Source organism: Haemaphysalis longicornis, unplaced genomic scaffold (genome assembly GCF_048455015.1).
Source record: "Haemaphysalis longicornis isolate Haplotype H1 unplaced genomic scaffold, Haemaphysalis longicornis Haplotype H1 scaffold_15, whole genome shotgun sequence".
Lineage (NCBI taxonomy): Eukaryota > Metazoa > Arthropoda > Arachnida > Ixodida > Ixodidae > Haemaphysalis > Haemaphysalis longicornis.
The window spans coordinates 2,060,753-2,132,841 of record NW_027526257.1 but is presented as its reverse complement, the minus strand read 5'-3'; the positions used below and the strand labels follow the sequence as shown (position 1 = coordinate 2,132,841).

Here is a 72,089-nt window from a genome sequence, read left to right as displayed (position 1 = left end):
CTTTACCGTTCTGTCCAACGTTATGTGGCCGCGTGTGACCTATGCCAACGCCGCAAGAAGCCCACCGCGTCACCGCCCGGTCTCCTACAACCGTTAGACATCCCCACTGAGCCCTTTTATCGTGTTGGTGTTGGTCTTCTCGGCCCGTTTCCGGTGTCTACCTCGGGCAACAAGTGGGTAGCAGTCGCCACCGATTACGCGACACGCTATGCCATTACCCGTGCTCTCCCCACCAGCTGCGCATCCGACGTGGCCGACTTCCTTCTACGCGATGTAATTCTTCATCATGGAGCACCTCGCCAGCTTCTTACTGATCGAGGCCGCTATTTCTTGTCCCGAGTTGTTGAGGACCTTCTTCGTGCGTGCGCAACACAACACAAGGTCACCACTGCTTACCATCCGCAAACCAACGGCCTCACGGAGAGGCTCAACAGGACGCTTACAGACATGTTGTCGATGTACGTCTCCACCGACCATCACGACTGGGACGTGACGTTGCCTTACGTCACGTTCGCTTACAATTCGTCGCGTCACGACACTGCAGGCTCGTCCCCATTCTACTTGCTCTACGGCCGCGAACCATCTTTGCCGCTCGACACCCTTTTACCGCCTTCTCAGCCCACAACTGAGTATGCCGAAGCCGCCATCGCCCGTGCCGACCACGCTCGCCAAGTTGCCCGCTTTAACCTTCTCTCATCACAAGTCTCCCAAAAGGCCCGCTACGACTCGCGACACCGAAACCTTCACTTCCCGCCGGGATCACTTGTTCTGCTGTGGTCGCCGTCGCGCCGCGTGGGACTTTCTGAAAAACTCCTCTTTCCCTATTCTGGTCCTTACCGTGTCATCCGACAAGTCACCGATGTCACGTACGAAATAACACCGGCCATGCCATCGCCAACTTCCCACCGTTCAACAACGGACGTTGTTCACGTAGCCCACCTCAAACCGTACCACGGTCCGCGACCCGCGTCGCTATAATTAGCACCGAGACGGCGCTTTCCGCCGCGGGGGTTATGCTACGGTACGTGCATAGCCTATGCACCACATTGGGACATGTGCCAGATACTAGCCGAAAGAAGATGACGGTAGCGCACGCGGACTCGAAAAACGAGCTAGATGTCGAAGTAGAAGAGGATCTTGCGCCTGGCCTGCGGGGTGCTCTCGCGTTTGCAAATACACTGTGCGGAAACCTCTTGTACCGCTTGGCTACACGTCTTCCTTCACGTCACCGTAACAATATATACTAGCGGTAGTACCCGGCGATGCCCGGGAGTGCCCAGACAGTCAGTCAGTCGGGCCCATGTCTTTATAGCCATAGATTGCGACAGTATGCCGCGATGCCCGGATAGGGCAATATACTAACGGGCTTATTTCATGTTGAATTAATTTTTATTTGCTTATTGTTAGTTGTTAAAATAACCTGTTACATCTATTTACACTAGTATGATAATGAAATCTGTCATTTTCGCCAATATGGCCTATTGTGCCTATTCCATGGTTGGGGCCGTGAGATACTGGGGAATAAACGCTCACACCATGAAAAAGAGAATTTATTGCAATTTAATATCAACAAGAAATATCAAAATCATAGGATTCTATGAAAATTGTTGAACAAATACGGAAGAGCACAGAACTGAATTGCACGAGACCATTTCCGTGACATCGCCACAGGTGTTCCAAAAAACGAAAGAAAGCAAACAGCGGCACGCACACATCACGAATCTGTGTGCTGATTACGCATAGTGAAATGGTTTGCCAGAAAGAGAGCAACACCTTTGTGCTGAAACAGTAGGTGCAGTCACTAGAACGCCAAAACACTTCTAAAGGAATTTTTAACACCACCGCATAAAAGACAACACCCAAGATAACGTATGGAAGGCTTGTCCAACTGCATAACAACATCGGTAAAACGGGTATTCCCCAACGTTGGTAACTCTAGGCAGTGTAAGAAAATTATACTGTGGAGTAATCAGTCGAAACCACATTTCTCAGGACATGCGTAAACTTGTACAAAGAACGAAAATTGACACAAAAACGAACAGAATGAAAACCCGTTTTGTGGGCGGCTCCGGGAGCAAAAACATGTTTCACAAACTATGAGTCAAGAATACATATACACAAAAAGGGAAATTGTACAGGAAACGTAATTTTTCGATCTTAGTTACTACAGAGGATGCAGAATAATCATGTAGCGTCTCTTTTAGTCCCCATGGTCACTTCAGCACTTCTTTGTACACCACGTTTGCAGTTTTCCCTTCGGGTGCGAGTATCACAAGGCTGCTCGGTGAGCTCACTCGGGAGCAAGCCACATAGAACTGCCCATGAGAGAAGCAGTCGTCTGTTAAGTCAATACCTGCTACCTTGAGAGACTGCCCCTGGGATTTGTGGGTGGTCATAGCAAAGCAGAGCTTTACTGGAAACTGCAACCTCTTAAACTGGAAGGGGTACTCCGATGGTATCAGCGGTATGCGTGGTATGAAGACGGACTCCCCTCGAGCACAGCCGGTTAACACTGTGGCCTCGATTACGTTCCTGTAGAGGGCCGTCACTTTCAGCCTCGTACCATTGCACAGTTTAGGAGGGTTAAGGTTTCGTAGAAGCATGACTGGAGCTCCAACTTTGAGAATGATCCTGTGGTCAGGGATCCCAGCAAAAGTAAGCGTGTTCAGGAACTCTACGGGGTAGTGAACCACATCTTCTATTTGGATCACAGAATCCACAGATCTGAACTCCATTTGTGTGCTGCGAATGACTTTAGCAAGGTATCATTAATGAGGGCAGCCCTGTTGTTCTTGGGGGTGAGAATTGCGCGCTCGCACAGCCAGTCCATAGATTTCATAGTTATATGTGCGATATCCGGGTATATCTTGGCCGTGAGCTGTGCTACGGTCGTCACCACTGAGGCGAGACCTACAGGAATTTGAACCTTACCACCGGATTCGGGGTACTCGCCGTCCCCTATACTGAGTAACAGCTTGGAAAATGCATCAGCGGAGGCACCCCCGTTCAAGTGGACCCGCATATTTTTCTTGAGAGACAGTTTGCAGATGAGGGGCGATAGATAGGATGTCCTTATACATGCCTTCACCTGGTCCGCTCGAGTACCTCTTGGCACTACAGGAAGGGTCTGGCGAAAGTCTCCAGCCAGCAGCATAGTCTCTCCGCCCATCAATCCATCATTCTTCCTGATGTCTTTGAGGGTTCTGCTTAGAGCTTCAAAACCCCCCTTATGCGCCATTGTGCTCTCATCCCAGACAATCTTGTAGCACTTGGCTCATGCTGCTCTGTTTCGATATGTAGCATAGAGGGGTTTCTACTTTGGTGAGGTTGAATGGGAGTTTGAATGCCGAAGTGGCCGTCTTGTCGCCTTCCAGCAGTGTAGAAGCTATGCCGGACGATGCAACAGACAACGCAATTCCACCACCACTCCGCACCTTCGCCAGGAGCAAGTTGATGAGGAAGGTCTTCCCAGTGCCACCAGGAGCATCCAAGCAAAACACCTTCCCAGCAGCTGACTGCATGCTGGAGCGAATCTGTTGGTAGACAGAGAGCTGCTCGTTCGTCAGTAAACGTTCGTTGCCTGACACTACCAGAGCCAAAGCATTTGTGTCGTAGCTTGTCTCCCTGAGGTACTCCTTGTTTTTTAGGAAGTCTTCACGCCTTGTTGGATTAGGCAAGCCGTATAGTGGCAGGCCCTGTCCTCCAAATTCCAGCACTGCGTCCTCAATGAGCCCAAGGCACCGGTTGCACACCTCGTCCATCACCTGCCTTGACCTGCACAGCACGCCCCTCTGCACCTGCCGCGCAATGTCCTCCGAGAGATTGTCTTTGTACTTTTGCCAAAGACTGAGAGGATCAGAGAGCTGGCAGAAAATCAACATCACAGTGAACAGCTCTCTCAACTTGAAAGGTGAGTCACACAGGGCAGCTTCCTGTAAAGTCAAGTCCCAATTTCCGTCCTCTTCAAGCAAGCCTCGTGCCTTGCATGCAGACTGGAATGTGGGGTGGAGCACACCATCTACAGTCTTCAGATCTGCGAAAGACGTGGGACCCCGAACCTCATGTAGCAGCAGGCGGAGATGATAACACTCGCTGGTGTATGGATGGACGGTGTACACTCTTCCCAGCGTATTTTCTTTCTTCACTCCTTCCCAACCGGCAACGTTCTTTCCCTGCTTCCTTCTCGTGAACTTGGAGTTGCTCCACACAAAGTAAGAAGGGACCTCCCAGTACAGTTAAGTTTTTCAAACGCATCAGTTTTGCACAACTCAAAGAAAGACAACAGCGTTGTCTTCGGAGGGTTACTAATTTTCTGCGCCAGATTATGCGAGTTGAAATACACACGCTGACCATTCTCGAGGTGAACAGCGAGATCGAAGACAGAAGGAAACCTCTCATGTATAGGGAATGCGAAGATTCTCCAAACCGCCTCCGAGGATCTGATATACCGGCCACTCTCATACAATGTAACCTCATCCCGGTCATTTCCTAATGCAAAGGATGCTTGATCACTGCCTTTATTCACATACTTACAAACGTACTTGATAGACTTGACAGTTACAGTACTCCACATTGATGTGGGCTTTGAAAGTACGTGATAGGGCGGGGTTATAGGGCACCACCCACCGGTTGGCGAGTTCCATTCCTTTTATTTCGACGGTGAATGCACCGTCAGACGGAGTCCTTCTTCTGTACTGCGGGTACCCAACTTCTCCTGTCTGGGTGTGGTTAATAAATGGTCGGGGGTGCCTCTTGCTGCAGCTTCCTCGCTTCATGCATGGAGATTCTTTGTTGATGGTGCCGCAGGGGCCATGGATCCTATTGGCTTTGACGATGTCGCAGAGAAGGGGTCTTGGTCAGGGTCAGGTATTTCTGCAGAAATTACCTGGTCAATTATTTCAGGAGAGATCCGGTGCTCCAGCCAGAGCAAAATGTGCACATGAGGAAGACCCCACTTTTGCCACTCAAAAACTCAAAAGAACATATATGAAAACATAACTAACCTCTCCGGGGTACAGCTTACTATTCATGAGCGGTCGTTAATCTCGCGCGGGTTGACATTTTGCCCAAGTACCGGCCGATACAATGAGTTTAGCTTGCTGAAAGATCTAAACAATTTTTTACAAAATTTACGCGTAGAAGAATATTTTTTCGATAAGCCGGACAAGGAGCGCACTGCCCCAACCTCCGTCAATGTAGGGCGGCAGTGGACACCGAAATCAGAGCGGGAAAAACACTTGGACTCGTACATTGAGGCCGTTCAAAGAGACCTCCTGCGGGCTTATAACGCTCGCAAACCAGGGTCCCAGAACCTTTCTCAAGAGAAGCGCGAGGCACTTAAGGCACTGGGTGATCGAACAGACATTGTCATAAAACCGGCCGATAAAGGTGGAGGTATTGTAATACTTAGTAAACCAGACTACATTCAAGAAGGCCACCGTCAGTTAAATAACGAATTTTTCTACCAAAAACTTGACGCGGATCCAACTGTTGAACATCAGGAAATAATAACAACACTAAATAATCTTGTCAAAATTGGGGAAATAGAGCCACGCCTCTGTAAAGCACTTACAGCAGCACACGCAACGCCAGGAAGGTTTTACAGGAAGGTTTTACAAAGAAGGGAACCCTGGTAGGCCAATTATTTCGGGAAGAGGCACTCTCACCGAATCAAAATCAAGCTACATAGACTCCCTGATTAAGCAAATACCGCCTACCCATTCGTCGTATCTTCGTGATACTAACCACTTCCTACGGGAAATCGACAACATAAAAATTCCTGATGGCGCCTTTCTGGTAACTGTAGATGTAACTTCTCTGTACACAAATATACTTCACCGAGATGGGATTGAAGCCCTGGTTGAATCCTATAGCATTAATCGGGACCATGAGTCGCCAAGCCCACAAGTCATTGAAACTTTGACCAAGCTAGTGCTGGAATTAAATAGTTTTGAATTCCACAATCAGTATTAGGTACAAATAAACGGCACTGCGATGGGTACTCGAATGACACCCAACTAGGCTAATATATTCATGAACGATCTCGAAACAAAATTTCTATCAACCCGTGAAATTAAGCCATTCTTTTACAAACGCTTTCCGGACGATGTATTCCTTATTTGGACAGATACGGAGGATGACTTAATCGACTTCATCGAGTGTTTCAACAAGGCCCATCTTAGCATTGCATTCACTTTTACCTATTCAACCACGGAAATCAATGTCCTTGACGTGCATATAAATACAGACAAAGGAGAACTGATCACTACCGTGTACAAAAAACCTACCGATAGGCAGCAGTATCTGCACTTCGACAGTTGCCATCCGCACCACTGCAAAACGAGTATCCCATACTCGCAGGCCAACCGATTAAAGAGAATTTGTTCCCGCACCGAGGACTTCGAGGCAAATGCAGAAAACTTGCGCAATGTACTCACGAAGCAACAATACCCACCACCCATAGTCAACGACGCTATTTGCAAAGCGGTCAACCTTGATCGCCAAGAGTTGCTGCACCATGAAAAGGAACTAAACCAGAAGGGGAGAGGCAACCTAGTTTTGACGTTCGGGGGCAACTCCCCAAACATAAGCAAAATCTTGAAAAAGCACTTCAACATGCTAAACAGAGTGGGCGGCTTTCGAAAATCTTCCCCACCCCTCCTCGGGTCGTATACAGGCGCCCCAAAAATATTAAAGATTACCTTGTACACGCCAAAACTGAGAGGGCACCCAAGGGTGGGTGTCGACCATGCGGAAAGGCACGGTGCCGCGTATGTAAACACATGCAGACAACCACGGTGGCAGAAAGCACCAATTCAAATTTCAAGCATCTAATTCACGCGACACTCGACTGCGACTCTTCTAATGTGGTGTACTTTCTGGAGTGCGGTGTTTGTGGCATCCAATACATTCGCCAGACGGACACGGCATTCCGCATGCGCTTCAACAACCATCGCGCACATGTTCGTTCACTTCCGGATCTACCCTTATCACGACATATTAACTCCGAAAACCACCCGTTCGACTCCATCAGGGTCACACTTTTACAGAGTGGATTTTCTACTACAAGAGAACGCGAACAACGTGAATCTTACATTATTTACAAATTCAACACCGTAAAGGCAGGAATGAATGTTAGCCCGGGCATTATGTCGTCTATACATGCTGTTGATATTCTGGCTGCAGAATAATCCCCTATGTAAATTGTAAGTCTCTGTGTTGTTTAAAGAAGTAATCAAGCTATTCTTCTGTTATTTATTTCCTTCCTGGGGTGTCCTCACACGCGGCATATGCCACAAACAACATCGAGGCGCCCGCCGCCGTTTACTCCAACAAAGGACCCGCGCGACTCCCGCGTGCGGTTAGAGGATTAGTTAAGCTCCTTCTCCCTGGTTCATGGTCAGGGACGACCCTGTCGGCTGCCCGGGCAGGGCAGAAGAATAGAGCTAAGAATGATGAATGGCGCTCGCCAGTCCTGCCGGTAGGCAGAATCATGCATGCTTTGAGCCACAGTGCGGAGATCGTACCTACACTCTTAACGAGCCTGCCTGTTTGTTTTGTAGGGTTGGCGTCACTGAGATATGTGTGCGGCTGCGACCGCTTCCTGTAAACTCTTCCCGTAAGGTCAGTGACCATTAGAATTCTGTGCCTCCCAGTGATGGTTGGAGAGCGTCCCTGTTACTGCTTTGCGCTTTCGTTGCTTAAGCAGAGCGGCCCCCCTCTGAAGCGGGCGCTACCTGTCACTCGTTCTACAAGCTGACGAACGATGGAGGATTTTGAAACAGTTGTGTACTCCTCTCTCTTTTCTGCATGTTTAGGTTTGTTTTTGTTTTGCGTTTTCTTTCTTTTCTTTTTTTTCTCTCTCTCTTTTTTGCAAATCTTGACCTCACCTCGCCGAGAGCTTGTATGTTGCTACCTCTCTCCCCAAATCCCCCTCTCTCTTTTTTCGGCGTCGTTTGACGACGAGCTTATAAATACGTGCACAGAAACACGAACTGTTGTCTTGAGAAAGATCGGCACCCGATCGAAACGTCGACCAATAAACAGTTTTGTTAGAAGCTATATATATATATATATATATATATATATATATATATACATTTACTATACTACTCATATATATATATATATATATATATATATATATATATGTGTGTGTATATATATAATTTTTTTTTCACCACTTTTTTTTCGATAAAAAAAATCATCTCCTTCTATGACCCACCAAAACCTCCCCTTTGCTTTCCGAGGTTTTCTTGACTGCCAACCCTTATTTTCTGTCTTATATATATATATATATATATATATATATATATATATATATATATATATATATATATATATATATATACTTGAGAAAATGGTAGACGCAGGATTAAAAACAAAAACAGTGGTTTACTGACGTATTGACTCTGGGACCAGTCTGTGGTTACTCAAGATGAAGACTGGTCACGCAGTCGAAACGTCCGTAAACCACTGTTTTTGTTTTTAATGTTGCGTCTACCATTTTCTCAAGTATTTTTTCTGGCTCCTCGAGAAGTTTTCTTTTACTGCTTACCTATATATATATATATATAAGGTTAGTAGAGACAGAGACACACGAGAAGGACATTGAAAATAAAAATAAAAGTTTACTGACGTTTCAGGGAGAGGACTCCCTTTCTTCAGAGTCCTCTCCCTGAAACGTCAGTAAACTTTTATTTTTATTTTCAATGTCCTTCTCGTGTGTCTCTGTCTCTACTAACCTTATATATATATATATATAGGTAAGCAGTAAAAGAAAACTTCTCGAGGAGCCAGAAAAAATACTTGAGAAAATGGTAGACGCAACATTAAAAACAAAAACAGTGGTTTACGGACGTTTCGACTGCGTGACCAGTCTTCATCTTGAGTAACCACAGACTGGTCCCACAGTCAATACGTCAGTAAACCACTGTTTTTGTTTTTAATCCTGCGTCTACCATTTTCTCAAGTATATATATATATATATATATATATATATATATATATATAAGACAGAAAATAAGGGTTGGCAGTCAAGAAAACCTCGGAAAGCAAAGGGGAGGTTTTGGTGGGTCATAGAAGGAGATGATTTTTTTTATCGAAAAAAAAGTGGTGAAAAAAAAATTATATATATACACACACATATACAGAGTCCTCTCCCTGAAACGTCAGTAAACTTTTATTTTTATTTTCAATGTCCTTCTCGTGTGTCTCTGTCTCTACTAACCTTATTTTTTCGCGCTCTGTGTGTGAGTTTTTAATTTTATATATATATATATATATACATATATATATATATACATGTATATATATATATATAGATATATATATATATATATATATATATATATATATATATATATATATATATATATATAAACACACACAGCGTGAAAAAATAAGGTTAGTAGAGACAGAGACAAACGAAAAAGATGTAGAAACTAGAAATAAGTTTACTGACAGTTACTGAGTTTACTGAGTCCTCTCCCTGAAACGTCAGTAACGCCATTAAAGTTATGTCTATTATCTACATGTTTTTCATTTGACTCTGTCTCTACTAACCTTATACATTTATATATATATATATATATATATATATTTTTTTTTTCTCTACTTTCTTTGTTTCTTTCCAAATTCTTTATCTGTTTCAATTACCTACCACATCCTCCCCTTTGTTTCCGAGGTTTTCTTGACTTATTTCTGTCTTATTTCAACGAGCCCCTCATTTCCTATTCTGATTCGCTATATGCATAGCGAGGGCCGCTGTTCTGGCAGTCTTGGTGCCATAGGGAGCTTAAGAGGGTTCAACGCTGGTTGACCACTCTCGACATGTCGTATACACTCGAGTCACGGCCCGGGGGTTAAAAAGAAGGTCCTCTTCACCCCGAGAAGTCGGAGTGGCGCTGGCTACCACCCCCAAGCGCAGGAAAAAATTACATTGACATAAATACCCCAGAAAGTAGAGGGGGAAAATAGCCCCGCTGGTAGCGTAGTGGTTATCGCACCAGACCGGTATTCTCGAGGTCGTGGGTTCGGATCCCACCCGGCGGGCATTTTTTTCTCTACTTTCTTTGTTTCTTTCCAAATTCTTTATCTGTTTCAATTACCTACCACATCCTCCCCTTTGTTTCCGAGGTTTTCTTGACTGCCAACCCTTATTTCTGTCTTATTTCAACGAGCCCCTCATTTCCTATTCTGATTCGCTATATATATATATATATATATATATATATATAACATACTTCCAAAAAATCCGATTTCTCTATAAAAGCGTGCCAGCCAGGCGAGAGATTGCCCTAACGAAAGCAAGTCTTTTTGCTGAAACGTTGGCAACAATCATGCTTTTAGCTTGTTCAAAGTGTTCTTTTCTTGTATATATATATATATATATATACATATATATATATATATATATATATATATATATATATATATATATATATATATATATATATATATATATAGTAAGGAAATGAGGGGCTCGTTGACGAAATACAGAAAGATAGGTCAGCAGTCTACGACGCCAAAGGAGGCATAGGGGTGTGGTTAGGCTCTTTTTAGCCTAAGCACAAGACTGCTGACCTATCTTTCTGTGTGTATATATATATATATATATATATATATATATATATATATATATATATATATATATATATATATATATATATATATATATATATATATATATATATATATATATATATATATACATGTGTGTTTGCATATAGTATGTCGAGATTTCGGCACATTTAACCGATCTTCCCGTGGTCAACATTAATAGGGAGCCCTCCATTACGGCGTACCTGAGGACTGGGTGTAATATTAGGCGCGTTAAGCACCATAATCTGATTCGGACTTTGAGTGAATGCGTAATAGCCTCATTTTTTAGCAATGATGAAATTATGTGTATTTAGGAACTCTGCGTGCCAGTTACGGTGTCCTCATCCCTAAGAAATGTTAATGATTAGAACACCTTTTTTCCCCATGTTTCGCCAGAATTGCCTACTATAAAGGGTAGCAATGCTGAAACACAGAGCGGTCATGGATTTGAGAGCTGTTGATAAAAAAATACTTCCGAAGGGGTCACTGAACATTGCAGCTTTTTTCCTTCCAGGCTCAAAAAAAGCACAGAAAGCAATTTAAAGCGAGCTGAAGATAGAGCAACGTATTCATTCCCTGACTGTAGGCTACCCTATCATTAGTCAATGATGGTTCCCCGCACTTGGCACCTTGAGTATTCTTGGTGACGGCATTGGCTACACCGCAGACCCCGAGCCCCCAAACATAAGCTGTAGTCAACCGTGGCGAAGTATTAATAGGTGGAGGGTGAGAAACCACTTACGGTGGCCGTCGGAGTTCTGGTCAACCTCCGGCAGGTGGCCTCTCTGTCTTTTTACAAGGCATTGAACTCCGGGACCTCTCAAGCTCTCAGGGTAAGGTTTGAGAAAGACGTACCGCGTCCCCTGCTTTTATACTATGCATATGGTATTTTAAACACCCCCCTCCAAAACCTGATCGGTCCCTGAAAAGGGGGAGCACTGAAGTGCCATTCCCTGCTCTTCCTAGCATCTCTTTTCCTCAACGTGACTAGTCGCGTTTCCTCGTCATTGAGTCCCTTAAAAAAAGGAAAGCCTACTACCTCACAGTCGCTGTTCCTTAAGCTAATAAACAACGAACTGGTAAAATTCTTGTGGAAGTATCCACCCAGCTTCAGGCCACGAAACTCTTGAATGAAAACCGAATTGCTGATCTCGACATCAAAGTCACGCCCCATCGTAGCATTAACAGGTCGCAGGGCGTGATCTCGGAGCCAGATCTGGCAAACGAGACAGAGGCCAATCACCTTGAAGGCCGGCGAAACCGAGGTTTTCTTTGAAACCTTCACAAACAGCAACACTGAAAAAAAAACACGAGACAAAAAAATAGAACACGAGAGGAAGAAAGGGAACACAGGTCAAGCACTCGTCCTGTTTTCCCTTTCTTCCTTTCGTGTTTTTTAGTGTTGCGCTTTGTGAAGGTTTCAAAATGCAATTTCACCGACTAGCCCAACTCGCCATTTTTCTGAAACGAACGTGTGACGGTAGTTCGCCGCATTACCATCAGGAGAGATGACAAAAATACCCACTAGGCACAGCATCCTCACCCTTGACCTGCCCCCTCTTCCAGATAACATCAATGCAAGGTTCATACGGTGCTCCGTCCGCGAGTAAATCCCGAATCCGCGGCGTTGTTACAAGTACCAGCGGTTCGGACTCGTTTCGCGGCCAAATAACCTGTGCCAAGTGCGCCAAACATTACAACCCCACTGATAATTGTAGTTCGCAACAATTCACCTGAAATAACTGTTAAGGCCTACAGGCGACCTACTTCAGGAAATGTGAAAAGTTTCAGGGAGAGAAGAAAATAGTAAACGTAAAGGAAACCGAATACATCACCTTCCCAACGGCGCGAACGAAGTTCGCTTCTTTCCCCCTGGGGACGTACCAGCGCCGGCGCAGCTCACCGAGAGGCAGTGTTGCGTGTGCTTTTGGCGGGGACCCAGCACCGCAAGTGGGACCTGGTCTTTCCCCAGCCCCCCTCAGGCTCCCTCTGGTGGCCCGTGCCACCCCTACGCCGCTGGTTAAGCGAGCTGCGCCTTTGTTGGCAACCACGTCCGTTGGGGATACCACTGCTTCCACCACCAGTTCTGCTCCACCGTCTAAATGAACACGTGAGGGCACGGAGAAGATGGAGACGGAGGCACCCGCCGCACCGCCTGTGCCATGGGAGGCGTTCCTGAAGCTCTCGCTGGTTGTGGGCCAGGCAAAGCGCGCCAAAGAGGCTGCCTGGTCCAAGGAGCCTGATCGCTCAGGCTCCCCGAGGATATCCGACGACGAAATAGATGTCGGACCGTACCTCCTTGCGACGCAGCGCAAAGAACGCGTCCCGAAGCCAAACCTCCCGACAAAAATAAAAAGGACGAGAGTCACAGCCCCGAAAGAAAACACATAAACATAGACAATCCTGTATCTCTTACACAGAATAATGGGAGAAAAAACATAACTCAATGGAACTGTAGCGGCCCTCTTAAAGGGGTCCTGAGATACCTTCCGCCGATGCATAATTTTACAAGTAACCAAATACAGCAATGTATTAGCAATCTCCTCCCGCGAGAATTTTGTTAAAACGATGAGTAATAAATGAGAAATTGTTAATCAAAAACCGCGCATTATCGTCGCGCCGCATTTCCTCCTCCTTTCAACTTTTTCTTCGTGTTGATGGCGCGAAAGCCTTCCCTCCCATGATGCTGCCCTCCTCAGCGGTGACGTACTTCCGCTATTGCGCTCCTCAGACTGCCGTCTGCTACAGGGACACTCTTTTGGCTTTTTCAAATTTGTTCAAACCATGGATACCGCACTCCGCTCAAGGCTGAAAAAGCGAATGAAAACCCTGGCGGCATGTGTGCGGCCTGGCCTTGCCCTTTCGCGGTGTACGTTGCGGTAGGTTCTATAGGCGGCACGTGACTTTTTATTGGCGGCGAACTCGCAGCCGCACAGGGAGGCTTGTGCGGTCGTTCCCTTTGATGCACCGCGCGCTGTTTATCCAAAAAGCACATCTCAGACGGGGACCCGCTGGTGCCGGGTCTTATTTTGCGGCGGTGGTAATTCCTACCGTCGGCATGTGAAAAAGACATTTTAAACTGATAAAGAATCCGTGCACAAAACGAGCCGGCTCGGATCGCTTATCAGTGGCGATGAACGGGAGGCGCAGAGCAAACCAGCGCCGCACTCGAGCAGCGTGCACCGTGTTCTGACAAGCTGCACCCATATCTTTTGAACGGTAGTATTAGAGAGTTGTAGAATAACGTACGCAGCCGTAGGCGAACAGTCAACGAGCGCTATTTTTTGCATCGTTCGCACTCCGCGTGCGCCGTACGTTAAGACGCTTCTCGTTTAGCGGACGGAAGAATAGCGGACGCTATTTCAGCAAAATAGCATGCGTACGTGAGGCCGCTTGCGTTTCTAACATGTCGGCGAGTAGCGCGACAACCAACCACGGTTCCGCTCTTCTGTGGACAGTAATTTGCTTCAAATGAACCAAGTTCTTTGCCCCTGTGTTTTTAAATACCTCGTGTAGTTAGCACGTCACCCTCACGCAGATATGTATCGTCGTAACATCGCTGAATGTCCTAAGGAAGCTTGCATTAGGCCAAGCCAGCGACCGATGCTGTGTGTGTGTGCATAGCCTTCTGTATGCACATCAGCCCGGGCCGCCCAACAAAGCCATCTCCTTCTACTCTGGCCACTCTCCCCCAATCGGTAGCCCTCCCAGCGCTTCATTCATGTGACCAGTTCAGCTTGGGGCGACGCGTGGTGGAGAGCGGCAACGTTGGCAAAACATGCTCTGCCGCGGCTTTGATATTTCTAACGCTGGCGCGAGCGCCATTTCTTTGGCAACCTCAAACATCGGTTGCCTTCGCAACAAGGCAAAAACCGCTCTCGAAGACAGTTACGTTTGCGTGATCCCGCTTCAGCTCGAGGCCCCACCTCGCGACATGTGGGCACTGCAGGCGTACCACTCACTCCCATTTGGAAGTGCGCGATGTGTTTGGCATTGTAAAACTACAGGAGGCGATGGTGTGTGTGTGTGTTGTGGACGCGTTTGTTTCGCGATGAAATGCGACGTTGTGCTTCCGCTGGTCGATAGTGCTTCCCACTGGCGCACCCAGCTTTATTTAACAAGATGTTCCCGGCAGAACACGACCCCATCTACCCGTTCTGCAAAAAGACGGAAGGCACCCTGCCGCACATACTGGCGGAGTGTACTGAGCTCAAGAATCCCCTACCTTTCCTCCCCCTTCCGCTTCCCCCCCTACCCGAGCGATGGGAGATCTTGATGTCCAGCCCCGACCTGTCGACGCAGCAAGAGCTCGCGTCCAGGGGCCAGGAGCTATTGGACTCATATAGGACTCGTGACTAGGGTTCCACCCCGTCTGACGCCTGCGAGCGTCACCTGAAATGGGCTCAGCGAAAGTTGTTTCTCTCTCTCTCTCTCCCATGATCTGGATTATCTTTCTCGAGCGACGTACGACTCAACCTAGCGTAGGGTATGTGCAGTGTGCGTGGCTAAAATCCTTTTCGGCTTGCGCGCCAGTGTGACTTGAAGTTCGTCTCCGCAAACCGCACGCGAGGTGAGTGCCGAATTTACGACGGGCAGGAGAAGGCAACCGACCATCTGTCAATCCCGGTTCAGACTTGCAACGCATGTTGTAACGTTGTGTTCGCCCGAAACGCACCTGTGGTACATTTTGAAGTTGCAATAAATGTAAGCGTCAAACGCGAGCATTCGCCCCAGGGCGTTTTCTGCGATTGCACGGAAGTGCCACGGGGCTTCAACGCTTTCTTTATAGATCGTACTCAGGTAAGAGAATGACCATGTTTTATTATGGCCGTGTTGCATTCAATACAAACGATTAAGCGTTTGTTTACACTTGTTAACTTTTAATAGTCGTAACATATCCAAGCACTTCGCCACTCCGCTGGCAGATCGGCCGGTGAGCCGACGCTGTGCGGACGACACATCTCTTTTCGGGAAATGCGTGAAACATCAGCCCAATAGCAGGATGTCTACCTCATGACGTAGACCTGGGAGGTGATGACGTAGACATGTGAAAATGGCGGCGTCCAAAAACGCGCAGGGGAGGGGTATAAAAGAAGGAGAAACTTTGCAACAAAAGTGTTAGCTTGCCGCTTCGCGTAAAAGAGTAATACTGTGCACAGAGCATGTTGACCCCAATCTAATGATTGCGCTAGTTCATTTAGTGTGCTGAAAACAACGCCTTTCAAGGCCCCTTTAAAACCCTTGACGATGAGTACGAGATACGGCAGTCCAATCAGCCAAGTCTCATGTGTGTACAACAAACCAATTTAAATTACATACAAATTTCTTCAATAGATACATGACATTTAGGACAGACACTGATGGTGGTGGTACATCTTCCGGGGTGTGGCCATAATTACCCGAAAGTCCTTGGCGTGTCGCACAATTCAACTACAGACCGTCCTTGAGGCTGTTCGCATTCGCACCATAATTTTCAATAGGCTAATAAAACTATGCTCCGTTTCCATCTCTCCTGACTTCCAGCTCTCGAGCTCGGATTTCGAGGGCCTTGTAGATCAGCTACCCGTACCATTTATCTTTTTAGGCAATCTCGATGCACATAATGCAATGTGGGGCTATTCTCACAAGAAATATTGTGTTCGCCTTATAGAAACAGTTCTAACATCTCCGGGAGCGTGCATACGCAATAAAAACAAGCCTACATACCATAATATAGGATATTCACACATCGATCTAGTTGACTATTGGTTCCGCACTTCTCTTTCCATCTCTTGAGTGGGATGTTGGCGCTCACCCGTATGGTAGTGACCAATTTCCAATTACATTAACACACCTAGATAAAAGCCCAAACAGGTCACCTTCCCGTAAAAGGTTCAATGAAGCTAGAGATAACTGGAGTACATGTACAGAAACTTCTCAACAAACCACACATCTATAAAGAACCTACACGTAGATGAAGCCGCCCAACACCTCACGGCTCATATCTTTGACATCGCCGAAAAGTCCATTCCCCACGCCTCTGGTGCCCCGCGCAACCAATGGTGGCCGTGGTGGAATGAGGAGTGTAGGCGGGCCCGACAGGCCACAACAAGGCGTGGGGTGTCCTCCATCGGCACCCCACGTCTTAGGCCCTCGTCTCCTTTAACGGGCAAAATCACCTGGGAAGTACCTGGTTAGTACAAAAAACCTGGTTATTACAACAGAGGACACACTGGAAGACCAGGCGAACACACTCGCACAACACTTTTAACACGTCTCCAGTTCAGTACACTACACAGGCACTTTCATGCCACACAAAACATCTACAGAGAAAAAGCCCTTTCATGACATATGCCCTTACAAGCCCTTACGCATAATCCCAACCTGGCCCTCTACACCAGCCATCCTCAGTGTCTTTGGGCGATTTTAATTTGCGTTTTCGCTAACTGTTTTTAGTGTTTAAATCTCCATCTCTCATATGTAACAACTGTTTTGGTGCTTTTTGCCCAGTTAGCCTTGCACCAGCTACACGTAACCCTAATCATCATGAGTCAATGATGGTTAGTAGGCTCCTTGCTTGTATTTCTGTGTACATTTAAATGCATTTTGTGTGTACATGGTCTTCACAGTCAAAACAAAAAATTAAACAAGAAATGAATGACGCAACCGCTGCTTATGTTTATACGGCACTTATCCTCCTATGGTAAGGATTTGAAGGGAAAAAAATGGAAAGTAGGAAAGTAAACCGTGCACGCCTGTCCCAACAATAATGCAGCAAGCTTTTAGCCACAACAGAAACTTGAGTGTAAAGGTAGAGGCAACTGAAAAAAACCTAAACTGGTAATGGCACTGGCCACTTTGGGGAGTAGGGGAGCGGGGTGCGCACCACTCCCTCCACCCCCCTCCCCCGAGAAATGTCGGAGGAGACCCGGGCTCCCACCGAGACTTGAAAAAACCAGCTTTTAATTTATCTCCACTTCCGCTATTCTAAAAAATAAAAAAGTCAGTTTTCCAATTTTACACTGACTGCAATTGAAGGGCGTTAGAACGTTCGTACACATTCGCGATATTTCTTATTTCTGTTTCTGTCGCTCTTTTTCCTGGGCTGTTTTTTTTTGTTTTTGTGTGTGCTGAACAATTTTATATATATTTCATTTCTTTAATCATGTTTTATAATGACAATGTTTTTCGTGCTTTCTTTGTTTTTCTGATATTCTGTTTGATGCATCACCTAAACCACAAGGATTAAGGGAGTACATTCGCTGATTCTTCATTTTTTGGGAAATTGGTCGTTCTTCTTTCGAGAGTTTTATGCGTGTTTTCGTCGCAATTGTCCGTGTTTCTTCCTGTCTTGTTTTATGGTAAGTGGTGTACTGAAGCAAAGCACGCTAGCTCTACCAGCCAATGGTTTTGTCCCCCGCACGGGGCACCTTGAGTATTCATGGTGACGGTGAGCAGCCAAACCGCGGACCCCGAGCTCCCATACAAAAGCCGTGTCCAACAGTGGCGAGGTGTTGTAAGGTGAAGGGTAGAAGCCGTAAACGGTGGCCGTAGGAGCCTTGGTCAAGCTCCTGCCGACGGGCTCCCTGCCTGTCTACCAGGCAAGGAGCTCCGGGACATCTCTGGCTACCAGGGTAAGGTCAGAAAAGAAAGTACCCCAGTCTCCCTGCTTTTATACTATGCCCTATGGTATTTACAACCCCCCCCCCCAAACGTGATCGGTCCCTGAAAAGGGGCCGCACCGAAGTATCTTTTCCCCCATTGCCATCTTTAACATTTCCTGAACCGGATAACTCGATTTCTTGTCATGGAATCCCTCAATCCAACCCACCCTCTAGCATGTCAGTCAGTCTTCTTGATCGCCAATTATCTTGAATCCATAATAGGAAAATCGTATAAGTGCAAAAAACAAAGGTCTGGTGAACTACTAATCGAGGTAAATGACAAGCAGCAGTCCACGAAGCTTCTAGCTCAGACTAGACTGGCTGATCTAGACATCAGGGTCACACCCCATCGGAGCCTAAACAGCTCGCAGGGTGTGATATCCGAAACAGATCTCTTGAACGAAACGGATGCGGATCTCCTTGCCAGCTTGAAGGATCAGGGCGTCACTGCCGTGAGACGCATCACTATCCGCAGAGACGACAAGGACATTCCCACCAAGCACATTTTCTTGACTTTTGACCGCGCAGTCCTTCCACAACACATACATGCAGGTTTTATCCGTTGCTCCATCCGTCCGTACATCCCGAATCAGCGGCGCTGTTTTAAGTGCCAGCGGTTCGGGCATGGTACAAACTCTTGCCGTGGCCGTACGACGTGTGCAAAATGCGCGGCGCATGATCATCCGAGCGAGAACTGCCCACCCGAAACCCTCACTTGTGTAAACTGCGGGGGGCCGCATGCGGCATACTCCCGCAAGTGCGAAAAATTCCAACTAGAAAAGCAGATCATAAACATTAAGGTCACTGAGAACATCACCTTTTCAGAGGCGAGAAGGAGGTTCGCCTCGTTCCCTCTGGGGAGGTACGAGTACGCAGCTCGCCGGGGGGCGGAGCGGCTTCTGGTGTCCACAGGGACCCAGTTCAGCGAGTCTGACCTGGTCCCGCCCCCGCCCCCCGCTGGGTTGCCTCACGCAGCCCAACCCGGCACCACGCCGCTTGGTGAGGCAGCAGCGGTTGTGGTGCAAACCACTTCTTTCGGGACCGGTGCCGCTCCCGCCCCTGTCTCCCCGTCCTCCAGTGCGTTGGAGGGTACCGAGGTGATGGACACCACGGGCCCCGCACCGGCTCCCACTGCCACCGCACCTCCCGTGCCACCTCTGGCGCCCCCGACGGTGGCGGCTCAAACGAAGGGCTCCCGAAGGGGGGCCAAGTCGGGTGGGCCCGGTCCGTCGGGCATGCCTCGGACATCCGACGACGAGATGGATGTCGGGCGGTTCCTGCATGCAACGCAGCGCAAGGAGCGGCCACCGAATCCCAAGCCTACAGAAAGGCCCAAAAAGCCCAATCAAAGAGTAACAGCCCCGAAAGACGACACATGAACACACACACTCCAGTCATTCTTAAATTTCAATAATGGGAACAGAAAACACTATCCAATGGAACTGCAGAAGCCTCCTTAAAGGGGCACTGACACAAAAATTTTGCATCTTGTTTTTTTTGTTGCGATAAGTAGCTAGTGACCTACTTATAACCTGTAGAAACCTCATCTGCTTCAGCGTGCGACGGTTGTTTAATTAGAGCATTTTCAATGAGGCCAGTCGCAGTTTCGGTTTCAGCGAGAGCCGCAAAACGGTGGATTTTGTGGATTTTGTGTGAACAAAGCTGACCACGTGACCGTCGGAGGGATATCACAGAGCAGAGCCGCCGTAGCAGTGTCGAATCCGCATCGACGGCACTTTCTGCGAATGCCCCCACGTACTGATCTCTTGAGGCACTTAATTAAAAAGCGACCGTGGATGTGACGCAGGCGCTGTGAGTGCAAATGCTACCGCGGCTAAAGAAGGACGCACGACGCTCGAGACGGTGGGTGGCAAGACGCGCGCTGGGAGCAGCCGGCCGGTCTGCCTACAGGTCCGTCTGCAGATGTGTTCGGCTTAGCACTGCGGCGAATATTCGAGTGCCGCTCTCGTAATCGGTGCAAATGACAATTTTTAATGCAACCCGCCATCGCATCATTAACTCCTTTCTCATGTAAGCCATCATGGTCGGGACTTTGGGACAATTTCGTGCAGCGGTAGCAAGCTATCACTCGAGCTACCTGCGCCGGCCTGGGCCACTGCGCGGCCGTGGCCGCCGCCAGCACAGCGACCGTGCGGCTAGCTCAGTGGGCTTTTCGTGCTTCCGGCACGTTTTCGCATCCAATGGTAATAAACAGTAATAGAAACAGAGTGCCTGGAATCGCTGTAGAACTTTGGTCGCGGCCAGCTGCCCGATGAGCTGACGAAATCACGGCGCCTCCGCCGCCAACGATCGGGTCGTTCGTTCGCGAGAGCAGAAGCTCCGCCCTCCGGCCCTCCGATTGGAGCGGCGAGCCGGGCGAGCCGGCGAAAAACGCCGGCAGTGTGGAAGCGGCAAACAGAAACTTGTGACGTGTTGGATGTTGTTTATTTACACAATAACATCGGGATGTCCATTGCGCGTAGGCCTGACAGGGCTGGCCGCACCCACTCTTCAGAAGGTGTGGCCATTGTCACCCAGAAATCATTGCATGACACACTCTCTCTTTAAACACTGTCCTCGAGGCTGTAGCGATCTGTACAATAATATTTAACAGGTTGATAACGGTATGCTCCGTTTACATCTCTACTGATTTGGCACTTCTGAGCTCTGATTTCGAGGCACTAGTTGACCAGCTGCCCGAACCATACATACTAACAGGCGACCTTAATGCGCACAACTCTCTTTGGGGCTCCTCCAGAACGGATGCCCGAGGTCGCCTGATAGAGAAGTTTCTTACATCCTACGGAGCATGCCTTTTCAACAAAAAACAGCCTACATACCATAAATTAGGACACAATACATACTCGCATCTTGACTTGGCTATTGGTTCCGCAGTTCTCTTTCCATATCTTGAGTGGGGTGTGGGCACAGACCTATATGGTAGTGACCATTTCCACACTTCATTAACCTATCTGAGCAGTCCGTCTTCCTATAAAAGGTTGAATGAATCAAAAGCAAACTGGAGCACATTCAAAAGCAAACTGGAGCACATTCACACAAACATCTTAACTACACCACACATCCATAAAACACCTACACGTGGAGGAAGCCGCCCAACTCGTCACGGCGCACATCCTCGACGCCGCCGAAAAGTCCATTCCCCAGTGGGTCCCGCACCCCAAGGAGACCCTAGTGGAACGAGGACTGCAGGCGGGCGCGAGAGGCCCAGAACAAGGCGTGGGGTGTTTTTCGCCGGTCATCATCATCAACAGCCTATCTACGACCACTGCAGGGCAAAGGCCTCTCCCGTTATTCTCCAATTACCTCGGTCCTGTGCCAACTGTGACCAATTTATCCCCGCAAACTTCTTGATCTCATCTGCCCATCTAACTTTCTGCCACCCCCTGCAGCGCTTGCCTTCTCTAGGGATCCACTCTGTTACCCTTAATGACCAGCGGTTATCTTGCCTTCGCATTACATGCCCTGCCCGCGTCCATTTCTTCTTCTTAATTTCTACTAATATGTCTTTAACACCAGTTTGCTCCCTGACCCACTCCGCTCTCTTCTTGTCCCTTAATGTTACACCTATCATTTTCCGCTCCATTCCCCGCTGAGTCGTTCTCAATTTAAGTTGAACCCTCTTAGTGAGCCTCCAAGTTTCTGCCCCGTAGGTGAGCACCGGTAAGATGCAGCTGTCATACACTTTCTTCTTCATGAACAATGGAAGGCTGCCATTCAGTATCTGAGAATGCCTGCCGTATGCACTCCACCCCATTCTGGTCCTTCTAATTATCTCTGCCTCATGGTTGGGATCTGGGGTCACAACTTGGCCTAAGTAGATATATTCGCTTACCACTTCCACTGCCTCGCCACCTATCTCAAACTGCTGTGCTGTCCCGAGGTTGTTGATCATTACTTTAGTTTTCTGCATATTAATTTTCAGGCCAATGGTTCTACTCTGTTCGCCTAATGCGGAAAGCATGTTTTTCAATTCGTCCCCTGAGTTACTTAGCAAGACAACGTCATCAGCAAATCTGAGGTTACTGAGGTATTCTTCATTAACGCTTACTCCCACCTGTTCCCAATCCAACGTTCTGAATACTTCTTGTAAGCATGCTGTGAATAACATTGGAGAGATTGTGTCTCCTTGTGTTACACCCTTCCTTATAGGTATTTTACTGCTCTCCCAATGGAGGATGATGGTAGCTGTAGACTTATTGTAGATATCCTCTAGTATTCTTACATAATGCTCATCTACCCCCTGGTTCCGTAATGCCTGAATGACTGCTAGGGTTTCGACCGAGTCAAATGCTTTCTCATAATCTGTGAAGGCTATATATAGGGGTTCAGTATACTAAGCGCACTTCTCTCTCACCTGATTGATCGTGTGAATACGGTTCATTGTTGAATAACCTTTACGGAACCCTGCTTGATCTTTAGGTTGACTGAAATCTAAGGTTGCAGAGATTCGGTTAGTGATTACCTTGGTAAATACCTCGTAGACGACTGACAGTAAGCTGATCAGCCTGTAATTTTTCAGGTCCTTCATGTCACCTTTCTTGTGGATTAGGATGATGTTCGCGTTCTTCCAGGATTCCGGTACCATTGCGGTCATTAGGCATTGCGTATACAGGTTTGCCAGTTTTTCAAGTACAATTTCTCCGCCATCCTTCAAAGGGTCTGCTGTTATCTGATCCTCACCAGGTGCTTTGCCCCCTTTCATTTCTTTCAAAGCCTTCCTTACTTCTTCGGTCGTTACTGGTGGGATGTCTATCTCCTCTGAACTACTGTCTCGTTCGGCATTATCCTGGATGTCCCGCCAACTGTACAGATCCCTTTAGAACTCCTCGGCCACTGTGACTATTTTATCCCTATTTGTGATGACTTTGCCTTGCTTATCCTTACGTGCATACATCTGATTTTTCCCCACGCGAAGACGTCTCTTCACTGCTTTCAGGCTACCTCCGTTCTTTACAGCGTATTTGATCCTCTCCATATTTTAGTTCCGTATGTCAGCTGTCTTACGCTTATTGATTAACTTCGAGAGCTCGCCTAGTTCTATTCTGTCAGCTGCGGTAGAGATTGTCATGGTTTGCCGTTTCCTGATTAGATCTTTCGTGTTCTGTGAAAGTTTACCAGTATCCTGTCTAGCCATAGTGCCCCCTACTTTTACTGCACACTCCGTGATAATGCTTGTAAGGTTGTCACTGGCTTCCTCTGTCGTAAGCTCGGCTTCCTCGTTTAGGGCGGAATGTCGGTTCTGCAGTGCGATCCTGAATTCTTCTAGTTTACGTCTTACTGTTCGCTCATTTATCGGCTTCTTTCGTACTAGCTTGTTGCGTTCCCTCCTCAAATCTAGCCTAATTTGAAATCTTACCATACGGTGGTCACTACACCTTACCCTTCCGAGCACTTCCACATCCAGCACGACGCCAGGGTTATCGCATAATATTAAGTCTATTTCGTTTTTGTGCTCCCCATTCAGGCTCCTCAAGGTCCACTTCCGACTCTCCTGTTTACAGAAGAAGGTATTCATTACGCGTAGGTTATCCCGTTCTGCAAACTCAAGTAGTAGGTCCCCCTGCTATTTCTACAGCCCAGACCATAGTTGCCAACTGCCTTGTCTCCAGCCTGATTCTTGACTACTTTAGCATTGAAGTCCCCCATAACTACGGTATACTGTGTTTTTACTTTAGCCATTGCTGATTCCACTTCTTCATAGAAGCGTTCCATTACTTGGTCGTCGTGGCTGGATGTGGGCGCATAGCCCTGCACCACCTTGAGCTTGTGCCTCTTATTGAGCCTAATTACAAGACCTGCTGCCCTTTCGTTAATGCTATAGTATTCGTCTATGTTGCCAGCTATGCCTTTATTGACTAGAAATCCCACTCCCAGTTGTCGTCTGTCCTCTAGACCACGGTAACATAGGATGTGTCTATTTTTCAGCACCGTAAAGGCTTCGCCTGCCCTCCTAACCTCGCTAAGCCCTATTACATCCCATTTAATGCCGTCTAATTCCTCAGACAACACCTCGAGACTTGCTTCGCTAGATAAGGTTCGCGCGTTAAACTTTGCCAGGTTCAGATTGCATTGGCGGCCTGTCCGGATCCAGGGATTCTTAGCCCCCTCTGCTGCGTCACAGGTCTGACCGCCGCCGTGGTCAGTTGCTTCGCAGCCGCTGGGGACTGAGGGCCGAGGGTTAATTGACGTATTCATGGAAGGTTGTGGCCGTTACTACACCAGGGTGGCCAATCCTGCTCTGGTGAGTTTTCGCCGGTACCCCACGTCAGAAAATCTAATTTCTTTTAAACGGGCAAAGGCTTTTCGGAAGCGAGTGCGTCGTGAGGCGAAAAGGGAGAGTTGGCGCACCTTCCTCACTTCCATCAACTCATACACTGACGCACACAAAGTCTAGACATGAATACGAAAACTAAAAGGACAACAGACACACAGCCTGCCCCTGGTTAGTACAACAGGGGACACACTGGAAGACCAGGCTAACACACTTGCACAACACTTTGAACACTTGTCCAGTTCAGCACACTACACAAACACTTTCATGAAACACAAAACATCTGTAGAAAAAAGTCCCTGCGTGATAACAACAAGTCGCACACTTCTTACAATTCTTTTTAATTCGTTAGCTGAAGGTTGCTCTGAGGACATGTAAGCCTTCAGCTCCAGGTGCAGACAAAATCACATACACCATGATACAACACCTACACCCAGACACTCTTGAAACACTCCTACATCTATTCAACAAAATATCGCTTTCGGGGCACATTCCTTGCTCTTGGAGGGAGGCCATAGTAGTGGCTTTCCTGAAGGAAGGAAAGGACCCTTCCTCTCCCGCTAGCTATCGTCCCATCGCCCTCACAAGCTGCCTGTGCAAGCTCCTCGAGAAGATGATAAACAGGAGACTCGTGTACTTTCTTGAGTACAATGGTCTTTTCGAGAGCTGCCAGGCAGGCTTCAGGGCGGGGCGGTCCACCAACGACCAACTCGTCGCGCTCGAGTCCTATATGAGGGATTTTTTCCTCCACAAACAATATTGTATGACGGTATTGTTTGATCTGGAAAAAGCGTACGATACCGCGTGGCGGTATGGCATCCTAAGCGACCTCAAGTCCTTCGGCATGTCAGGTAACATGATAAACACACTTGCCAGCTACTTGTCACAACGAACCTTTCGTGTGCGAGTTGGAATGCACTCTCTAGTGTTCATGAGCAGGAAAATGGAGTGCCGCAAGGTGGAGTTTTAGGTTGCACCCTTTTTATTGTGAAAATAATTTCCCTTCGGAAGGCGCTGCCACCGTCGATTTCCTGTTCAATCTATGTAGACGACATTCAACTCTCCTTTAAATCCTGTAACTTCTCTGTCTGTGAGTGCCAGGTCCAGCTTGGTGTTAATAAGTGGTTTCAAATTTAATCCCGGGAAGTGCACTTGTCTTTTGTTTTCCAATTGGCGTGACATTCGGCCGTATCCAGACATTGAACTCCACGGTGTCTGTATTCCTGTAAAAAAGGAACACAAGTTCTTAGGTATTATCTTTGACGAAAAGCTGACATTCATCCGACACATAAAACAACTAAAACATAAATGCTTAAAAACAATGAATATCCTGAAGGTTCTGTCGCACATCTCTTTTGGCGCTGACAAACAACTTCTTTTACGTGTTTTTACCAGGTCGATACGTTCACGATTGGACTATGGTAGCGTTGTTTATGGGTCAGCAAGTAAACCATCCCTCAAAATGCTGGACCCAGTGCTCCATCTCGGGCTCCGCCTGGCGTGTTGCGCCTTCCGCACTAGCCCGGTCGAAAGCCTCTATGTGGAGTGGAACAAATGGAACCTACAACGCCAGCAAGCATACACAGATGTCCTTTATGCTTTTAAAATTTCATCCATGCCTCACCATCCTTTTAAATCAGTTTTTCATGATACGTCCATGACTGAACCTCTTTTAAATCGACCATCGTTCTCTGCGCCCTTCTCTTGCAAAGTTAGAGGGGAAGCGTCAGAGCTTGCTCTTTTTCAGATACAATTCAAAGTCCTCTAACGGATTTTATAGCACCATTGCATCTCCGACCTGTATCATGCGAAACATCTTTCACACACGAAGATAAAAAACGAGCTCCCACATGTGCAATTCTGCAGCATTTTTTGTATTTGCAGCAGAAGTATGAGTGTTCCGAATTTTATACGGACGATTCTAGAACTGCCACCTCTGTGTCCTGCGCGGCGCATGGGCCCGGCTTTAATGTCACTAGAACTCTGAATATTCATACTAGTATCTTTACGGCAGAGGCTTACGGTGCACTTCTTGTTGTCAATCATATACTTCAAAGCCACATCCCACAATCCATTATCAATACAGATTCCCTCAGTGTTGTGCGGGCACTGTCGTCAACAGTGCCTTCGAAAACCCACGTTGTCAATCTGATTTTGAAGGGTATTATGTCTGTGTATGTACGCAAATTTGAACTGGTTCTTTGCTGGGTCCCTGGCCGCTGTGGTATAGCCGAGAACGAAGCAGCGGACCGAATGACTGCTACTGCTACACTCTTGAATTCAGTAGACATAACCACATTACCCTACACGAACGTAAAAACACCCATCAGACAACAACTTCGCAAAACATGGCAAACACACTGGAGTGAACAAACAGACAAGTTACACGTAATAAAACCTCACTTGGGATCATACACCACCGACACACGCAATACATACTCTGAAGTCGCCTTGGCCAGATTAAGGATAGGGCACACCCATGCAACGCACTCGTGTCTGCTGACGAGATCTTCTAGACCCCAGTGCAGCAGGTGCGGAGAGGCCCTATCCGTAGTGCACATACTAATCACATGCAAGGCACTTCACACAACACGACACAAACACTTCAGAGAACTCTAGAGACAACATATCCCACTACATACATCGCTGTTTCTAGGTGACGATGCCATCGTTTCTGTGAAACGGGTGTTTGAGTATTTGTCAGACGTTATGTTTTTAAACCTAATTTCCTATCACGCATAATCAAATCTGGCACTACACACCAGCCATCACCATTATCTTTACCTGATTTTACTATGTTCTGTTGACATGTTTTTTACCTACCTTTTTGGGGTAACCACTTCACTTCATTAAATAAACTTTCCTCTGGCGCTCTTTGCCCTTAGTCGGGCTTGCGCCATAAAAACCCAACTGTCATCATCATCAATGTTTTTGTCGTAGCGTGCGGAACAACAAAGTCCCAACGTGGCGGAGGCGGTTGCGGGGGGAGTGGGACGGAGGGTATCACTCACGCAGCACACTTTAGACGGCGTGGCAATTTACCCAGCATCCCCCACGCTGAAGTGCCTGCTCGCCGGAGGCGGCGTCGGCGGTAAGGCTTTGTCGTCTGTTTTAGCGACGGTGGTTTTGGGCCTGTTTTAGAGCAGCTTCACGTCGATTGCACGATGCCTTCGCACGGCTTGATTAACTTGTTCGACAGCCCCTCCAGGGTAACCCGCACCCGACAGAATTAACGTTAAGGAAACGCCTTTATGGCGGGAACACAAAATGTAGAAACCACCTACAGACATCTAGTCGCTAGAGAAGCGCAGCCTTTTGCGCACTGCTTGCAACGAATATAACTCATTTGGATTGCGATGGAAAGCGATTCGGTTCTGTTTGAAGAGGTATTTTAAAAGGCCAAAGTAGCAACTAGATTTGATAAATAGCAATTATAAAAGTTCCCTCAGCTTTCTCACAATTCTCAAACTTATAATATAACTAGTTTAAATCGGTAATATTGAGAATCACTAAGCGCACATGCCGAATTGTTCGGTGTATGCGCTTGTGTCGCGTGGTGGTGTAGCCCTAAGCTACACCACCACCATCAGGTTGGCTAGGTTCCGCTGTCTCACCCTTCGAAAGACGCTCCTCTCGTTTAGCTTTCTCCAAACTAAAGGCCGGGCGGGCTACAGCGGCGGCATCCGGTGCTCTAGCACGTCCGTGGCCGACGCTGCTGCTGCGTTCGGGACGCCGCCCACGCGAATCCCAGGTAACGGCTGGCAGAATCTCTGCTTTCACGCGTTCTAGAGCCCCGTGTGTGAATTCAAGTGACGCCTCATGGGCAGTTGTTCTGAGTGCCGTTTAACACTTTGTTTTCCAACCACCGTAGATTGGAGCCAATTTTTTAAAATTTTGTTTGTTCAGTTTTATTAAACTGGCTGTTTCCTGAATTTTGGGTTGGTTTTGGAACTTCTGTTCGACCAATTATCTCCATGAATGCAAATATACCGATGAAATATGTGACTTTCGCCAATCATGCATTTGTGTCCGAATACGTGTCGTCGCAAGGTTGTTCGTGTTTCCTTCCTTCTTTTCCCCGCTTTTTATAGCGGCCTTCGTTTTGGAGGCGGCGTAAATGGGCTAGGGAAATTTCGGTGTAGTACATTTCGGTGCAGGACGTTTCGGTGCGGACATTTTGATGCACGGACATTGCGGTGCACGGACATTTTCGTGCACGGACATTTCGGTGCACGGACGTTTTGGTGCGCGGTCATTCCGGTGCATAAACTTTACGGTGCAGGTCATCTTGGAGCGGACATTTTGGTCTACGGGATGTCCCAGGCATCCTTTTAAGAAAGTTCTATGCTTATTAGTGTAATTTCGTCAGTTGATATTATGTTACGTTCGAGAGGTGTGTTTGCGCCGCCGTGCTCGGAAACAAACTCTAAACCGAGGTGGAGGATCAGCGCGTAAAACTAGATTTCGGTAGTAGATGTTAAAAATTAACGTTGTTCATTTACCTCCGTTCAACCTTTTGCTTTTTTTTAACATTCATGTGAACAATCCTAATATTATAAGTGTTACCGCAGCGCTTCGATTTCAGTTCACAAAACGCTGCAAGGCGCTGCTCCTTTTATGAGTGGACCTTACAGGCCCTTTACGCCGGCCTGTAAGGTCCACTCATGGGGTCAGTGGCAAGGCGCCCGTGCCACGTGTGTGAAAAGAAAGATCCACGCCACTTGGTCTGGCGGCACAGCACTGCCGACGCTACGCTGTGGCCGCTACAAATTCGCTGCGGCGCGTTCGGGAGCGGATTATCTGGACCAAGGAGCAAGAATATATAGGAGACGAAACGGCCCAATGCGACAAGCGCGGGCGAGCGACCAGATAATGCCACAATGAAAAGCAAGGCGGACTGCAAAGAAGCTTTGCAGCTGCGACGACGAAGGATAAGGTAGAGGCACCTGATGGACGAAGTCATAGCGGCCGCAATGATTCAGCGGATGAGCAGTGAAATGCCGATTTTGGCGGCCGCGCAGTTTCTTCACCCGCGGCAGATTACGCTAGCCCAAAGTATGACGAGTGCTTGTGACAATCTGGCCGCGCTAGGAAGCCTAGTTTCACCTCCTATCTTATTCTTGCTCCGTGGTCTGGAAGGAGGAATACCGCGGGAATAATATCCTTTAATAATGCAGACGGCTCCGCCAGGGTCCGAGAATCGTTGACGTAGTGCACAACGAAAGGGTAATTATCACCGTCTGACCGCGCGGCGGCTTTTCTGCGAGATCCCATTGTGGTTGCACACCGCAGTCGGAACGGCTGGCTTTCGGCAGCCGCCGCTTTTCACGCCCACCACTCGGAGTCGCGTGTACTCGCCGCCGCGTGCTGGCTTGCCCGCGCTCCGGCTTTTCACTCGATGATGCTGGCGCCTTATTGAATCGTCCGCAGATGGCTGAGTGACAACTTGTCGACGTGAATTTGGGCCCTTCCTAATGTGTGTACGGAAGCTGGAGGGGTGTGCCCGAGAGAGAGAATACCGAGGCGTGATCAGGCCGAACTTGGCTGTTGGATAGCGTTGTTGTCTGAGCTCTCAGCTGCGCAGTTCCCGGCGAGACAAGGAGTCTGGACCGCTAAATCTAGGTTGATATTTGTGAGCCTCCTAAGCGAGAGGTAGACTTTAGGATCGCTTCGGAAGTTTAGGGTACAGCTGTGTACCGGGCAACTAAATGGGTACTGCAGCGAAAACAGAGTCCCTGCCGGCGTTTCTCGAGCGCTTTGTGTACGCTCCTAGAATAGGAGAGTTAGATGGAGTTACAAAGCTCGAGTGACTTGTACGCACTTGGAGCTAGCGTCTAGCTGAAGTTTGAAGTTTTTTCGTTTATATTACTGATGTAATTAGTTACTCTATTGTAAATAGTTGGATATAAACTCTTCGTTTCCCTACATCAAATACAAACGCCTGGAGGTCATCATTTCGGCCACCATCTCCGACAACTTCAACAGCAGCATCCTGCGAGGCTCTTGCCAAATCAACCCGAGCCCGGGCGATTGGGTTCCTTACCGGCAGCGGACTTCGCGGAAACCAACATCAACAATGTTCACTGGACCCATATATTTGGTTTGGTTTGATGTTATTTTATTAAGGTTTTCTAGTCGTATTTCTGGCTTCCTCAAAAGTTTTTTTCACTAGGTTATAAAAAATAGAGTTACGCCGTTATGACGCATTGCGGATTGCGGAACCGTTTGAAGCGACCACTACAGTAGCCAGGATCGACATAAGCTGCCTTCGCGCCGATGTCCCCTTTAGCGGGCATGGGAGCAGCGCTCATGGCACAATGCCTGACGCACACCGTTTCTTCGTACCGCAGGTGCGTAACTGCCTCACTATCTTCGCTAAACGAAGCGACAACCGCTTTCTGTTACTGCTCCCATGCCCACAAATGTTATGTGTGACATTGTGTGAGTGTATTGATGTCGCACTTTTGCTCCTGCGGTCGTGGGATGTCGAGACTAATCCCCGCCCCATTAAGAAGGGTGCCTTACGAACCGACTCTGCAGCTCAGGATGAAGCTCAGCCTGAAGGATATGCCACTGTACTCGAGCTCCTTAAAGAAATTAACGAGAGGACCACCGAAATGGCTAAATCACAAGCTGGGGTGATGTCGGATGTTAAAGAACTGAAATCCAGCCACCAGTCCTTAGAACTAAAACTGCATGACATGTCTCGCTGTCTTGAATGCCTTGAAAGTAAAGCTTGCGCGTGCGACGCTTACGGTGACAACCTTGCGTGTATCGAAGAAGCAACAGAGCGAGTAGCGGTTCAGCAGTTCCTACTGAATTCCCGACTTGATGACCTTGAGGATCGCTCAAGGCGAAACAATGTAATTTTTCACGGCATTCCCGACTCGCGCGAGACCTGGCAGCAAACTGAAGAAAAAACACTAGTAGTTCTTTCATCCGCGCTTGGTGAAGTTTTTTCCCAAAGTGTATTTGAACGCGCACATCGCCTTGGTACTTTCGATGAAACGAAATGCCGTCCCGTGATCATGAAACTGGCCAACTTCAGATTCAAAGAAAAGATATTTTCCGCCCGACCAAAGCTAAAACTACAAGAAGTCTCTATTTCGGATGACTTTTCACCAGCCACGCGGTTGGCGCGAAGAAAGCTTATAGAGTTTGCTAACAACCGGCCACAACCATTGTCTTTCACACTACCGCACAACAAGCGTTTTGCAAATAATGTTTCATGTACGACATGGCAACGGAAAGCATTAAGGAAGTGACACGCGCACCCTTGGATGTTGATAATGGGCCGAATGCACTCGTCCATGACAGCTAGGATACATTGACGGGAGCTGATGTATCTTTGTTGGCACCACGCATTACCATTCTACTTGCGAATGTTCGAAGCATCACTAACAAGCGCGAATCTTTTAACTCTCTGGTTGACACTTGCAATGCTGACATCATCGCTTTAACTGAAACTTGGCTTCCTTCCAATGTTCATGACAGTGAATTCTTTAATGGTGTATCGTCCGTCTCAATTTATCGCTGTGACCGGACTTCTCGCCGGGGTGGTGGTGTGCTACTTGCTATCAAGAAATCGCTACAGTCTCATGTCATCCACGTCAATAGTGAACTGGAAACTGTTTGGGCATGCGTAGAAATAAATCATCGTAAGTTCATATTTGCAGTCTGCTACCGCTCGCCAACGTATCCGCCTTCCTTTAACGCCGAATTGCACGACGCTCTAAACATTGTCACTACGTGACATCCCTCTGCATCAATCTTTCTAATGGGTGACTTTACCTTCCCAAATATTTCCTGGAAATCAGATCAGCCAGTATCTAGTTCGCAAACCTCGAATACCAATGAATTCCTAGATCTCTGTTCTCTGTTTAATTTTTCGCAAATAGTCACTAAGCCAACTAGAATAACGAACGACACGGCTAACACACTGGACCTAATTCTAACAACATATCCTGAAGTAGTCTCGGAGATAGCATCTTTACCCGAAATGAGCGACCATCTTACTTCATTTGAGATAAACCTTCCAGTTCCTAAAAACACGCGTACCACGATAGTAATTCATGATTATGCAAGGGCAAACTTTGAAGCCATAAATAGTGAACTCTGAATATTTGTAGATGCATTCACAGAAAACTTCCAGAACACTCATTGGAGCATAATTGTAAAACGTTTAAAAATAAGGTCCATGAACTAGTTTGTAAGGATATCCCTTCACGCAGTCTCAAAACAAATACTAAAACGCTATGGTATAACACTAATCTAAAGAGACTGTCAAATCGCAAAAAAAGATTATACCGAGCTGCAAAGAAATGTCAAACCTCTACTGTCCGTTGGGACGCGTACAAGGCCGCTAATACCGAATATATTTCAGCGGTAAAACAAGCAAAAACGATTTTTTTTTCATAACACGTTACCATCGTTGCTCGCTAGTAACACACATAAATTTTGGAGCGTCATTAATCCGACCAAAAGTAACTGTGTTCAACTAACAGATAGCAATGACCAGTCTGTGCCCGACACCGAGTGCCCTTTTGTCCTTAATACCGAATTCTGCAAAAATTTCGTTCGTACAGTTAGCTCGGCTCCGATATGTACGTCCAATTTTGATTACCCCTAATGACTCCTATTGTAATCGATCCGCGTGGTGTAGCAAAAATAATCGAATCATTGAAAGTGTCTTCCAGTCTAGGTCCAGATTTATTTCAGCAAAATTTCTGATTAACACTGTTTCCTGTTCTTCTGTTGCCCTATCTAAAATATTCCAGCAGTCCCTGGACACCCACGAAATACCTGCTGAATTCAAGATCGGGAAGGTGGTCCCGCTCCACAAGTCCGGTAGTAGACATTCCGCCTATAATTATCGCCCCATATCACTAACAGGTATCCCAAGTAAACTCCTTGAACATGTTATCTTTTCTAGTCTTATAAATTTTCTTGAATCGAACTTCTTTTTTACCCCGGGTCAACACGGCTCCCGCAGGACGTTCTCGTGCGAAACGCAACTGTTATCATTCACTCATAAGCTTCACTTTATTTTGGACCACCGCTCATGCGCAGACTGTGTATTCCTTGATTTCGCTAAAGCGTTCGATAAAGTGTCTCACAATGTACTTCTTTTAAAACTGAGTAAACTAAACCTTGATGCTAATCTTTCATGGCTTGAATTGTTCCTCGTTAATAGGTCACAGTATGTAGTCGCCAATAATCACGAATCTTCACCCAGTCCCGTTTATTCGGGCATCCCACAAGGCTCTGTCCTAGGTCTCCTGCTCTTTTTAATTTACGTTAATGATCTACCTGGCTGCGTTTCGTCTAACATCCACTTGTTAGCGGATGATTGCGTTATTTTTCGCGAAATTACTGATGACAACGATATTAAACTTTTGCAAACAGATATTAACGCAATCACGTCCTGGTGCAACACGTGGAAGATGGAACTAAACCCTAACAAGTGCAAAATTTTACATGTTTTAGACTTAACCCTTCTGCTCTTCCTTCCTATAACCTTAACAGTTCTATTCTCGAGTTTATAACATCTTACCGTTATTTGGGAGTACACATATCTTCAGATCTCACCTGGTCTGTTCACATTGATAACATAATTAACAATGCCAATCCAACCCTAGGCTACCTCCGCCTCAAATTTGCTACTGGCCCTGTTGCCCTAAAAACACTGCTGTATCAAACATTAGTCCACCCAAAACTTGAATATGCTTCCCCAATTTGGGACCCCAGCTGTGAAACTGTGACTAACTCTCTTGAACGCGTTCAAAATAATGCCGCCTGTTTCATCTACCGTAATTATAATCGTACATCGAGTGTCACTTCCATGAAAAACTCACTTTGTTTACCAGAACTAGCAACTCGTCGCCGGTACTTCCGTCTTTGTTTCTTCCACAAACTTTTTTACCATACTCTGGTTCTCCGCACATCCTTCATTCCTTCACCATCCTATGTCTCTTCACGCATTCATCATCAGCATAAGGTAGGAGTAATGCATTGTCACACTAAGACATGTTCGCAGTCATTTATACCCAGGACATCGCAAGACTGGAACCACCTTCCCGGGCCCACAGCTGCCATCACAGAACCTCTACAGTTCCGAAGGAACTTAGTTGACACCGTTTTTGCCGGCACTATCTGATGATGTATATCATCACTCTTGATGCTTTTGGTGTACCTTTTGTTATTTTTACCCACTCCCCCCTGTAAAGCACCTGGCTTTGAGGGTAAAATAAATGAAATGAAATGAAATAAATGTGTTACTTGAAGTCCAGGGTATGACGGAAGCCCGTCTGGTAGGGATGCATTTTGATGAAAAAACACAAGGACGCGGACCATTAGTTCAAATTTAAAAGGAAAGTACCATTTAGGCTTCCACTCAGGAGCCTTTGTCCAATAAAATCTTGAAGGCAAATAATCGCCTTAACAATGTTTTACAACGCCGTTCAGTGAACTTGCGTCGATTTGTGGCAGGTTTCCGGAGTTGCTATTCAGCGTGTGTTCCGTCGTTTGTATGTGAAGTGATTCCAGTAGCAGGCGAGATTTAACATTCTTTTCTTTAGTGAAGACGCGTAGAGCAGACCAGTTGATTGTGTGCATTGCTCGGCAAGGGCGCTTGTCGACAGGCGGCTCTTGTTTACATCATTGCGATGTTGTTGCAGGCGCTTGGCAAAGTTTCCTGACTGACCTATATACGCGTGGTGGCAATCTGTACAAGGATTGACGTAGACAACGCTGACACACTTCTCTGTCTGCAGTTTGTCCTTGACGTTCACAAGCACATGCCTTAGTTTGCCAGACGGCACATGCGCAGTTTGCACGTTGCACGAGCGGGGTATGCATGACAAAGCTTCGCTGTCCGGGCACGTACAGAATTGGTGCGCGCTTTTAGAGTGCGACGTCGGCAGCATGCGCAAGGTGATGGCGCTGCGACTGAACAGGGTTGATGAAGCACTAAGAGCATCCGCACGATGAAAGCTCGCAGCGTACTCGCGTATTGTCCGCCACCCGGTCCTCTGGCTTGCTGCAGATACTTAAGCTCTACGGAAAAGGAGGCGACCACAGACGGCGTGTGTGCTGCCGGATGCACTAAAAAAATTTAAGGTACCAGCCGTTGTGATTCTTTCTGAACACCGTAAATGACAGCCCCACACCATCACGCTACACCAGGACTTCCAGGAATGCCAGAGGCCCATCGGCCCCTTCCTCAGTCGTGAACTGGATGGCCGGTTCTATTATATTGAGGTGAGCTCTAACAGACTGTATTGAGACTTTGTAGCACACAGAAGCAGTCATCGACCTAGCGTAGGAACGCCCTCGGTTGCGGTGCAAAAGAGGTGAGGGCACCCTCCTAGAGTACCTTCATGGCCAGGTTCGCGATTGTCACGGAAATAGATGCACCCATCGCCGCTCCATTAATTTGTATGAAGAATCTCTCGTTTATAGTGAAGTATGTGTTGGACAAATAAAACTGCAGCAGACGCCCAAGGTCGTGTGTCTCGATGGGGCTTCTCTCTTGTAGCGTGGGGTCAGTTCTGAGTTCCGAAGTGTACACGTCCACAGCCAAATCAATGGGAACGCTCGTAAACTGTGAGGTTACGTCAAACGATACCATTGTATTGGAGACATTGAGCTGAAGGATTTGAAAGCTTTCATTGAAGTCCTCACTGTTTTGGAGATGGGCTGGGCTGCTTGCGCCGAATTGGCAGACGACGCTATGCAGGAAGCCGGAGAGCCTGTGGAACGCGAACGTGTGAAGTCCACTATTTGCCGCTAAGGAACACCAGGCTTGTGGAGCTTGGGTAGACCAAATATTCCTGGTGCTCATCCGTTGTGGCAGAGCAGATTATAATAAAACCAGATGTGTTGTGGTGGTACAGCGCGGAAGACGTCAGCCAAGAGCTTCTGCAGTTCTCGTTGAACCTTTTGAGTCGGTTGCTTCCTAAGACATGCCTAGGTTCCAGCGTGGCCCAAGAAGGCCAGCGTTTTGGTCCTGTACTCCTCAGCGTCCACGATGACGGTGGCATTACCGTTGTCCGCAGGCACACAACGATTTCCTTGTTGTCGCGCAGGATTTTTACAGCCTCGCATTCAGTTTCTGACAGCGGAGATACGTCCGATTTGGCGCGTAGCTTGCAGAGGACGCTGAGTGCACGCGCACGGCCCTCTTCACGCAGTGAGGGCTCTACAGAAGAAACGGCCCGTTCCAACGTACATACCACTTTCTTGGAGTGTGGTGCAGGTCCCGTATTGAAGTCCAGGCAAAGTTCGAGAACAGACAATGCAGCCTCTTCCGGCTGGTAGGACGAAAGAATATGCACAGCATTCCTCGGAGCTTGAGGAAAAGGTTGGCTCTTTCAAGGCTATTTTCATGAGAGCGTTCGTTTTTTAGGTTTTGCAGACACGCTTGAAAATTAGCGTGCCACTGGGAACGTGCAATCTCAAGCGCTCCTCAAGATGTCGGCGAGAAAGGAAGGCGTAATTCTGTAGCTAATTCAGCCTATCTTTGCATTCAACGATAGGAGCTTGTCATCAAAACGTGTTACGTGCGCAAAATACGCATTTTTGTGCAAATACAGAGAGTGGGAGTGTTTGCGCCGGGGGTAGGAAGTATTGCAAAATTGTACGCATTGGCACTGTATATTTACTGGACGTATTCAAGATGGCCCAAAGGAGGGTGACCCCACTCACACACCACCACCAATCACAAGCTGTTCTCTCAAGTGCACTGTTTCGCAAATCTTGTCATGGACTGGTCCCTCACGTTTAGTTTAGTACTCATTACATATTACTTCAAGTTTCACCAAATGGGTCATGCATTCGTTTCGAGTTAAATTCCCCAATCCAACACCTCCTAATCCTTTTCCAGAGAAGTGAGACGTCGCCTCGGAGGCCCTTGCTGAACGAGCAGGAGACGGAAAGATCTCGTGGCATCATCAAGCAAGTCGTCGCGCGCGCCGTCGCTTTGCTGGTGCTGGCAAGCGTTGGTGTCACAGTTGCCGTCCAACAGGAATGGTGGCCTCCGCATCCGACATTCCCGCCAGAACCTCCCGCAAGCAAGGACCATGTGATTCTACAGAGGATTCACAAGGCCATGGATACGAAGCAAGACCCTTGCAAGGATTTCTATGCTTTCGTGTGCGGCAACTACAAAAGCCTCTATGGCAGCATGTTAGTGAATATGGACGGTGAGATGTACGCGGAGCTGCACGATACCATCGACCATTTCAAAGTTAATTACTATACAAAATACAACCCGATCGCGGCCGATAAGGCCGCCGCCCTGCACAGGCAGTGCCTAGTCGGAATACCCGAGCGTAGGCCGTACGAAGTGCGGTTTTTGAAGAAATTCCTCGGTACTGTGGGTCTTAACTCGTCTTCATACGCAAACGGGCTAACCCTAGATAAGGTTCTGTTCGTGTTCTTCCAGTACAACATGAACACGCTTCTGGGTCTCTGTCTGGAGGAGGCCCTGCTCCACGACAGCAAGCGCAGGCTGAGGGTCAGCTTGAACGAGAAGCAGCTTTCGTGGTTTAGCATTCGCCAAGACCCCAACGCGATCGTGTTCTACAAAAACGCGCTTGACTTCCCCAAGAAAGAAATCGTCGAGGTCGAAAACGAGGCCGCCGGAAGGATTACGGAAGACTTACTCCGTGGGCTTAATAATATCAGCTTCGATACTGTGCTCGGACTGGAGAGCCTCACGCCTACCGTCAACAAGACAGGTGGAAGGTGGACGACACTCGTAGAATCTCACACCAGAAACTCGTACCTCAAGGACTACCCGGTTCTGGTAAGTCATCCTTTCCTTTTGGTCAATGAAATGCGTGCGTTTATACGGAAAGCTGTTGGTGAGATTCCACAAGGGAGAAAGAGGCCGCACTCGCGGTGCATTGGGGTGGGGTTTCTCGCCACTGCGTCCTCGTAATCAGCGCCCGGAACTACGAGAAATAGTTGCCCTATTCGCAGTATGAAAGGGCGATATGCGGCAGCAGTTGAGCGGGTAAAGAGAAATAGTTCTTTCGACAGAGTGCATAACCCTTGCGTACCCTAATTTACAGTGGACCGGCACAGCACGACTCGCTCTAGCTCAGATGTAAAATGCACTGAAAACTCCTTGAAAAGACAGTAAATTCCTTGCTTTTCGTTAATGCAATTCAGTTCGTCGGCCATTATTCCTTGTAAAAGCATAGTGGCGGCAACGCTCCGTATGCCCCTGAATCTAGTTGTCTGGTACGGCTGGCGCTCACGCAGGTCAGCAAACCCGCCATGCAGTACTTCGACAAGCTCTACGCGGACCTGGGCAACACGAAACTCTGCCTACTCACTGCATGGGAGCTGCTGCGTAAGCTGATCCCTTTCGCCAGTCTCAAACTGCAGTCTTTTTTAACCACGGATACGTTGAGCGTGTGGTGCCGCGAGGCAGTCTTAGATGTCATGGAGGTGCCGCTAATGTCGTGGTACCTGTTTTCGGAGGTGCCGTCCGACGTGGTGCGTCACAGCGCGAAAATAGCGTTCCAGATACAGCTTTCTATCCTGCAAGAAATCCAAGGCTCGCGCTGGATTGACGACGACACCAGAAAGGTGGCACATTACAAGATTAGCAACATGAGCATATACATGGGCTACCCCAAGCACCTCGCTTCCATTGATGCCATCAACACGGTATACAGGAGCTACCCGTGGGCTCACGACCTCTTCCTCTACCATTGGTTCAAGGCTATGAATCTGACCATATGGAACCTCCTGCAGGATGCCACTAATTTCAGGTTAGCATATTCTCGTTACACGTGATATATCGAGCAGTGACCGTGTGCGGGTCACCTATGAAATGCTGTGAACTCACCTGTTAAGTTCCGGTTCCTCACTTAATAACTAAAACCGTCCGGTAATTAGATATTTTTCGCTGGGGTAGCTTGTTTACCTGTATGGTGTTTGTTTTCACCCCGGCGAGCCAACAGAGCTGACTTAGGCGTGAGGGGCGTAAGGAGAAACCGCGGAGGCTTCTGTGTTGTTCGCCGCGATTTTGTGTCCACCCGACGAGTGGGCCCGGAGACGACGCCGACAAACGCGTCGGCCACTCCAGAATAGCTGAGATTGACGTACGCTTTCGAAGAAGGAGTATTTCCTTGCGCTCGTTTGAGAAGCCGGCGGAAGGGGACCATTGACATTTTAATGACCGCGATTACTGCCACGAGAATCCCCAAAACGGACGGGAGATGAGGGTCAGTCAAGGGGTGAAACCTTGCGTAAAGGATAGGAAGAGGCCACCAGACGTTCTGTCTGTGATAGTTGCGCTGCTCAAAGCTACTGGGTGAAGGTTCCGTTCGTCACGCGTCTGAACCTGGTGACTCGGCGGCTGGGCTGCATCCATAGGTATGCGACTGGGCTTTGTTAGGCGCTCCACTTGTCTACAAAGGAAAGTAATTGTGGCGGCGCGGAGCACAAACATAGGCGTGCACGGTATGACAATACTTTGAGACGTGCCGCCCGAGAGCCGATTCGCGGCGTTGGGTCTGCTTTTAGTTGGTTGGTTTTCAGTTCCGTTATATTTATGTTTTGCGGAATACCTTTGGGTGTCTGCATGAGAGTGAGAGAGGTCGGACACACAAATATTTTGAACCCACCTAGCTATGTTGTCATGGTGACCAAACAGTGGCCACCGTGACCATCAGGGATGATCAGTGAGCCATCCTCACTCTCAAGTTGTGACGTCTCTTTTGTGAGCGGGGTTTTGTTGGTAAAACTGAGGAGTTTCAGGTTTTTCTGGACAGACTGAGGAGATACGAGAGGAGATCGCGGCGAGCCCCGCTCGACGCCGGCCTTCCCCAGCCTCTTGTATGCGATCATGAGTCTTGCAAGTGGTAAATATGTAATGTAAATAAATTGTACATATGGTACATTTTGAGTTTACTTGGAGTAGGCCATCGTCAGCTATGTGCCGTCGGCCAGCGAGCCAGCCATTCGTCGCTTCATCGGATCAGCGATCGACTTTCGCGACCGATCCACACCTTCAAAAGTTAACTTCACGTGACAACCCTTTCCGCGTCACTCAGTATTACCACTCACCTGTCACGGTGAAATGTCCGTATAGATCCATAATTATTTCAGTAAGCCAAAACCTTTAGAGGAGCAGTTGATAACTAAATTCAAAGAAACGTTCTTAGGCCCTTTCGAGGGTGGCTGCCCAGAAGAATGGCTGGTGCATAGTTTCGAGCAAAGAAGCCCAGATTTCCCAGATCGCCAGTTACGAGGGCGTGGCCGTCTAATGCGCTGTTTGCGCCAGCACCAACGGAGAGACTGAAACAGGGCTTCGTATTTAAAACCAAGCAAGCATTCCTGAAAAGTCGAAAGAATATAACACCAGACAGATGAAATTATGCGAGAGGCAAAAACTAAGAGTCCATAAATGGGTGTTGCTGACACAGAATGTCATCTACTACCTCAACAATTTACTGGTGCTGTAAAACTATGACGCCCCGAAATATTCACCGACCCGACCGATAACGAGAATAAACCCAGATAATTATTTCCAAATGCGCAGAAGTGTTGGGCCACTTATCTCCATTGTGCTTTTGCATCGCCCGATTTCGCTATGACAAGCGAAATATGCTAGTGTATTCGAGTGTGTTGAAGTTATAAAGCAAAGCATCCTAGGCCTCACTGATCGCGTTGTTCGTATCGCGCAATGAACTACAGAAAAGTAAACTTGTCACTTCCGTTTAAAAAGCACAACAAGCGCCTGAAAGAAACGCTTCTCATGGTCAGAATCCAACGCAGTCCTTAGCGTTATAAAGTCGATGCCAATCAGATTTCGCCATTGTAACTCTGTTGAAGCGGTTTGGATTTTGTCACTGAGGTTCCGTTGTACGAAGCTTGTGTTCGAACCATGTTTTTTCTTAAGTAAAAGGCTTCAATTTTTTCTTCGGTTCTTTTTGCCATGAACGTAAATTTACGCCATTGGATGGCTTAAGGCCGTATTCTGAGGCCCTGCTACACTCCATTAACTCCCTCCACTTGGTTAAGGGGAGGATTCCGCAATGGTTTTCCCAACGCCGCCTGTATAAAAATTGCCTAAGGCGTGAGCGAAAAATGGCCAAACAGCCACTCTCCTGTTGCTTTCTCCTACCCTTCCCAAACCCGTAGCCTTCCAGCGTGCTGTCGTGTCCGCCGGCCGGCGCGGCTTCACAGAAACTATGCAAAATAGTCGAAAGTTCGTTTAGCGTTCCCCAGGTGGTGCTCCCACGCCCTCTTGTTTTTCCCCATGCCTGTCTGTCTTGGTCTGTCGCTGATAAAACCGCCTTTGGCATGAAGCAAAATCACTCGTGCTGGTGCAGGCTGATACCTGCTTTGCGCGCTTGTCTACTTGGATCATAGGCCCCCAAATTTTCTGAGTGCGGCATCCCCCCTGTGTCCCCTCCGTATTTCGGTCTTGTTTTGTCCCCGCTGTTCGCGCTCTGCATGGGTATGCACTTCTAAAATTGAGGACTGTACTGTAGAAGTGCCCCTCCAGCGTGGCGGGACCCTCAGCAGCGTATCTTTTTGTTTTCTATATTCTTCTAAAATTTACAAGCACATGATATGATTGGAAAGTAACGGTAGAAGTGAGCGCCTGGACAAAAAAAATGTCACACAATTTTTTTGCTCCAGAGAGCAAATTATCAGTAAAATATTGCCTGCCCCATCCGAAAATATCATTTTTCTGTTAGCTATATGTCTACCCGACAATCAATATATTTTTACACTATTTCAGTCCGCCACCGTCAGTTGTCTTTGTAAAACTGAAGCAAAATGGAGAGACGAGCTAGTTGGTTCGCAATTTCCATGAGTGAAACTTAAGCGCAAAAATTTTTCACAGGGACAAGAAAGGGCACGACACAGGCGCTTACTATCAACTGAAAATTTGAATGAAAACGAATACACATTTATACCACCCCCAGACCGAACAACCTAGCACGTGTGCCCTTCGCACATGCGTACGGCCGTACAAAAGAACCGCCCCATTCCCTTATCGTTTCTCTTCTCCTTTCCCTCATCCTCTACCCCACACCTTGAGAAGTTGCACTTCTTTATCTAAAATACTCAGCGACGGGTGACTTATACAACCGGGACCCTTAATCCGGATATGGAAGGCTTCTGCAAGTTTCCTGGTGGCACGGCCTCTGTGCTTAAAAACTACCACCGTGTCCGTGAAGTGTGGCTGAGAACGTGGCTGATAACCGCATTTAGAACAGTGCTGCGCCAGGTGTGTGTAGGGCTTTCCTTTCAAAGAGGAATGATGCTCCCTCAGGCGTACATTAAGACAGCGGCCGGTCTGGCCGACGTACACCCGGCCACACGACATGGGAATGCAGTACACAACATTAGTCATGCAACGAACAAATTGGAGCCCGTGTTTTACCAAACCACCTCGTGGGGGGGAATCGCCGCGGGAATCGAGCCTGTTGCTCACCATGGCGCACAACCCGCCCAGCTTGTTCCTGGCCGAGAACACCACCTTGACGCCGAATCTGTCAGCTGTCTTCTTGAGGCGATGCGACAGCGCATGTACTTAGGGAATGACTGCCACTTTTTTGCTCTGGTCGGTATCTGTTACGTGATGCGCGAACCCTTTCAACTGTTTCAGAAGACGCTGACATATTGCCTGGAGGATGGAGAAGGGAAACCCTGCGTTCTCCAGCCGACCTACTTGTGCATTAAAGCTTTGTTGCGCCAAATGATAACAGGACTTGCTGCCTGCGGATTTGAGACACGTGTGGGCTATCCCGTTCTTAACCAGCTTGGAATGAAAAGAAGCGAAGTTCAAGAGTGGCTTAATAGAACGGGGTGCGTACATCCAGCATGTATGGTGCCGTGAGGAACGAAACTCGAGGTCAAGAAAGTTCAAGGTGCCTTCAACTAAAACCTCAGTCGTGAACTTCAAACCTTTACCTTTCGCATTGAAGGCATCAAGAACAGCACACTGGAAGGACTCCATTTGTACGTTGCAGCCCAGAACCAAAAAATCGTCCACATAGCGGAAAACCTTAGTGGCAACGCCCTGTAAAGCGAGCTGCAAATCACACTCAACCTTGCCCAGGAAAATGTTGCTCAGGACTGGAGCAACCTTAGACCCAATGCACACTCCCGACTTTTGTACGTATACCTTATCTTCAAACCCCACGACACTACTCTGAAGGTAGAAACTGAGCAGCTCTAAAAACGCCTCCACGGGGATTCCACTTCGATTCACAAAGGCCAGCTCATCATTGTGGTTTGTGATGCAGTCTCTAGTACGTCTCATCATCACATCGTGAGGCAGAGAGTAAAACAGGTCCTGAACGTCCACGCTAATTCCCGAGACGTTCAAGCAACCAACAGAGGACAGATACTCCACAACCGCCTCAGAGTTCCGCACCGAAAACGGATCAATGATGGTAAAAGATTCTAAATGCTTCTGCAAAAAACCAGAAACAGCCACCTGCCATGACCCTCGCTCTGAAACGATAGAACGGAAGGGTATCACCGGCTTGTGAGTTTTTGCCGCGAAAAACAGCCTCAGCGTGTGTTCCTTCTCCTTCCTAATAGCCTTGGCTAGGCTATCCATATGCCACGAAGTACACATGTTCAGGGCCCGGTTCATGGCTAGCATGCCACTGACATGTACCTCTTTGAAATTCTTACGCACCGCACCGAGTGCCCTTTCCGCGAAAGCGGACTGCTCTAGGACAACAAAATGGCCTTCCTTATCCGAATCGAGTAGACGGGCGCCTTCAGCCACCAAGCAACTGCAGATCGAGCTCAATGAAGCCTCCCTTCTAACCGCGGGGCCGTGCCTGGCAACAGCGTCAACACTTTCGCCGACAAAATGATCCCTTTCCACCTCTGTCACGGATTTTACAACACTAAGCGCCAGAGCCAAGTACAAGTAGTTCGGCTGGAGAACGCAGGGTTTCTCCTCTCCGTCCTCCAGGCAATATGTCAGCGTCTTGTGAAACAGTCGAAAGGGTTCGCGCATCACGTAACAGATACCGATCAGAGCAAAAAAGTGGCAGTCATTCCCTATCTACATGCGCTGTGGCATGGCCTCAAGAAGACAGCTGACAGATTCGGCGTCAAGGTGGTGTTCTCGGCCAAGAACAAGTTGGGCGGGTTGTGCGCCATGGTGAGAAACAGGCTCAATTCCCGGGGCGATTCCCCCCCACGAGGTTGTTTGATAAAACACGAGCTCCACTTTGTTCGTTGCATGACTAATGTTGTGTACTGCATTCCCATGTCCTGTGGCCGGGTGTACGTCGGCCGGACCGGCCGCTGTCTTAATGTACGCCTGAGGGAGCATCATTCCTCTTTGAAAGGAAAGCCCTACACACCCCTGGCGCAGCACTGTTCCAAATGCGGTTATCAGCCACGTTCTCAGCCACACTTCACGGAAACGGTAGTAGTTTTTAAGCCCAGAGACCGTGCCACCAGGGAACTTGCAGACGCTTTCCATATTCGGATTAAGGGTCCCGCTTGTAAAAGTCACCCGCCGCTGAGTATTTTAGATAAAGCAGTGCAACGTCTCAAGGAGAGGGGGAAGGGGATGAGGGAAAGGAGAAGAGAAATGAGAAGGGAATGGGCGGTTCTGTTGTACGGCCGTACGCATGTGCGAAGGGCAGACGTGCTGGGATGTTCGGTCTGGGGATGGTATAAGTGTGTATTCGTTTTCATTAAAACTTTGAGTTGATAGTAAGCGCCTATGTCGTTCCCTTTCTCGTCCCTTTGAAAACTTTTTGCGCTTAAGTTTCACTCATGGCAAGTCTTTGTAAAAAGTGCAGAGAGTATGAAGCGAGCGACACGTTGAACGAGATCTCCAGTGCGCCCCAGAACTATCGCCTCGTCGCGGCTAAGATGCGAGTGAAACGGCCCTTGAAGCCCAACAGGCAAGCTTACAGACACACTTAGTAGAAGTGGGTGCAGCGTTTGCGACTCGCGACCAGTGACGTAAGGCGAGATGCCCGCCGGCAGGCGTCATTATAAGCGTCCCTGCCCTTCCCATTGAAAAACGCGCGACGCGGTAGGCAATGTTTATAGAGGCGACGTTGGCTTTTGCATTAGGAAATCGCGTTGAAGGACCTTTGCACTGAAGAGTCGAGTGGAAAAAGTATTCAGAATTACATGGTAAGTGCCTGTACATTGCCAATCACATATTTTTGTTAAGATGCAAACTGCATTGCACCGTTAATCATTCTAACGATTTTTTTCTTTCTCATCGTTGCTTGTAGCAGCTTTGTTGTTTTCGTACAAAATTTGGCACAAGAATATGACCTCCATACTTTTATTCCGAAAGGTCAAATTTTCATTTTCTGCATTTTTCTTTTTTTCTCAGAATTTCTTTTGATGAAGTACGTGTCGATTTAGTCTGTGATAAAATTAAATCAGTTACTTCCCGTAATTATGCATTTTGGTGCAAATTCAATGTGTTACGCGGCTGGTTCGATTCACAATTTTAAATGCACAACTTTGAGGTCGCTGACGGTGCTCCTACCAAGAAATGTGCATTCTTTTGCAAATGCACTGCAGCCAGCGCCTCCTCGCACCTGGAGACGAGAGTTCATATTGTTCAACGGCTATCGAACAACGTAATGGGGGTGTTTTAGTGCGCCCCACTGTGGGTTGTGGGGCATGCTCACCGATGGTGGCGCAGGTTCCCGGTGACAAAGACGAATGGTGCCTACTTGGCACACCGAAATATCGTGCGGATGCCGGCGACCGTGCTCCGCGACCCCCTCTTCTCGATGACGGCTCCCAGTGCTGTGAACTATGGTGGCATGGGCGCCCTTTTCGGCCACCAGATCATGCACGCCTTCACCAAGGGTTCCATCAACTACAACGCACATGGCGAGTACGGCCAGTGGTGGACCGCCCACTCCTGGGCCGGATACGAATCGCGTCTGCGGTGCCTGCGACAGATGCACAACATAATCGACGTAAGTCTGCGCTCCCGCTTTGTGTTTTCACTGCGTAGCATTCTTTGCCGAGTATACCCGCATAGCCAGGACCATGTAATGATCTGCATTTCCATGAAAATGCATATTTAGCGGGAGTGACACAGATATTTGTTATAATAGCGTAATTGGGTATAATCGATCGGACGGGATTTTTAAAAGAAGCGAAATACGAAAAAATAGTGACAATGGCGGAACGTGTTACGCCTCTATTTTATCAAAACGCATAATTCGCGAGCGTAAGACCTGTAATCGTTACAATAGCGTGAGTAGAGACAATTGGCCCGCCAGAATTTTGAAAAACCAAAAAAATAAGAAAAATAGAAACAAATAGCCAAAATTGCGAACCATGTAACACCTTTTATAATTACAAAAAATGTTTATATGGTGGAAGTAACACCTGTAATCGTTATATTATCGTCAACGGAGACTCCGTTACAGAATTTTGAAAAACCTGGAAAGTTCGCGGTAAAGAACACGCACTCTACATGAGCGGCATCAGAATACTATGCAATAGTAGACAGTGCTCTGAAATTCTGGGGATTTCTTTACACACATTTGCGCCTCGGGGACAAATACGGTCCATTGTACGGGTACAATTATCTCTCAAATGTCTCGCCAATCGTCCTTTGAGGATAAATAGACCCTGCCTATTGCACCGAAGAGCACACATGCCCGGACGCCATGTTTTTTCATTGCTCGAGGTGGCCTCGATGCAGCCTACCTGCAGCCGCAAAGTCTGGCGCTTCATGTCGTTCATGATGACAACGTCCGTGTATAACTTCTGTTTACTGGTGTGCGTGATGTGAGCAATGCTCTTTAATCTATTACTGTTGTTTACTGACTAAGCTAACATGTGACGGCAGCACGGACAAGGAACACTTCATCAAGAATTTCACAACACGACAGGGCAGAATGCGTTGGGTGTAGCTGGCGGATATCACCGTTTAACTTTGTGCAACATACGCCATATCTATGCGGCCAAAATACACCGAAAGAAATAAACACACCGTAACTATTGCACACGTATTCATTAGCGTTCCACCGACGTGAATGTCCACCTTTCGAAGCGCGGCCTCTTAACAGCCAGAGGAATATTTAAATTTCTGTTATTGAGCTATCAATGAAGCCACATTGATGAAGAAAAAGCAGGGAAGAGGTATAAAGCCCGTCGGAATCTTCGTCTGCATGACACCGTGGTGGAAGGTAAGAACGTCAGCTTGAAAAAGCTGCAATTTATTCGCTGGCGCTAAGGCATCACGCATTACTCTGATCCATAGGCTAACCCACCATTACCTGCGGCCTTACCTCTGCAGCGACGATTTTCAGAGAACCCTTTCCAAATATCGGCCCTGTTTAAAGATTCAGAACCGAGACATGCAACGGCGTCTCCCGGCAGAGCGTTAGGGTTCATAAGCTCTGCTCACTAGGGAAAAAATTACGACTACATCTAAGCCCTCTCAAGTACTTTGCCAGAAAGCAGTATATGCGCCTTCTAATTTGTGAACGCACCTTTCCTTACGACTCATTAGTTTTCAATACTCGCATCGGTCCTCTAGTCGTTATCATCCGTTCCTTTTGCGTAGTTGATAAGCGAATGTATTTGACAAGACCGATGGCGCCCTGTGAAAAAATTACTCAATTTTCCATAGACCGGTTGATCGACCGAAAATTTCTGGCAAGATATCTGGCCACACAGCCCGAGTTCAAAACCTGGCTTCCCTATTGTCGGTAGGGTACATGCATTGTACAATTTCTCAACGCCCCGTTTATTACGACTCATTAGTGCCCAACACCCGTATCGGTCCTCTAGTCGTTACCATCATTTCTTTAGCGTAGTTTGGAGGAGAATGTTTTTGACAAAAACGATGGCGTCCTGTGAAAAAAACTAATGCAATTCCTTATAGACTGCTAAGTCGACCGAAAAACTCTGACAAGATATCTGGGCCCACTGCCAGAGTGCGAAACTGGGCTTCCACTGTGTCAGTACGGTATATGCATTGTTAAATTTCAGCACGCACCTTTCATAATGACTGATTAGTTTACAATACCGGTTTTTGTCCTCTAGTCTTATCAACCTTTCCTTTAGCGTAGTTTATAAGCGAAAGTTTTTTACAAGACAGGCAGCGCCGTGTGAAAAAACTAATGCATTTCCCCATAGACTGGTTAGTGGACAGAAAAGCTCTGGCAAGACACCTGGCCACACAATGCCCGAGTGCGAAACCGGGCTTCCATTCTGTCAGTACGGTATATGCAATGTCCAATTTCAGGGCGCACTTTTCATTACGACTCATTAGTGTCCAATACTCGTATTGGTCCTCCAGTCGTTATCATCCTTTCATTTGGCATAGTTTATTGGATGAAGTTCTTGACAAGACCGATGACACCTTGCGAAAAAACTAGTGCATTTCCCATAGACCGGTCAGTCGACCGAAAAGCTCTGACAAGATATCTGGCTACACTGCCGGAGACCAAATCCGGGCTTCCATTATGTTAATACAGTATATGCAATGTCCGATTTTGAACACACCTTTCATTACGACTCATTAGTGTCCAATACTCATATCGGTCCTCTTGTCGTTATCATCCTTTCTTTTTGTGTAGTTTATAAGCGAAAGTTTTTGACAAGACCGATTCCGCCCAGTGAAAATATAATGCATTTCCCCAACGACCGGTTAGTTGACCGAAAAGCTCTGACATGATATCTAGCCACACTGCTCGAGTGCGAAACCGGGCTTCTATTGTGTCAATACAGTATATGGAAAATCCAATTTCTAGGCGCACCTTTCATTAGGACTCATTAGTGTCCAATACTCTTATCGGTCCTCTAGTCGTTATCATCCTTTCCTTTTGCATAGGTTAAAGAAGAACGTTTTTGACAAGACCGATCACGCCTTGTGAAAAATATCATGCATTTTTCTATAGTACAGTTAGCGACAGAAAAGCTCCGACAAGTTATTTTGCCACACTGCCCAAGCGCAAAACCGGGCTTCCATTGTATCAATACGGTATATGCACTCTCCAATTTCTGAACGCGCCTTTAATTACGACTCATTAGAGTCCAATACTCCTATCAGTTCTCTAGACACCATCCTTTCCTTTTGCATACCTTTTCAACGAAAGTTTTTGACAAGACCGATGCCGCCCTGTGAAAAAAATAAGGCATTTCCCCATAGACCGGTTATTCGACATCAAAGCTCTGACATGAGTTCTTGCCACACTGCCCGAACGCGAAACCGGGGTTCCATTGTGTCAAAACCGTATATGCAATGTCTAATTTCTGGGCGCACCTTTCTTTACGACTCATTAGTGTCTAATACTGGTATCGGTTTTCTAGTCATTATCTTCCTTTCCTTTTGCATAGCTTATGGAGAAAGTTTTTGACAAGACCGATGGCGCCATGTGAAAAATATAATGCATTTCCCTATAGTCCGGTTAGTTCACCGAAAAGCTCTGGCAAGATATTTTGCCACACTGCCCAAGTGCGACACCGGGCTTCCATTGTATCAATAAGCAATATGCATTGTCCAATTTCTAAACGTATCTTTCATTAGGACTCAGTGTCCAATACTCGTATCAGTCCTCTAGTCGCCATCCTTTCCTTTTGCATACTTTGTAAGCGAAGGTTTCTGACAAGACCAATGGCGCCCTGTGAAAATCTAATGCATTTCCCCATCGACCGGTTAGTCGACCGAAAAGCCCTGACATGATATCTGGCTACACTGCCTGAGCGCGAAACCGGGCTTTTATTGTGTCAATACGGTATATGCAATGTCCAATTTCTTAAGGCTCCTTTCATTACGACTAATTATTGTCCACTACCCTTATCGGTCCTCTAGTCGTTATCATCGTTCCCTTTTGCATAGTTTATAGGAGAATGCTTTTGACAAGACCGATGGCGCCCTGTGAAAATCTAATGCATTCCCCTATAGACCGTTTATTCGACCGGAAAGCTCTGACGATACATCTGGCCACACTGCCCGAGTGCCAAACCGGGCTTTCATTGTGTCAACACAGTATATGCACAATCCAATTTCTGGGCGCACCTTTCATTACGACTCATGAGTGTCCAATACTCTAAGCGGTCCTCTAGTCATTATATTTCTTTCTTTTGCATAGGTTATAGAAGAAAGTTTTTGATAATACCGATCGCGCCTTGTTAATAATATCATGCATTTTTCTATAGTACAGTTTGTCGACATAAAAGCTCTGACAAGTTATTTTGCCACACTGCCCAAGCGTGAAACCGGGCTTCCATTGTGTCGATGCGGTATATGCATTTTTCAGTTTCTGGACGCACCTTTTATTACAACTCAATAGTGCCCAATACTCTCATCGATCTCTAGTCGTTATCTTCCTTTCCTTTTGCATAGTTTATAGAAAAAAGTTTTTGAAAAGACCGATGGCGCCCTGTGAAAAATTTAATGCATTTCTCTATAGTCCGGTTAGTTGAGCGAAAAGCTCAGACAAGATATTTTGCCACACTGCCCAAGCACGAAACCGGGCTTCCATTGTATCAATACGGTGTATGGATTGTCCAATTTCTGAACGCACCTTTTATTACGACTGATTAGTGTCCGATACTCGTATCAGGCCTCGAGACGTCATCCTTAGCTTTTGCATACTTTTCAAGAGAAAGTTTTTGACAAGACCGATGGCGCCTTGTGAAAAACCTAATGGATTTCCCCATAGACCGGTTAGTCGAGCGGAAAGCGGTGCGCAGAAGGACAACGACTGATTATCTGCCTTGCTCTGTGGAGCTTCCTTACCGGCATGGAAGAACAGCGTGCAAAAGCTCTCGGCTTCACACCACCTAGTGACGGCCACGCTGCGCTGACAGTGAAGAAGACAGTGCCCCCGCCAACAGCGCCACACCTGGGAGCAACGACCTACATATGGAGCCATTCAGGATGGTCGGCGATCAGTTAGGAAGCGGTGCGCAGACAGACAACGACTGATTATCTGCCTTGCTTTGTGCAGCTTCCTTGCCGGCATGGAATAACTGCGTGCAACAGCTCTTGGCTTCACACCGCCTAGTCACGGCCACGCTGCGCTGACAGTGAAGCGGACACTGCCCCCGCCAACAGCGCCACATCTGCGAGCAGCGACCTACATAAGGAGCCATCCAGGACGGTCGGTGATCAGTTCGCCAGCGTTGCAGAGTAGGTCAACGACTGATTATCTGCCTTGGTTTGTGCAGGTGAGAATATTTTCTTGTCTGGCTAAGATTTTTGCACACTGCTGCCGAACACTGTTATAAATTCTTGTGGTGCGATTCTTTTTCTGTGTGTACGATTGCTTAGTTCACACCTGAATTTAACTGAGCGCTAGTTGTCATGTCTAAGGACAGTGGCGACTTCGCTAAGGCCCTCGAAAATCTGAATTGCGATCTGCGAGCTGATTTCAAAACATTGAAAGAAAGTGCAAAAATTGTAATGACACTTGTTATGGCGTAAAAAACTCATCAAAGAAATGAAAAAACTTCGGGAAGAAGTTCAAAGCTTAGAAAAAAAAATGCAAAACTATAGTCAGAAAATCTCAGGCTTAATTACAAAATAGAACAACTAGAACGATACCAGAGGCCCAACAACATCGAAATAAAAGGTGTACCAGGGGAAGGGGATGCCTACAACGTTGTGAAGAGGATTGGAGCAATCCTGAAGGAACCGATTACGGGACGCAGACATTAATATTTGCCATCGAGTCCCTTCTTTCAAACCGGTTCGATTCGCTTCGTTTCGCTTCGCTTCGTTCGCTTCGCTTCGTTCGCTTCGTGGTTCGCTTCGTTCGGCGCGAAAAGCGAGACAAGTTCCTGATGGAGTAAAAAAAGCGGCGGGTAACAACTGAAGATTTGGACTTTGGCGGAGGCAGCGAAACGATTTTCGTTAACGAACACCTTACTGCCTCAAATATAAAGCTCTTGGGTGCTGCAGTCGCTCGCAAGAAAGCCACAAACTGGAAGTTTGTCTGGAGGGCAGGAGGAAAATCTTTGCCCGCAAGTGTGAGGACTCGAGGGCTTTGAAGATTGCTACGCTGTCGGATGTCGAAAAATCAACTGAGAAACTAATTATTCATGACATTATCTATCGGTCTTTTGGTTATGAACGGCTTACATTCAAACTGCCGCTACTTTACCACGCAGGAATTCAACAAAGAACATGGTAAACACTGTACATACAGTGCACGTCAATATTAGGAGTATTAAAAATATAAATGCTTTTTTAACTTTTTTGAAATTCCTGTCCATACAATTAGACATTATAGCTATAGGTGAAACTTGGTTGACAAAAGATGTACCACCTCATCTCGACGGTTACAAGTGCGGATCATTGATCAGGCAGCTGAGGAGAGGCGGTGTTACAGGTGGTTAATACTAATATTCGCCACCATGCTATGGAGCCATTGAATAGGGTAGATGAACCCATTGAAAGTTAATTTATTACAGCACGGAGTACCGTTATGGGTGTGTTGTATAGGCCGCCTTTGGGTAACATGGCTGAGTACTTGCAGTTCGTTGAAACTGTACTCTCTAATATTGAATCCACATGTTCGCCATTTATAATACTTGGGGACATAAATATCGAACCCGGTTCTGACAACCCTTAAGCGTGTGAGTTTCGCGAACTGCTACACCAGTATGCCTGTAACAGTTTAATATTACTACCAACTAGAGTAACCAGTACCAGTGCGACATCTCTTGATGTATGTATTGCTAAATCTAGACGCTAGATCTGTTTTGGTTAGAATTATTTCATGTGATCTGAACGACCATCTACCCGTATTCTGTTTAGCCCCAGTTACCCAGTATTGTTAGTATCCCCGAACAAGATAGTGTTTTTCGCAACATCGAGAATGAAAGCCTTAGTTTTTTTCGTTCCCTCATTGAAAATGAAAGTTGGCTTGATATTTTCCAAGAGCACAGCCCTCTGAGTGTCTACGAAAAATTTCTGGACAAATTCGTAGTTTGTTACAACTAAGCATTTCCTTCACGGCAGTACAACACCAAACTTCAAAAAGTGAGAAAGCAATGTATAACCGTCGAGCTGCGCAAAAGGACAAGGGAAAAAATCGCTTGTATCACGCCTTCATTCGCTGTCGCAAATTGGAGATGTTTGATAATTATAAACAATACAGAAACAAGTGGACCTCCGACCTGAAAAACGCCAAGATAAATTACTACGAAAATAAATTTCAAGACACTTAGAATGACACTCGCGAGGTTTCGCACAGAATTAACGGTCTTATGGGAAGAAAGCAAAGTCAGCATACTATAAAAATATCCTAATAAATAATACAATCATTGACGGAGAAGAACTTGCAGATGTAGTTAAGAGACTATTTGTAAATGTTGGTGTATATGCCGGGACCAATTCAAATACGCCCAGTATAACAGGAGTTGGAAGCCTACCCGAATCAATAATGCTTTTTCCAACAACCCCTCATGAAATTGAACAAATAATCAACAGCTTAGATAACCATGTAGCCGCTGGTTACGATGAAACTAGGGTTTTGCCTGTGAAACATGTAGCAGACATAGTTAGTCCCATTTTATCGGATATAATAAACAAGGTACTAGAATCTGGCGAATTTCCTAATAAATTAAAACTAGCCCGCGTTACTACCGTTTATAAAGGAGGTGGAGAAATCGACATCAATAACTATAGACCTATTTCTGTACTTCCGATATTTTCGAAAATAGTAGAGCGGGTTATAAACGAAAGCATTACGAATCTTTTTCAAAAACATGAAGTAATAACACCGTCGCAATACGGCTTCCAAAAAAGAAATCCGTGGAACTGGCCTTAATTAACATAAAGGATAAAATAATTCACAACATTGAAAACAAATTATACACCATCGGGTTATTCCTAGATTTGAAAAATGCATTCAATACAGTACAGCATGACGTTTTACTCAAGAAGCTTAAATCATGCGGTATACGAGGTGTAGCTCTAAAACTAATTAAAACGTATCTTACAAACCGATACCAATATGGTACAATAAACAAAACATTGATTTCCAAAAAGCTCATAGTTGAGCACGGGGTTCCCAAGGGGTCAGTGTTGGGCCCACTACTGTTTCTTGCCTATATAAATGACATAACGGAAATACCAGGATCCCCAGAATTAATTATGTACACCGACGACACCAAATGTTTTTTTTACGGCGGAGACAAAAATATCCTGGAAGAATATGTGAATGCATACCTATTGAAACTGTCACAATGGTTGAACCAAAATCGGTTGCGCTTAAATACAAATAAAACTAAGTATATATTCTGTAAACCAATAACCAAACGAGATACAAGAGATGTTAAAATCGTATTTAACTGTAACGTGGTAGAAGAAATTACAGAATCAAAATTTTTAGGAGTATGGTGTACTGATAACCTATCGTGGAATACACACATCAGTAAACTGAAATCGGATTTTTCTAAACCCATTGGGTGCATGTATAAAATATACAGTTTTCTGCCGACCTGGTTAATGCAAAGCCTGTATTATTCACTATTTTCTCCAAGCTGAGCTTTGGAATTCTAGTATGGGGTCGACTAATTATTATGCAGAAAAAATATTACGCATGTCAGAGAACTAACGGGGGGTAAACGCCAACTTAAAACGCAACCTCTTTCCAATATATAGATTATGCTAAAGGCGGACCAAATATACTCTTTGAACTTTTGCGGCCGATCCAAAAATCTGGAATTTATAACAAATCACCGGAGAACGGCTCTAGGGCGTACAATATAAGTCGTCCTAGGCATAAGCTGCCTGCAACACGAACAAATTACGGTAGGCAGACGTTACACTTCCGAACCCTTAGCATGTTGAACAAAAGGGATATGTGTATTGATTTTATTCGGTCTTTTCAAAGTTTCAAAAAATATGCTGATTTGTGATTCTGATTGAAAATGGTGTCGTGCATTCTCCGGCATAGAACTGTGAACATTATTTTCCTTGAAATGTGCGTTGTGTATTTATATAACTTTGCGCATTGGGTGCAAATTTTCAATGTATGCATCGAGTTGTTTTATTTTATTTTAAATGCTATGCAATGCGTACCTTTTTTTAGGTACTTGGAATGTACTCTTTGTCTTTGTGCATGACATAGAATCGTTCACAGTTTTTTTTTTGTTTTTTTTTATTTTTTAAGTATCGTTTCAGTTCAATTCAACCTTTTGTTAAAGGTTGGAATGTTGTATTCTAAGCACTGTGTATCACGTGTCTTTTGTTGCGTGTTTGAGGATACGTTTTCTGCATTACCCTCAATGCTGAACTGTAAAGGGCAGAGGCTTTGTCAGTCATTCCGCCTATATCTCTGCCCCCTTAGGGATAGCACCCGTGGAAACAATTGTGAATATAAAAAAAGCTCTGACAAGATATCTGGCTACACTGCCCTAGCGCGAAACCGGGCTTCCATTGTGTCGATACGGTATATGCATTGTCCAGTTTCTGGGCACACCTTTCAATACGACTCATTAGTGTCCAATACCCTTATAGGTCCTTTAGTCGTTATCATCATTTCATTTTGCATAGTTTCTAGGCGAAAGTGTTTTACACGAACGATGGCGCCCTGGGAAAAAGTAATGTATTTCCCTGTAGACAGGTTAGTCGACCGAAAAGCTCTGACAACATATCTGGCTACACTGCCCGAGACCGAAACCGGGCTTGCATTGTGTCATTACGGTATATGGAATGTCCAATTTCTGAAGGCAACTTTCATTACGACTCATTAGTATCCAGTACCCGTATCGGTTTTCTAGTCATTATCATCCTTTCCTTTTGCATAGTTTATAGGAGAAAGCTTTTGACAAGACCGATTGCACCCTGTGAAAAAACTCATGCATTTCCCCATACATCAATTTGTCGATCGAAAAGCTCTGACCATATATCTGGTGCCATTACCCCAGCACGAAACCTGGCTTCCATTGTGCCAATACACTATATGCATTGTCCAATTTCTGAACACACCTTTCATTGCAACGTGTTAGTGTCCAATAGTCGTATGGGCCCTATAGTCGTTATCATCCAGTGCTTTTGCATGGCTTTTAAGTGAAGGAATTTGGGAGACCAAAGGCGGCATTGTCCAATTTCTAAACGCACCTCCATTACGACTTTTTAGTTTCCGATACTCGTATCAGTCCTCTACTCGTCATCATTTCCTTTTGCAAACTTTTTAAGCGAAATGTATCGACAAGACCGACGGCGCCCTGTGAAAAAAAACTAATTGATTTTCCCATAAACCGGTTAATCGACCAAAAAGCTCTGACAAGATATCTGGCTACACTACCGAGCGCGAAACCGGTATATGCATTGTCCAGTTTCTGGGCGCACTTTTCAGTGCGACTAATTAGTGTCCAATACTCGTATTGGTCCTGCAGTCGTTACCATCGTTTCCTTTTGCATAGTTTATAGGAGAACGTTTTCGACAAGACCGATTGCACCCAGTGAAAAAACTAATGCATTTCCCCATATACCGGTTAGTCGACCGAAAAAGCTCTGACAAGATATCTTGGCACACTGACCGAGCGCGAAACGGTGCTTCCATTGTCTCAATACGCTTTATGCATTGTCCAATTTCTGGGCGCACCTTTCATTACGACTCATAAGTCCCTAATTCTCTTAGTGGTTCTCTAGTCGTTATCTTCCCATTTGCATAGTTAATAGAAGAAAGATTTTGAAAAAACCGATGGCGCCCTCTGAAAAATGTAATGCATTCACTATATTCTCGTTAGTTAACCAAAAATCTCTGACAAGATATTTTGCCACACTGCCCATGCGCGAAACCGGGCTTCCATTGTATCAAAACGCTTTTTGCATTGTCTAATTTCTAAACGCATCTTTCATTACGACAACTTATTGACCAATACTCGTATCAGTCCTCAAGTCGTTATCTTCGTTTCCATTTGCATAGTTTATAGAAGAACGTTTTTGTCAAGACCGATGGCGCCCTGTGAAAAATATAGTGCATTTCGATATAGTCCGGTTAGTTTACCGGAAAGCTCTGACAGGATATTTTACCACACTGCCCAAGTGCGAAACCGGGCTTCTATTGTACAATATATTGTACAAGATATCTACAAGATTGTGCAAAATATCTTTCCACACGGCCCGAGTGCGAAATCCGGCTTGCAATGTGTCAATAAGGTATTAGCATTCTCCAATTTCTAAACGCACCTTTTATTACGAATCATTAGTGTCCAATACTCTTATCGGTCCTTCGTTTCTTATCGGTCCTCTTATCGGTAGTCCTTATCTTCGTTTCCATTGGCATAGTTTATAGAAGAAAGTTTTTCACAAGACCGATTGCGCCCTGTTAAAATTATAAGGCATTTCGCTATAGTCCGGTTAGTTTACCGTAAAGCTCTGACAAGATATTTTGCCACACTGCCCAAGCGCGAAACCGTGCTTCTATTGTGCAAGATATTGTACAAGATATCTTCAAGATTGTACAAGATATCTGGCCACACGGCCCGAGTGCGAAACCGGGCTTCCAGTGTGTCAATAAGGTATATGCATTCTCCAATTTCTAAACGCACCTTTCATTACGAATCATTAGTGTCCAACACTCGTATCAGTCCTGTAGTCGTTATCTTCGTTTCATTTGCATAGTTTAAAGAAGAAAGTTTTCCACAAGACCGATGGCGCCCTGTGAAAAATATAATGCATTTCGCTATAGTCCGGTTAGTTTACCGGAAAGCTCTGACAAGATATTTTGCCACACTGCCCAAGCGCGAAACCGGGCTTCGATTGTGCAAGATATTGTACAAGATATCTTCAATAGTGTACAACATATCTGGCCACACGGCCCGAGTGCGAAACCGGGCTTCCATTGTGTCAACAAGGTTCTCGAATTTCTCGAATTTCTCGAATTTCTAAACGCACCTTTCATTACGAATCATTAGTGTCCAATACTCGTATCAGTCCTCTAGTCGTTTTCTTCGTTTCCGTTTTCAAAATTCATAGAAGAAAGTTTTTACAAGACCGATGGCGCCCTGTGAAAAATATAATGCATTTCGCTATAGTCCGGTTAGTTTACCGTAAAGCTCTGACAAGATATTTTGCTACATTGCCCAAGCGCGAAACCGGGCTTCTATTGTGCAAGATATTGTACAAGATGTTGTTACGGAGCAAGGAAAACGCTTATTTACAAGTAGTAAACGAATCTCTCTCTATTGGCAGATAATTAGGAAGGCAAATGCACACGGGAATGCGCACGCTAGTCCACCCGAGCGTCTTCTTCTTCCTCGACGAATAGCCAGGCTGCCGCACAACCATGGCACATGCCCACTTTGGGGGATTGCGCCCTTTGCAAGTCGAGTGTCTGGCCAGCTCATTTCCCTAATAAGTTCCACGCAGCATAGCTCCCCCGCAGGATAAGCACCGATTCGGTGCTGTGCGGCTACTATGTGGAAGGGGAATCAGGGGAGTGGTAAGGCTAGAGGCGGGCGACGTGGACGATGTCACTCCGAGGTTCAGAGCTGGAAGGGACGACGGGGACGATTTCATATGTAACGTCCGTAACTTGATGAAGTACTTTGTAAGGGCCAGCATAGCGGGAAAGCACCTTCTCAGAAAGTCCCACACGGGGAGTCGGACACTATAGAAAGACGAGGGACCCTGGCGAAAAGAGTGCGACGCGGTGACGCTCATCATATCGGTTCTTCTGGCTGATTTGTGAAACGGCGAGGTGGGAACGGGCAAGCTGACGTGCTTCGTCGGCTCTTGCGATGGCTTCGTGCACATATTCGGTGCACGAGTGGGTGGCGGGAGGCAGAATGGTATCAAGCGGCATGGCCGGTTCCATCCCGTAGAGAAGGTAAAAGGGTGAGGAGCCTGCAGTGTCGTGACGGGAGGAATTATACGCGAAAATGACGGAAGGCAGCGCAACGTCCCAGTCGCAGTGGTCACTAGACACGTACATTGCAAGCATGTCCGTAAGGGTTCTATTAAAACGCTCAGTAAGGCCATTCGTTTGTGGGTGATAAGCTGTGGTCACCTTGTGGCGAATCGAACATGAGCGAAGTATGTCCGCAATGACTTGAGACAGAAAATTTCGACCGCGGTCTGTGACAGGCTGCCGAGGGGCGCCGTGGGTCAGTATAACATCATAGAGGAGAAAATCGGCCACGTCAGTTGCACAGCTCGTGGGTAGCGCACGGGTGATAGCAAAGCGGGTAGCGTACTCGGTAGCGACAGCAATTCATTTGTTTCCTGAAGTAGACAAGGGGAAGGGCCTGAGCAAATCTAGTCCGATCTGGAAAAATGGTTCAGTGGGAATTTCAAGTGGTTGCAGCTGGCCTGCTGGTAGCTTGGAGGGTAGCTTACGGCGTTGGCACAGGTCACATTCACGCACGTAACGCTGCACTGAGCGGTAGAGTCCTGGCCAGAAAAAACGATGTCGCACGCGGTCGTAGGTCCGGGTCACGCCGAGATGGCCGGCCATGGGTGCGTCATGAAGCTGGTGCAGCACAGTCCGACGTAAGTGTTCCGGAACGACGAGCAGGTTACCAGGACCATCCGAGCGAAAGTTGCGACGATATAAGACTCCATCGTGTATAACAAAGGAGCGGAGAGCAGGGTCGTCGGAACCAAGGTTAACGCCGTCAATGATAAAGCGCAGAGAAGGGTCGCGCCGCTGTTCTTCGCCAATGTTCAGGAAGTCGGAGACCGCTTCGACACAGGCGTCAGTGTCGTCCGCCGAGCATTCCGGAGGGCTGGCCGGGTCTCGAGATAAACATTCGGCGTACATATGTAGGCGGCCGGACTTGTGAATCACCGAAAAAGAGTATTCTTGAAGGCGCAACGCCCAGCAGCCAAGCCGACCGGTAGGGTCTTTCAAGGAGGAGAGCCAGCACAGTGCGTGATGGTCAGTCACGACTGCGAAGTGCCTACCATACACGTAGGGGCGGAATTTCCCGACGGCCCACACTAGAGCGAGGCATTCGCGCTCCGTTATAGAGTAATTGCGCTCCGAGGCGGAAAGGAGGCGGCTGGCGTACGCGACCACTCGATGAACACCGGCTTGCCGTTGGGCCAATACAGCTCCAATGCCGTGGCCACTAGCGTCGGTGCGAATTTCAGTGGGAGCAGAGGTGTCGAAGTGAGCCAACATCGGCGTTGAGGTCAAGAGTCGAATCAGTGCGGAGAATGCTTGCTTTTGGTCGGAGCCCCAGATACACGGTGTGTTCTTCTGAAGGAGATCGGTAAGAGGGCGGGCGATGGTAGCAAAATTTTTGGTGAAGCGGCGGGAGTAGGAGCACAAACCAATAAAGCTACGGACGTCTTTAGGTGAGCGGGGCTCAGGGAAATCGCGAACGGCACTTATTTTACCAGGGTCTGGTCAAACTCCCGTCGAATCAACCACGTGGCCGAGGATATTGAGCTGATGGCATCCGAAGCGACATTTCTTGGCGTTGAGCTGGAGACCGGCCTGACGAAAAACTGATAGGGTTTTAGACAGGCGGGAAATGTGGCTGTCAAAGGTGGGCGAAAAAACAATGACGTCGTCGAAATAGCAAAGGCAAATGGACCATTTGAACCCGTGCAAAAGTGAGTCCATCATTCTTTCAAAAGTAGCCGGCGCATTACAGAGGCCAAAAGGCATCACTTTAAACTGATAAAGGCCGTCGGGTGTCACAAAAGCGGTCTTCTCGCGATCATTTTCGTCCACTGAAATTTGCCAATAGCCTAATCGTAGGTCTATTGATGAAAAATATTTGGCTCCATGGAGACAATCAAGGGCATCGTCAATGCGCGGTAGGGGGTAAACGTCTTTCTTTGTTATCTTGTTTAGGTGTCGGAAATCAACGCAAAACCTCCAGGTGCCATCTTTTTTTTTACGAGTACTACGGGAGATGCCCACGGGCCGTACGAAGGCTCTATGATGTCTTTGTCGAGCATCTTGTCGACTTCCTGCTGTATCACGAGCCGTTCAGCCTGGGACACACGGTACGGCCGCCTGCGGATTGGGTTTGCATCTTCAGTGTTTATCCGGTGCTTGACAACAGAAGCCTTGCCCAACGGGCGGTCACCGAAGTCAAATATGTCTTTATAAGAATACAAAAGGCGGTAGAGCCCATCAGCTTCGGCTGCTGGAAGTCCGGAGGCGATCATGTCCACGAGCGCGTCTTCCTGCCTAGGCTCCGCAGGGGTCTCGTTGAAAGGGCTCGATGGCGCGTCCGCCGATAGAGGGGAAACTTGGTCACCGTCCAAAGGGCAAAGGGTTGCAAGCGAAATATCCTGGGACAGCACTTGCGTTGACAGGCCAAAGTTCACAAAAGGGAGGCTGATCACATTATCAGTAATTGTCACTATGGTGTGGGGAAGAGTGACGTCGCGCTGGAGTAGCACTGAGCGTATTGGCGAAACGACGTAGTGACCATTAGGCACAGGCGGCCGCGATGACAAGGGCACCAATGTCCCGGATTTTGCCGGGAGACGAACGCTTCTTTCGCAATAAAAGCGTGGCCCTGGTTCGTCGCCTGCTGTTGGCAAAAGAGGCAGCTCTAAACGGAGGACACCGGAGGAGCAGTCTATAAGGGCAGCATGTTCTGACAAAAAGTCGAGACCAAGTATAACGTCGTGGGGGAACTTTTCAAGGACAGTGAACTGGACGGGGATTTGGTGGCCGGAAATTTCTACGCGAGCAGTGCACAGACCAGAGACGACAGGCATGCGTCCTTCGGCAATACGTATGACACTGGTTGGGGCAGGGGTGAGGACTTTTCGAAGTTGGCGGCGGAGATTAGAGTTCATTACAGAAATTTGGGCTCCAGTGTCAATAAGGGCACGTACAGGGACGCCATCCACATAAAAGTCGAGTAAATTCTTCCCTGCAGGTAGCGGCAGTAGAGGATTTAGAGGCCTGGTCGTCAATGCAGCGTCACCTCCAGGCACTGCATCTCTTAGTTTTCCCGCGAAGTGGCGTAAGGGGTCGGAGAGGACGAGCGGCGAAACGGCGGGGAGCGCGATTGGCGATGCTGCGGGGACGGTGAGCGGTCGATGCGAGAGGGCGAAAATCGGGCGGCATCGTGTGGCTGGCGTCGAGGCGAGAACGAACGGGGGGCATCGTTGGCGTACTGGAAATCCGGGTAGGGGCAGCGGGTAGGCCGAAGAGGACGGCTTTGGCAGTATCTAGCAACATGCCAGCCCTATGACAGTTGAAGCAGATCGGCCTGTCGTCCCGCGTCCTCCATTCGGCTGGATTCCTGTAATTGGACGTGCGATAAGTATTTCGGCTTGCCGTTCGGAAAGGGGTCTCGTGGCGGCCGGGATGGTCCACAGCGCAGACGGCGCGTATGCCCAGGTTTTCGATCTCCTGACGTACGACGGCTTGTATAAGCGCGATGGACGGGTGGCTGCTCTGAGATGCGTGCTGAAATAGGGAGCCTGGTGCCATTGCCTCGAGCTCGCGTCGTATGACACGCGTCAGACCCTCCGGAGCATCTCGGCCAACGTCAGACGGGGACTGTCGGCGAGAGGGTACGGGGTCCTCGCACGAAGATGTCGGAGCAGTGTTCGGCAGTCGGGTGAACGGCGCTGTGATGCGGCGGCTTTTGGCCTGCTCAAACTTCTGACATTCTTTGATAATAGCGCTGACGGTTGTGCAATCTTTGCAGAGCAGCAAGTGAAAAGCGTCAACCGCGATTCCTTTGAGCACATGGCCTACTTTGTCGGTCTCTGTCATCTGGGCATCAGCCTTTACGCAGAGGGTCAGCACGTCCTTGATATAAGACACGTAGGACTCAGTGGCTGTTTGTGCACGCGTCGCCAGTTCCTTTTTCGCCGCGAGCTGATGTCCTTCTGGTTGCCCAAATAGTTCCTTCAATCGGGACTTGCAATCGTCCCAGCTCGTCATGTCGTGCTCGGTTGTTTCATGCCAGTCCTGCGGTGTCCCCCTCAAGTAATATCCTATGTTGGCCAGCATGAGTGTCGGATCCCACCTGTTATGGCCACTGACGCGCTCGTACATCTTGAGCCAATCTTCAACATCGACGCCATCGGTGAGGAACCGGGGCTCGCGAGGGTGGGAGATAATGACGAACGGTGGCGCGGATCCAGAGGCTCCAGAAGCCAACATCGTTCGTTCTGGAATGCGGCGGCAGCTCCGAAGCTCCGTTTTGGGTAGCACCCTCACCACAGATGTTGCGGAGCAAGGAAAACGCTTATTTACAAGTAGTAAACGAATCTGTCTCTATTGGCAGATAATTAGGAAGGCAAATGCACACGGGAATGCACACGCTAGTCCACCCGAGCGTCTTCTTCTTCCTCGACGGATAGCCAGGCTGCCGCACAACCATGGCACATGCCCACTTTGGGGGATTGCGCCCTTTGCAAGTCGAGTGTCTGGCCAGCTCATTTCTCTAATAGGTTCCAAGCAGCAATATCTACAAGATTGTACAAGATATCTGGCCACATTTCCCGAGTGCGAAAGCCGGCTTGCAATGTGTCAGTAAGATATATGCATTCTCCAATTTCTAAACGCACCTTTCATTACGAATCATTAGTGTCTAATTCTCGTATCGGTCCTCCAGTCGTTATGTTCCTTTCCTTTTGCATGGTTTAGAAAAGAAAGGTTTTGACAAGACCGATGGCGCCGTGTGAAAAATATAATGCATTTCGCTATAGACCGGTTAGTTTACCGTAAAGCTCTGACAAGATATTTTGCCACACTGCCCAAGCGCGAAACCGGGCTTCTATTGTGCAAGATATTGTACAAGATATCCACAAGATTGTACAAGATATCTGGAAACATGGCCCGAGTGCAAAACCCGGCTTGCAATGTGTCAATGAGTTCTATGCAATCTCCAATTTCTAAACGCACCTTTCATTATGAATCATTTGTGTCCAATTCTCGAATTGGTCCTCTAGTCGTTATGTTCCTTTCCTTTCGCATAGTTTAGAAAAGAAAGGTTTTGACAAGACCGAAGGCACCCTGTGAAAAATATAATGCATTTCGCTATAGTCCGGTTAGTTTACCGTAAACCTCTGACAAGATATTTTGCCACACTGCCCAAGCACGATACCAGGCTTCTATTGGGCAAGATATTGTACAAGATATCCACAAGATTGTACAAGATATCTGGCCACACGGCCCGAGTGCGAAACCCGGCTTGCAATGTGTCAATAAGGTATATGCATTCTCCAATTTCTTAACGCACCTTTCATTACGAATCATTTGTGTCCAATTCTTGTATCGGTTCTCTAGTCGTCATGTTCCTTTCCTTTTGCATAGTTTAGAAAAGAAAGGTTTTGACAAGAACGATGGCGCCCTGTGAAAAATATAATGCATTTTGCTATAGTCCGGTTAGTTTAGCGTAAAGCTCTGACAAGATATTTTGCTACACCGCCAAAGCGCGAAACCGGGCTTCTATTGTGCAAGATATTCTACAAGATATCTACAAGATTGTACAAGATATCTGGCCACACGGCCCGAGTGCGAAACCAGGCTTGCAATGTGTCAAAAAGCAATATGCATTCTCCAATTTCTAAACGCAACTTTCATTACAAATCATTAGTGTCCAATTCTCGTATCGGTCCTCTAGTCGTTATGTTCGTTTCCTCTTCCATAGTTTAGAAAAGAAAAGTTTTGACAAGACCGATGGCGCCCTGTGAAAAATATAATGCATTTTGCTATAGTCCGGTTAGTTTACCGTAAAGCTCTGACAAGATATTTTGCCACACTGCCCGAGTGCGAAACTGGACTTCTATTTTGCAAGATATTGTACAAGATATCCACAAGATTGTACAAGATATCTGGCCACACTGCTCGAGTGCGAAACCCGGCTTGCATTGTGTCAATAAGGTCTATGCATTCTCCCATTTTTAAACGCATCTTTCTTTACGAATCCGTAGTGTCTAATACTCGTATCGGTCCCCTAGTCGTTATGTTACTTTCCTTTAGCATAGTTAAGAAAAGAAACTTTTTGACAAGACCGATGGCGCCCTGTGAAAAATATACTGCATTTCGCTATAGTCCGGTTATTTTACCGTAAATCTCTGACAAGATATTTTTTCACACTGCCCAAGCGCAAAACCGGGCTTCTATTGTACAAGATATTGTACAAGGTATCTACAAGATTTACCCGTATCGGTCCTCTAGTCGTTATGATCCTTTCATTTGCATAGTTTATAAGTGAAAATTTTACACAAGACCGATGGCGCCCTGTGAAAAAACTAATGTACAAATGGGAAAACCCCATACACGGAATAGTGGCTCCATACACCGGATAGTCGACCGAGAAGCTCTGACAAGATGTCTGGCCATAGATCCCGAGTGGGAAAACGGCCTTCTATTGTATCAATACTGTATATGCAGCGTGCAATTTGTGAACGCCCCTTTTATTATGACCCATTTGTGTTCAGTACCCGTATCAGTCCTCTAGTCATTATCATCCTTTCAGTTTGCGTAGTTTATAAGCAAAAATTTTAGACAAGACCAATGGCGCCCTGTGAAAAAACTAATGCACAAATGGGGAAATCCCCATACACCGGCTTGTGGCTCCATAACCGGCTAGTCAACCGAGAAGCTCTGACAAGATATCTGGCCATAGATCCCGAGTGGGAAAACGGCCTTCTATTGTATCAATACGGTATATGCAGCGTGCAATTTGTGAAGGCACTATCATTACGAGCCATTTGTGTGAAGTACCCGTATTGGTCCTTTAGCCGTTATGATCATTTCCTTTGCGTAGTTTATAAGTGAAAATTTTAGACAACAACGATGGCGCCCTGTGAAAAAACTAATGCACAAATGGGAAAAAACCCCATTCACGGACTAGTGGCTCGATACACCGGCTAGTCGACCGAGGAGTTCTGACAAGATATCTGGCAATAGATCCCGAGTGGGAAAACGGCCTTCTATTGTATCAATACGGTATATGCAGCGTGCAATTTGTGAAGGCACTATCATTACGAGCCATTTGTGTGCAGTACCCGTAATGGTCCTTTAGCCGTTATGATCATTTCCTTTGCGTAGTTTATAAGTGAAAATTTTAGACAAGACCGATGGCGCCCTGTGAAAAAACTAATGCACAAATGGGAAAATCCCCATACACGGACTAGTGGCTCCATACACCGGCTAGTCGACCGAGAAGCTCTGACAAGATATCTGGCCATAGATCCCGAGGGGGAAAAGGGCCTTCTATTGTATCAATACGGTATATGCAGCGTGCAATTTGTGAAGGCACCTTTCATTACGAGCCATTTTAGTGCAGTACCCGTATTGGTCCTCTAGTCGTTATGATCCTTTCCTTTGCATAGTTTATAAGTGAAAATTTTATACAAGACCGATGGCGCCCTGTGAAAAATCTAATGTACGAATGGGAAAATCCCCATACACTTACTAGTGGCAACATACACCGGCTAGTATAGCGAGAAGCTCTGACAAGATATCTAGCCATAGATCCTGAGTAGGAAATAGGCCTTCTATAGTATATATACAGTATAAGCAGCGTGCAATTTGTGAAGGCACCTTTCATTACGAGCCATTTGTGTGCAGTTCCCATAAAGGTCGTCTAGTCGTTATGATCCTTTCCTTTGCATAGTTTATAAGTGAAAATTTTATACAAGACCGATGGCGCCCTGTGAAAAGTCTAATGCAAGAATTGAAAAATCCCCATACACGGACTAGAGGCTCCATTTACCGGCTAGTCGGCCGAGAAGCTCTGACAAGATATCTGGCCATAGACCCGAGTGGGAAATCGGCCTTCTACTGTATCTATACGGTATATGCAGCGTACAATTTGTGAAGGCACCTTCCATTACGAGCCATTTGTGTGCAGTACCCGTAAAGGTCCTCTAGTCGTTATGATCCTTTCCTTTGCATAGTTTATAAGTGAAAATTTTATACAAGACCAATGGCGCCCTGTGAAAAATCTAATGCATGAATGGAAAAATCCCGATACACGGACTAGTGGCTCCATACACCGGCTACTCGGGCGAGAAGCTCTGCCAAGATATCTGGCCATAGACCCGAGTGGGAAATCGGCCTTCTATTGTATCTATGCGGTATATGCAGCGTGCAATGTGTGAAGACACCTTTCATTACGAGCCATTTGTGTGCAGTACCCGTAAAGGTCCTCTAATCGTTATAATCCTTTCCTTTGCATAGTTTATAAGTGAAAATTTTATACAAGACCGATGGCGCCCTGTGAAAAATCTAATGCACGAATTGGAAAATCCCCATACACGGACTAGTGGCTCCATTTACCGGCTAGTCGACCGAGAAGCTCTGACAAGATATCTGGCCATAGACCCGACTGGGAATTCGGCCTTCTAATGTCTCTATACGGTATATGCAGCGTGCAATTTGTGAAGGCACCTTTCATTATGAGCCATTTGTGTGCAGTACCCGTAAAGGTCGTCTAGTCGTTATGATCCTTTCCATTGCATAGTGTATAAGTGAAAATTTTATACAAGACCGATGGCGCCCCCTGAAAAATCTAATGCACGAATGGGAAAATCGACATACAAGGACTAGTGGCTCCATACACCGGCTTCTCGTGCGAGAAGCTCTGACAAGATATCTGGCCATAGACCCGAGTGGGAAATCGGCCTTCTATTGTATCTATACGGTATATGCAGCGTGCAATTTGTGAAGGCACCTTTCATTACGAGCCATTCTTGTGTAGTACCCGTAAAGGTCCTCTAGTCGTTATGATCCTTTCCTTTGCATAGTTTATAAGTGAAAATTTTATACAAGACCGATGGCGCACTGTGAAAAATCTAATGCAGGAATTGGAAAGTCCCCATACACGGACCAGTGGCTTCATACACTGGCTACTCGAGCGAGAAGCTCTGGCAAGATATCTAGCCATAGATCCTGAGTAGGAAATCAGCCTTCTATAGTATCTATACAGCATATGCAGCGTGCAATTTGTGAAGGCACCTTTCATTACGAGCCATTTGTGTGCAGTACCCGAAAAGGTCGTCTAGTCGTTATGATCCTTTCCTTTGCATAGTTTATAAGTGAAAATTTAATACAAGACCGATGGCGCCCTGCGAAAAATCTAATGCACGAATTGGAAAATCCCCATACATGGACTAGTGGCTCCTTTACCGGCTAGTCGACCGAGAAGCTCTGACAAGATATCTGGCCATAAACCCGAGTGGGAAATCGGCCTTCTATTGTGTCAATACGGTATATGCAGCGTGCAATTTGTGAACGCACCTTTCATAACGACCTTTTTGTGTGCAGTACCCGTAAAGGTCCTCTAGCCGTTATGATCTTTTCCTTTGCGTAGATTAAAAGTGAAAATTTTAGACAAGACCGATGGCGCCCTGTGAAAAATAATGCACAAATGGGAAAATCCCCAAACATGGACGTGTGGCTCCATACACCGGCTAGTCGACTGAGAAGCTCTGACAAGATATCTGGCCATAGATCCCGAGTGGGAACTCGGCCTTCTATTGTATCTACACAGTATATGCAGCGCGCAATTTGTGAAGGCACCTTTCATTACGAGCCATTTGTGTGCAGTACCCGTATTGGTCCTCTAGTCAATATAATCCTTTCCTTTGCATAGTTTATAAGTGAAAATTTTATACAAGACCGATGGCGCCCTGTGAAAAATATAATGCACGAATGGAAAAATCCCCATACACGGACTAGTGGCTCCATACACCGGCTAATCCAGCGAGAAGCTCTGACAAGATATCTGGGCATAGACCGGAGTGGGAAATCGGCCTTCTATTGTATCTATACGGTATATGCAGCGTGCAATTTGTGAACGCACCTTTCATTACGAGCCATTTGTGTGCAGTACCCGTAAAGGTCCTCTAGTCGTTATGATCCTTTGCTTTTGCGTAGTTCATAAGCGAAAATTTTAGACAAGACCGATGGCGCCCTAGGAAAAAAATTAATGCACAAATGGGGAAATCCCCATACACGGCCTAGTGGCTCCATACACCGGCTAGTCGACCGAGAAGCTCTGACAAGATATCTGGCCATAGATCCCGAGTGGGAAATCGGCCTTCTATTGTATCTATACGGTATATGCAGCGTGCAATTTGTGAACGCACCTTTTATAACGACCTATTTGTGTGCAGTACTCGTATCGGTCCTCTAGTCGTTATGATCCTTTCCTTTGCGTAGTTTATAAGTGAAAATTTTAGACAAGACCGATGGCGCCCTGTGAAAAATAATGCACAAATGGGAAAATCCCCATACACGGACTTGTGGCTCCATACACCGGCTAGTCGACCGAGAAGCTCTGACAAGATATCTGGCCATAGATCCCGAGTGGGAAATCGGCCTTCTATTGTATCTACACGGTATATGCAGCGCGCAATTTGTGAAGCCACCTTTCATTACGAGCCATTTGTGTGCAGTACACGTATTGGTCCTCTAGTCGTTATGATCCTTTCCTTTGCATTGTCTATAAGTGAAAATTTTATACAAGACCGATGACGCCCTGTGAAAAATCTATTGCACGAATGGGAAAATCCCCATACACGGACTAGTGGCTCCATGCACCGGCTAGTCGACCGAGAAGCTCTGACAAGATATCTGGCTATAGATCCCGGTTGGGAAAACGGCCTTATATTGTTACAATACGGTATATGGAGCGTGGAATTTGTGCAGGCACCTTTCATTACGAGCCATTTGGTTCAGTACACGTATTGGTCCTCTAGTCGTTATGATCCTTTCCTTTGCATAGTTTATAGGTGAAAGTTTTAGACAAGAACGATGGCGCCCTTTGAAAATACTAATGCACAAATGGGGAACTCCCCATACACCCGCTAGTGGCTCCATACACTGACTATTCGACCGAGAAGCTCTGACAGGATATCTGGCCATAGATACCGAGTGGGAAAACGGCCTTGTATTTTTTCAATATGGTATATGCAGCGTGGAATTTGTGAAGGCACCTTTCATTACGAGCCATTTGTGTGCAGTACCCGTATTGGTTGTCTAGTCGTTATGATCATTTCCTTTGCATAGTTTATTAGTGAAAATTTTATACAAGACCGATGGCGCCCTGTGAAAAATCTAATGCACGAATGGGAAAATCCCCATACACGGACTGGTGGCTCCATACACTGGCTACTCGAGCGAGAAGCTCTGACAAGATATCTAGCCATAGATCCTGAGTGGGAAATCGGCCTTTTATAGTATCTATACAGTATATGCAGCGTGCAATTTGTGAAGCCACCTTTCATTACCAGTCATTTGTGTGCAGTACCCGTAAAGGTCGTCTAGTCGTTATGATCCTTTCCTTTGCATAGTTTATAAGTGAAAATTTTATACAAGACCGATGGCGCCCTGTGAAAAATATAATGCACGAATGGAAAAATCCCCATACACGGACTAGTGGCTCCATACACCGGCTAATCCAGCGAGAAGCTCTGACAAGATATCTGGGCATAGACCGGAGTGGGAAATCGGCCTTCTATTGTACCTATACGGTATATGCAGCGTGCAATTTGTGAACGCACCTTTCATTACGAGCCATTTGAGTGCAGTACCCGTAAAGGTCCTCTAGTCGTTATGATCCTTTCCTTTTGCGTAGTTCATAAGCGAAAATTTTAGACAAGACCGATGGCGCCCTAGGAAAAAAATTAATGCACAAATGGGGAAATCCCCATACACGGCCTAGTGGCTCCATACACCGGCTAGTCGACCGAGAAGCTCTGACAAGATATCTGGCCATAGATTCGAGTGGGAAATCGGCCTTCAATTGTATCTATACGGTATATGCAGCGTGCAATTTGTAAAGGCACCTTTCATTACGAGCCATTTGTGTGCAGTACTCGCAAAGGTCCTCTAGTCGTTGTGATCCTTTCCTTTGCATAGTTTATAAGTGAAAATTTTATACAAGACCGATGGCGCCCTGTGAAAAATCTAATGCACGAATGGGAAAATCCCCATACACGGACCAGTGGCTCCATACACTGGCTACTCGAGCGAGAAGTTCTGACAAGATATCTAGCCATAGATCCTGAGTGGGAAATCGGCCTTCTATAGTATCTATACAGTATATGCAGCGTGCAATTTGTGAAGGCACCTTTCATTACGAGCCATTTGTGTGCAGTACCCATAAAGGTCCTCTAGTCGTTATGATCATTTCCTTTTCATAGTTTATAAGTAAAAATTTTATACAAGACCGATGGCGCCCTGTGAAAAATATAATGCACGAATGGGAAAATCCCCATACACAGACTTGTGGCTCCATACACCAGCTACTCGAGCGAGAAGGTCTGAGAAGATATCTGGCCATAGATGCCGAGTGGGAAAACAGCCTTCTATTGTGTTAATACGGTATATGCAGCTTGCAATGTGTAAACGCACCTTTCATTACGAGCCATTTGTGTGCAGTACCCGTAATGGGGCTTTAGTCATTATGATCCTTTCTTTTGCGTAGTGTATAAGTGAAAATTTTAGACAAGACCGATGGCGCCCTGTGAAAAAAAAAATAATTCACAAAAGGGAAAATCCCTATACACGGACTAGTGGCTCCATACACCGGCTAGTCTACCGAGAAGCTCTGAGAAGATATCTCGCCATAAATCCCGAGTGGGAAAACGGCCTTCTATTGTATCAATACGCTATATGCAGCGTGCAATTTGT

The 72,089-nt window shown here is 46.8% G+C and overlaps 2 protein-coding genes across 2 annotated transcripts; one reads left to right on the top strand and one right to left on the bottom strand.

Moving 5' to 3' along the window:
• Positions 1-2,213: 2,213 nt before the first annotated feature.
• LOC144165822 (ATP-dependent DNA helicase Pif1-like) lies at positions 2,214-2,735 on the bottom strand. The gene has a single exon (XM_077695600.1). The coding sequence runs from the start codon at positions 2,733-2,735 to the stop codon at positions 2,214-2,216; it is 522 nt and encodes a 173-aa protein (XP_077551726.1).
• A 9,994-nt stretch (positions 2,736-12,729) lies between these two features.
• Positions 12,730-51,683, top strand: LOC144165820 (endothelin-converting enzyme 1-like). Its single transcript, XM_077695599.1, has 6 exons — positions 12,730-12,885; positions 35,698-35,796; positions 37,421-38,344; positions 38,806-39,320; positions 46,217-46,499; positions 51,555-51,683. Exons 1-6 carry the CDS (start codon positions 12,730-12,732, stop codon positions 51,681-51,683), a joined length of 2,106 nt encoding a protein of 701 aa, XP_077551725.1.
• The last annotated feature ends 20,406 nt before the right edge of the window (positions 51,684-72,089 follow it).

Bases quoted from the DNA above. Each gene is read 5' to 3' on its own strand.
- LOC144165820 (XM_077695599.1), top strand. From the start codon at position 12,730: ATGGAGACGGAGGCACCCGCCGCACCGCCTGTGCCATGGGAGGCGTTC. The intron at 35,797-37,420 runs GTGAGCTCTAAC...ATCCTTTTCCAG, and splicing joins GCCGGTTCTATTATATTGAG to AGAAGTGAGACGTCGCCTCG. The intron at 39,321-46,216 runs GTTAGCATATTC...ATGGTGGCGCAG, and splicing joins CAGGATGCCACTAATTTCAG to GTTCCCGGTGACAAAGACGA.
- LOC144165822 (XM_077695600.1), bottom strand. From the start codon at position 2,735: ATGGAGTTCAGATCTGTGGATTCTGTGATCCAAATAGAAGATGTGGTT.